The sequence below is a fragment of the Anomaloglossus baeobatrachus genome, chromosome 5, assembly GCF_048569485.1.
Source record: "Anomaloglossus baeobatrachus isolate aAnoBae1 chromosome 5, aAnoBae1.hap1, whole genome shotgun sequence".
NCBI lineage: Eukaryota > Metazoa > Chordata > Amphibia > Anura > Aromobatidae > Anomaloglossus > Anomaloglossus baeobatrachus.
Window position 1 is genome coordinate 285212759 of NC_134357.1, and position 72089 is coordinate 285284847.

Genomic DNA, 72089 nt, shown 5'->3' on the forward strand with positions numbered 1-72089 from the left:
GATCAAACATGGGAGTGGAGCCAAGACACCTACCTATTGTACAATGTAACCTTAATTGCACATAGTCTGAGTTTAATTGTCCAACATTTCTTTTAAATATATACCCACTTGAAGCGGTAGTTATGGCCAGAAAACTGTCTGCTTATTTCAGCTGTTGTCAACTGCTGTCAACGTGGCAAAGCAAATACTTTTGGCTTTGCAATAAATGAATGCTTGGAAAAAAAGAGTCATCTGGTTTGCATTGTCACAAATCACTGGAAATCAACAATACATGTGTTTAAGCTTTTTTATAATGATGATATAATACTGGAGCATGGCTTTCTTTGAGATCTGCAATTGGATCAGCTGATGAGGCACCCAATTAGCATACTGGTGCCATATGAAGAGGCTACAAAATATGTTAGTTGGGACAACTGCAGAACCAGCAATGTTATTCCCTGCATATGTGACACCCCTGGACTATCAGGTCATCACAGGGTATTGTACAATCTACCCTCCTATGCAATATCCAACTCCTTCTTGGTTATGGGTCCCTAACTACATGGTGTTGCCTACAGCAGCTAATTAAAGTCCTAGGTACACTCTGCACCACACCCACCAGACACACCAGTGGACGGCCTAAGTGGAATAGTGTCGCCCACTTGGTGGGTTGGTTAGGGGAGTTCAGGAGTGTCAGTAGTGTCAGTAGAGAGAAGTAGTTTGGAAGTGAAGGAGAGAAAAGGTCAGGAGCTGGGCTCCTAGGAAGCCATCTAGGTAGCAAACGGTGGTCTGGGCCTAGAGGAGCTGGTCCCCCGGTCACAGGGGATCATGGCAAGGGGCACAGGTCCGGCGGCCTTGCACTATCACCGAGCTGGGACCAGGGCACAACGGGGTACGTGTACCCTAGGTCAGGGAGTATATTCAGGCAACCTGACAATTTCCCCGATGAGAACGGAGCCTTCAAGATCCGCTCTCCACCTGCTCCAAACTCGGGGTACTAGCGCAATGAGAGGGATAGGACTTTCCACTAAAACGGTCCAGAAAATCCCAAGTGTGAACCCTGAGAGCAAGCTCCCACACTTAGGCACAGTGGGGAGTGGGACCCGGCAAGTTCCATACTACCGGGACCAACAGAGAAGTAAACTTAGTGCCAGGAGGAAGGTCATGGGTCACCAGGTAGCACCATTGGGGACGGGACCTGAACTAAGCTCCCCTCAGTGGCAGCGGTATACAGAACTTTGGTTTAACCAGTTGTCGGTGTCAGCTTAATGGACTGAGTGAGTACGAAAGTGACCCCTTCACTTCCCACGGCACCCCCCAAACACCATCACTGAGTCCCAGGGCATCCCCCTACCCGTGGAGGGTTCCAACACCTGGCTGCCCCATTCCATCACCCTGGGTACTCCCAACTGCAGCGGTGGTACTTCAAATTACCACATACCATGGGTGGTGTCACGAACTTTAACACAATCCCCTGTAAATACTCCCTTTATTTGAGTGGCCGCACGACCCCCGGGTCCGGAGACCACTTGAGCCACCGCGGATCCGTATTCGAGCAGCCCAGCTGCTGGCACGGGGGCGGCACACATGTATCCTGAAAAAAAATACTCACCAGAATGTAACATGGGCTAATGGAATGCCTGCAACTTATACATGTTCATCCTTGCCATGTGTCTATTAGGAAGCATCAAGGTACATGTTAGTAGGATGTGTAGGAAATTCAGCATGTGAATGTGTACGGAGTATTGAGTTGGCACAGGTGGAGAAGGGGCTGAAAATTACAATAATACTGGCCTTGTGAGATGACAGGCGTATTCTTACCATCAAAGAGATAACTATTGGATATCTATGGTTTTAGACCCTCACTATAAAAGCAAAATTGAAGATTATTTTCAGATTCTGAAAGGGAATTGAAATTCGCTTATTACTAGGATAAACTTTGTTATCAGCTAAGTAAAGCTTTTGAATAACAGACGAATTCCAACCAGCAGTAACAACAGTATTTTTGATGTGATGGACCAATTATGCTGTCTGCCAAGGAGAGGCACTTCAGCAAACAGAGACGCACCAGCTGATGAGCCACGTTCAGTTGCAGATACTGTAGACTATAGACCGCTTTACACGCTGCGATATCTTTACCGATATCACTAGCGTGCGTACCCGCCCCCATCGGTTGTGCATCACAGGCAAATCGCTGCCCGTGGCGCACAACATCGCATGGACCCGTCACACTACTTACCTGCCTAGCGACGTCGCTGTGACCGGCGAACCACCTCCTTTCTAAGGGGGTGGTTCGTTCGGCGTCACAGCGGAGTCACTAAGTGGCCACCCAATAGAAGCGGAGGGGGCGGAGATGAGCGGGACGAACATCCTGCCCACCTCCTTCCTTCCTCATTGCCGGCGGCCGCAGGTACGGTGAGGTTCCTTGTTCCTGCGGTGTCAACCTGCGTCCTGAAAAAGCAACAATATTTGGGAACTAAACAGCTGTCAAAGATCAACGATAAGGTGAGTATTATCGCTCATTAGCGGTCGCTCATATGTCACGTGCAACAATGTCGCTAACAAGAGTGGATGTGCGTCACGAATTCCGTGACCCCAATGACATCGCGTTAGCGATGTCGTTGCGTGTAAAGTGGCCTTATGTCTTTTCTCTTAACAGATACCCTAAACTCTGATTCAATGGATGCCTGGGTCAGCAGACTGCATCAATGGAAATGACAGGCCCAGGTTTCTATGGGTATACTATTATATTTACCCTCCATGTACTGTCAGTGAGGGTATTTAGTGCTATCGGTGGACTTGTCATAGATTGCTGAAGAAAAGCATTCTTGCATGATCCTGCCATCATGTTTGAAGTGTTTTTAGCGTGATGTGCAATGTTAATTTTCTGTCACACATAGCGTTTTGCATTTAACCCAAAAAGTTCTACTGACCAGAGTACCTTTTTCCACACGGTAGCTGTGTCCCCTATCAATTTATCACTTCATTACACTTCACGAATAACTGCTACTTTGTACTGCCACATCACAAAGAATGCCACTGAACATATTAGTACATATACAATTAAAATTGTGTGTGTTTTTATGTGCATATATATATATATATATATATATATATATATATATATATATATATATATATATATACAGTTAGGTCCAGAAATATTTGGACAGTGACACAAGTTTTGTTATTTTAGCTGTTTACAAAAACATGTTCAGAAATACAATTATATATATAATATGGGCTGAAAGTGCACACTCCCAGCTGCAATGTGAGAGTTTTCACATCCAAATCGGAGAAAGGGTTTAGGGATCATAGCTCTGTAATGCATAGCCTCCTCTTTTTGAAGGGACCAAAAGTAATTGGACAAGGGACTCTAAGGGCTGCAATTAACTCTGAAGGCGTCTCCCTCGTTAACCTGTAATCAATGAAGTAGTTAAAAGGTCTGGGGTTGATTACAGGTGTGTGGTTTTGCATTTGGAAGCTGTTGCTGTGACCAGACAACATGCGGTCTAAGGAACTGTCAATTGAGGTGAAGCAGAACATCCTGAGGCTGAAAAAAAAGAAAAAATCCATCAGAGAGATATCAGACATGCTTGGAGTAGCAAAATCAACAGTCGGGTACATTCTGAGAAAAAAGGAATTGACTGGTGAGCTTGGGAACTCAAAAAGGCCTGGGCGTCCACGGATGACAACAGTGGTGGATGATCGCCGCATACTTTCTTTGGTGAAGAAGAACCCATTCACAACATCAACTGAAGTCCAGAACACTCTCAGTGAAGTAGGCGTATCTGCCTCTAAGTCAACAGTAAAGAGAAGACTCCATGAAAGTAAATACAAAGGGTTCACATCTAGATGCAAACCATTCATCAATTCCAAAAATAGACAGGCCAGAGTTGAATTTACTGAAAAACACCTCATGAAGCCAGCTCAGTTCTGGAAAAGTATTCTGTGGACAGATGAGACAAAGATCAACCTGTACCAGAATGATGGGAAGAAAAAAGTTTGGAGAAGAAAGGGAACGGCACATGATCCAAGGCACACCACATCCTCTGTAAAACATGGTGGAGGCAACGTGATGGCATGGGCATGCATGGCTTTCAATGGCACTGGGTCACTTGTGTTTATTGATGACATAACAGCAGACAAGAGTAGCCGGATGAATTCTGAAGTGTACCGGGATATACTTTCAGCCCAGATTCAGCCAAATGCCGCAAAGTTGATCGGACGGCGCTTCATAGTACAGATGGACAATGACCCCAAGCATACAGCCAAAGCTACCCAGGAGTTCATGAGTGCAAAAAAGTGGAACATTCTGCAATGGCCAAGTCAATCACCAGATCTTAACCCAATTGAGCATGCATTTCACTTGCTCAAATCCAGACTTAAGATGGAAAGACCCACAAACAAGCAAGACCTGAAGGCTGCGGCTGTAAAGGCCTGGCAAAGCATTAAGAAGGAGGAAACCCAGCGTTTGGTGATGTCCATGGGTTCCAGACTTAAGGCAGTGATTGCCTCCAAAGGATTCGCAACAAAATATTGAAAATAAAAATATTTTGTTTGGGTTTGGTTTATTTGTCCAATTACTTTTGACCTCCTAAAATGTGGAGTGTTTGTAAAGAAAAGTGTACAATTCCTACAATTTCTATCAGATATTTTTGTTCAAACCTTCAAATTAAACGTTACAATCTGCACTTGAATTCTGTTGTAGAGGTTTCATTTCAATTCCAATGTGGTGGCATGCAGAGCCCAACTCGCGAAAATTGTGTCACTGTCCAAATATTTCTGGACCTAACTGTATATATATATATATATATATATATATATATATATATATATACACACTGTATGCACCATCCCTATAATTTTTGGTATAGAGGAGTATATTTGGGCCATGACTGATGTGAATTCCCCAGTAAGCCCCTGCACAGATTTCATATCTGCACAGATCTGGGCACAAAAGGTGATGTTACGCACATGTCCTGAGTATGCCATGCTCCACTTCATTCCTCTGGGTCTGCTGTCCTCTATTATTTTCCACCTTGGTCTTTGCAGACTGCACATTGTGGCTTGCTGACATCAGCTCCTTATGAAATTTAATGTCCACTAAGACACATACGGTACTTGTATTTTAGGATACGGTTTTTGGTCTTGTGTTTGGTGTGCTTCATCCCTCGTGCTTTCTGTGCTCTTATACTTGGATTTTCTTACAGTTGCAAGACCTCAAAAATTATAATTGTCTGTGTACATATAAGCCATCTTATACATCTGACCTCCTGTGGTCTGTAGTGTGCCACGTCCTCACTCTTCATGTCTTACTGCCTGCTTTACCAATGCCCAGGGTTTGTGTACCTACCTGGACATGATGCTTTGCGGATCCACTTCACAAGGTGAGCCCAACAGGTGAAAGCATAAAAAAAATAGTCAGTGGCCTCCAAGATAATTTCTTTTTACCATTATCTTTTGTTTGTGAATATTAGGAATCCTAGTGTCGTGAATGGTGTGAATTTTTTGGCAGGCTAATGTGTAGGATTAGCACCTACATAGGAATGGGCATGAAAGACTAAAAAAAATGTAAAAAAAAAATAGCTTGTACAATAAATACTATTTTCTTTGCCATCATCTTCATTTTTGGTGAAAATTAGGATTTTTGTGTTTCAACTTGTGAATTCCCAGGCAGGACCCCGCACAGGATTGGACTCCTGCATAGAAGACAAAAGTCAATTTTTTTTTATGTCTCCCATGATAATTACTATTTTGTTTATCTTCATTGTCATTTTTGGTGTATACAATGACATTTTATAACTTGTCTAGTGTAAATTTACATGGAATGTTCCTGCGTAGTTGCTGCATAGCAATGGGCATAGAAGGCTAAAAAAAAATAATTCCAAAACTTCCATGACTATGACTATACTATACTTTACCAGTATCCTCACTTTGGGTGAAAATGATGAGGTTTTTATGTGTCGACTGGTGTGAATTACCCCGGTATGTCCATGAGGTGGTGAATTCAAATTTCAAAGGAAATTTGTTCATCTCTTGTAATCACTTAAATTGATTAAAAAGAAAAGCTAAAGGCTAAAGAAAGTGCTCTTATTCCACTTAAGAAGACATATGTGAATTAAGGAAATCTGCTTCAATTGTCAATATGAGAAATAGTTCTTAACAGTAAGAATGGTTAAATCTGAAAATTAGTCATGCAACATTCTAAAGTTTATAATTCTTTCTCTTTGGTTGCCTAAGTAATTCAAGTTGCTCTGTATACCACAGAATTCTGCATCTCACCAGGCTTTTCAGAACTTACCACCTCCGATATAATTTCTGACTTGGCTAAGGCTAAGTTCACTTGTCCAGTAATCATCCATTAAAATAGATCTAGCAGCAATACATTGACAGGAAATTATGCAAACGCAACTTTTTTGTCCCTCTACAAATTATTGATTTTAGGTGGATATGGTTTTTTAACATGGAAAACAGATCCGTTAATGTCAAAAGTACCCGAGAAATGACCCTGGGCCCGGAGTTCTCAAGGAACTCAGGGTAACAATCCGGATACAGCAACTTGGGTAATTTAAAAAAAAAGAAAAAATAAATTAAAAAAGGGGAAAGCAGGTGCGTTATCCTTACCAAGTCTCCCACGCAGCTGTAACACTTCTTTTGGGCAGCTCACACTACTTCTGGGGCTGCTAATTAACTTCCTACATATGCACTGTTTACTCCTGACCACCAGCTTCTGTGATTGGTTGCAGTCAGACAGTGCAGACACCCTTTGTGACAGCGTGTCTGACTGGTTTTTAAATCACAGAATCTGTATGTGTCCCTACTATTAGTGTAAAAATAAATTAATTAATTAAAAAATTGGCATAGGATCCCCCATATTGTGATACCCAACACAGATAAAGCATATAGCTACAGACTGCAGTTCCCACGGTCTTCCACCTGTGACAACAAATAACCTGAGTGACATCACCACTCATTGCTGCGGCTCAGTAATTCTCTGCCTGAAGCCCACAACTTGCAAACATTTTCTGTGACCACTCGCTATGCCTTCAGTATGTATGTAGCAAAGCTGGAATCGTCAAAGCACCTGATGTGGATAATTTCACACTTGCAGAGGTGTTTTGGGGTTAATAAAGGGGTGAAAGAGGGTGGGGGATTTTTGTATTTTATTTTATTAGAAATAAAGGATTTTTTTGATGTTTGTGTTTATTTTTCTCACATACAGATTAGTAATGGGGGTTCTCATAGACGCCTCTCATTACAAATTTAGGGCTTAGTGAAAGCTATAATTAACCCCTTATTACCCCAATTGCCACTGCACCAGGGCAATTGGGATTAGCTGGGTAAAGTTTGTCACCTATAATGGAAGTAACAATCCTGGGTGGCTGCAGGCTGGTATTTTAAGGCTGGGGGGCCAATATTCATGGATTTCAACAGCCGGAGAATACCAGCCCTCAGCTGTCAGGTTTATCGTGGCTGGGTATCAAAATTGGGGGGACCGCACGTCATTTTTTTATATTATTTATTGAAATAATTTTTTAAACAGCTACATGTGATCCCTCTTATTTTGATACACAGCCAAGATACACACATGGCTGGGGGTTGCAGCCTGTAGCCGTATGCTTTATATGTGCTGGGTATCATAATATGTGTGGGAACGTATGCCAATTTATTTATTTATTTGTACACCAACATAGGGACACACATAGTGTATGTGATTGAAAGCATTCAGGCACACTGTTAGACAGGGTGTGGACGCTTTCTGAGTGCAACCAATCAGAGATGCAGGGCTGCCAGTGGGCGGGGAAAGCAGTGTATATGTATGAAGGATAACGAGAGGCCTATGAAGTAGTATGAGCACCCTGGAAGCAGTGTTACAGCCTTACAGGAAACTTGGTAAATATAATGTGCCTGCTCTAATCCCCTACCCTTTTTTACCACCATTTTAAAGTTCATGATTTGGGTCCTGAAAGGCTTGTATGGGGAATGTCATTTTTTCTTTAAATCTGGTTGGACTTATCGATGACAGGTATCTGTAGGTCCACCTATCACTAGTATCAATTTGTTAGCAGTTCTCTAGTTTCAAGATGTAGACCAGATCCACCATTATCACATCCAGATGTCACAAAAAGAAACACGGAAATTGCTTATGTTTCTGAAACAACCATTTAGTGGCTATCTGGACACTGAGCTCTTCAAGGAGGTTTTGGAGCAGAGCCTGAAAGGAAACTGACTGAAAGGAAACTCTTCAAATCATCCTTAAAATGTAAATCTCTACAAAACGTTGAAGGCTCTGCTTAGTTTCTGATTACAAAACTCAGCAAAAAGACTGTATGTGGATATAGCCAATTGTGAAAACAGTTAAAATCAGTTATTAATATTTCCTGCCTAATCTATTTGGCGTAACACTTGACTGTGGAATGTTTACTTACATTAAACCTACAAATCATTATTATCCCTTGCAATATCCCATTTCTAATCTACTTAACACCATAATTAAAATATTATACAACAGTCAAACTGTTATTTCACCTAACAAAGTTGCACCTTATAACATTATTAATATACCATAATTACAGTTCTATCGGTGCAACCTCTGAACAGGAGTGTCAATGGTTCTAGAAGAAAAAACTCCTATATTTCTAATTCTGAAAAATCTTCTTAACCCTATTTACACTAACTGTAGACTATTTCTACATATACCACTTTGGCTGCCCTAAGCCAGGTGTACACATTCAGTATTTTTGAGTTTTTTACATCAGTATTTTTAAGCCAAAACCGGAGTGGAACAATCAGAGAAAAAGTATAGAAACATGGGCACCATGGGCATTCTTTATCCACGCCTAGTTTTGTCTTACAAATACTGAGGTATAAACTCAACAAATACTCAACATTTGCACATGGCCTAAGGTTATGTAAACACGGAGTCTTTTTGCACAATTTTGGGAACAGAAATAAAGAAGAACCTGCAAGTTTTTAGGAGTTTTGAAGGGGACTTATAGGCACATTTGGAGAGTTGCTGTTTCAAAAACTCAAAGTCTGTGTGCATAGAGCTATACATTTACCTAGTTTTAATGGTGTAGAAAACTGTACAAGAAGTTATATGTATATTTTGTGTGTAGAATTGAACTCAAATATGACCTAGACTTTTCCATAGATAGAGAGTAAAAAAACAATCTCGTTTCTGGTGTCAGACACTATTTTCACTACTTTTTGCTAGCTTACATTGGTGGGAATATCTCTTTGGTAAATTATTAATCCCAATTTAATTGCTTTATCCATTCTAAATCCTCACAAGACATAACATTTGGGCCTGATTCAGTAAAACATTATTATTGTTGATGAGGAAGAGATGTGCTGGATTGAGATGTGCCTGACTCATGAAATGGTGCACACTTCTTCATGAATCAAGAGCGTCAGACAAGTGTTATGCACCTCAGTACACCTCGCCACAAATCTGACCCCAAATCCTGATGGACTAAGATTGATGGAGTAGCGAATGCTGTCGCTCATCATGAATCTAATAAGCGTCAGTCGCCATACCCTCATCTTCCCTTAGCTCCGTCCACTGTGTCGGAAGTGAGCAAAAATGGCATGAGAATTCCAAAAGTTGCAAAATGTTAGTTCACCCTCGAAAATTATATGACTTTAACAGCTTCATACTGGCCTAAAAGCTTTGATGAATTTGAGCCCAACATGTCTGTTTTGTAGGATAATTTCTTAAGTATTTCTTAAATTTACAAGCTCTAGTAAATACTGCAACACTGCAGCCCAGCTATTGAATATTATTTGCGCATTATGGTTCTTAAAATGTTAGCAAATTTAAATATTTATTCTGTTATCTTTACAAAATTTAATCTTTAACTTATCAATCACCTTGAAATGTAGTAGTTCAATTTTATTCAAAATTCTTATTTATTTATTATCAAACACAGTTTTCTGTTGTTTTTCTGTTTTACTGTTTTCTTTTATTTCTTTGTGACAGTTTCTTGTGTTATGTTGAATAAAAGTTGTCTTTATTTATGCATGCTTTGTCCTTCCAAGGTACATCACGTTCTGGAAAAAACTTATTTTTGTTTTAAGTTTAGACAGGTACGTATGTGGTCATCTTAGAAGCTGCAGTTGTACTGTAGTCCTATTTGAAGTAGAATGTATCAGAGAATCCTTTTGTTCCACACATTTAATTGTGATGCATGCTTGTATGTAGGCTCTAGACACTGAATGTCAAAAAGATTGATCATCGCTCTGTAGTTTATGATTTTGTCTGATGAAAAAAATGTCTCTAGACATTTCTTGAGGGATTTTCAATATAATGCAAAAATTCTATGATAGTTAATCCAGCAAAGGTTTTTTGAGAAGTGCTCTTAGGATCGTAGCTTGTCTGTGTACTTTTTCCTGAAAGAAATAAGGTATGTAACACTAAAGTGTAATTCCTGGCACCTTTGTGGTGGACAGAACAGGGGTAAATTTATTTTAAATCGTCTGTACCTGCAACATATATGATTGGACAAAAAAGAGAGACTTACATGCCAAAGGTTGAAACAGCTTAAAAAAAAAAAAAAAAAGCAAAAAAATATGACATTTTTTGAGGTGTTTTGCATATCAAAATGTCCATTTTCATTCCTGCCCAGTAGCCACGTCATGGCAACCTCATTGCACTGAGTCCTACTTTATAGTACTACCTTTCTCTGGTACATATACAGTATAGACCAAAGGTTTGGACACACCTTCTCATTCAAAGAGTTTTCTTTATTTTCATGACTCTGAAAATTGTAAATTCACATTGAAAGCATCAAAACGATGAATTAACACATGTGGAATGAAATACTTTACAAAAAAGTGTGAAACAACAGAAAATATGTCTTATATTCTAGGTTCTTCAAAGTAGCCACCTTTTGCTTTGATTGCTGCTTTGTACACTCTTGGAATTCTCTTGATGAGCTTCAAGAGGTAGTCACCGGAAATGGTTTTCACTTCACAGGTGTGCCCGGTCAGGTTTAATAAGTGGGATTTCTTGCCTTATATATGGGGTTGGGACCATCAGTTGTGTTGTGCAGAAGTCTGGTGGATACACAGCTGATAGTCCTACTGAAAAGAATTTGTATTAGGCCCCTTTCACACGTCAGTGATTCTGGTACGTTTGTGCTTTTTTTTAACGTACCAGAATCACTGACATATGCAGACCCATTCTAATGAATGGGTCTGCTCACACGTCAGTGATTTTTCACTGCACGTGTCTCCGTGCAGCGTACCCGCGTGTGCGTGATTGCTGCACGGAGACATTTTTTTCTGGCATCACTGATGTTCCACGGACCACGCAGTGGTGTGGTCCGTGAAACACGTGCCAGAAAAAAACGTGCTTTTAAAATAAAATAAATAAAATAAAAAACATTTTAACTCACCCGGCGTCCAGCGATGTCCTCTGCAGCCCGTTCTCCCTGCTGCTTCTAAGCCGGCTGATTACTGTCGCGCATATTCATTATGTGCGACACAGCCAACCCAGAAGCAGCTCCTGCAGGGGTCACCGCCGGCCGGATGCTGCGTCGCGGGAGCGATCAGCACCATGGACAGCGGGAGCGGGCGCAGGTGAGTGAATCTCTAAGTGCAATCACGGGCCACGGAGAACGGAGCCCGGATTGCACTTAGACAACCCACGTGTGCCGTGATTTTCGGCACACGCAGGGAGATGTGCGTGTTTTACACGCCAGTGAAAAACGTTTGTGTTTTTCACTGACGTGTGAAACGGGCCTTATGGCAAGAAAAAAGCAGCTAAGTAAATAAAAATGAGTGGCCATCATGACTTTAAGAAATGAAGGTCAGTCAGTCCGAAAAATTGTGAACACTTTGAAAGTGTCCCCAAGTGCAGTGGCAAAAACCATCAAATGCTACAAAGAAACTGGCTCACATGAGGACCGCACCAGGAAAGGAAAACCAAGAGTCACCTCTGCTGTGAAGGATAAGTTTATCCGAGTCAACAGCCTCAGAAATCGCAGGTTTACAGCAGCTCAGATTAGAGACCATGTCAATGCCACACAGAGTACTAGCAGCAGACACATCTCTGAAACAACTGTTAAGAGGAGATTTTGTGCAGCAGGCCTTCATGGTAAAATAGCTGCTAGGAAATCAATACTAAGGACAGTCAACAAGCAGAAGAGACTTGTTTGGGCTAAAGAACACAAGGAATGCACATTAGACCAGTGGAAATCTGTGCTTTGGTCTGATGAGTCCAAATTTGAGATCTTTGGATCCAACCACCGTGTCTTTGTGTGACGCAGAAAAGGTGAACGGACAGACTCTACATGCCTGGTTCCCACCGTGAAGCATGGAGGAGGAGGTGTGATGGCGTGGGGGTGCTTTGCTGGTTACACTGTTGGGGATTTATTCAAAATTGAAAGCATACTGAACCAGCATGGCTATCACAGCATCTTGCAGCGGCATGCTAGTCAATCCTATTTGCATTTAGTTGGACCATCATTTATTTTTCAACAGGACAATGACCCCAAACACACTTCCAGGCTGTATAAGGGCTATTTGACTAGGAAGGAGAGTGATGGGGTGCTACGCCAGATGACCTGGTCTCCACAGTCACCAGACCTGAACCCAATTGAGATAGTTTGGGGTGAGCTGGACCACAGCGTGAAGGCAAAAGGGCCAACAAGTGCTAAGCATCTCTGGGAACTCCTTCAAGACTGTTAGAAGACCATTTCCGGTGACTACCTCTTGAAGCTCATCAAGAGAATGCCAAGAGTGTGCAAAGCAGTAATCAAAGCAAAAGGTGGCTACTTTGAAAAGCCTAGAATATAAGACATATTTCAGTTGTTTCACACTTTTTTGTTAAGTATTTCATTCCACATGTGTATATTCATAGTTTTGATGCCTTCAATGGGAATCTACAATTTTCAGAGTCATGAAAATAAAGAAAACTCTTTGAATGAGAAGGTGTGTCCAAACTTTTGGTCTATACTGTACATTATTGAAATAAACTTAAGTCTGGTTGTTTCTATTCGTGTGGGTTTTTTTCAGTTGTAACTATTGTCTTATATGTTTTAATGTATTATTTTTTTTCAATATGTACAGAGGTACCTCTAACTTCATATAAGTATGATACAATTCTGACTCCACTAAGCTTCCACTAGTGGCAGCTAAGGGCTGCTATGATTTTATAATTAGCTCATTGATGTAGGAAGTAGTGTTGAGCGAGTATGCTTGTCACTACTCGGTACTCGCACGAGTATCACTGTACTCGGGCTACTCGGCGGGTACCGAGTAATCTCGCGATACTCGTGCTGTACTCATGGTCTTCATTCCTGCATGTTGGCACTCTTTTGAGAGCCAGCCCTCATGCAGGGATTGGCTGGCAGACCACTGCAATTCCACAGCCCTGTTAGTTGTGGAATTGCAGTGATTGGCCGGCCCTCACAGCATGACCGTGCCTTTAGCCCGACACTTCCCCGCTCGGCTAAGCCCCCTCCCGCACTCCACTCCGCATGTATATATATATATATACACGCATACACACACACGCACGTTTTTTTTTTTACTTTACATTTTTATGGTTTCTACATGCTGCCGGGGGTCATTTCAGAATAATACTCGGGTCTCCCATAGGATAACATTGGGCTCGGTGCTCGGGACGAGTACACGAGTATCTTGGGATGCTCGGCCCGAGCCTCGCGCACCCGAGCTTTCTGGTACTCGCTCATCACTAGTAGGAAGTTATGTATCACAAAATGGTAGAGAGATCATTTCATATTAGTGAGGGGTGGGATAAAAGACAGATAAATAGACAGACATACAGACAGACAGACATACAGACAGACGGATAGACGGATAGACGGATAGACGGATAGACGGATAGACGGATAGACGGATAGACGGATAGACGGATAGACGGATAGACGGATGGATGGATGGACGGATGGACGGATGGACGGATGGACGGATGGACGGATGGACGGATGGACGGATGGACGGATAGATGGATGGATGGATGGATGGATGGATGGATGGATGGATGGATAGATGGATAGATGGATAGATGGATAGATGGATAGATGGATGGATAGATGAATAGATATATGGATAGATAGATAGATAGATAGATAGATGGATAGATAAATAGATGCTAGATAGATAGCATAAATGAGTACACCCTTTTAAAAAGTAACATTTTAATCAATATCTCACCGAATAAAAAATCGATTCCCAGAAATTTGACAAGACTGAGTTTCATGGAGCACTTTTTTAATCCATACCATAAAAGTAATGTTTATAATATAACTTTCATAACAAAATCTTAGTAATAAACACACATGAAAAATTGTTACATCTTGTATTTTGATTTTTAAGGACAACTCCAAGTCTTCTGGGCATGGAATGAACAAGTTGATGACATGTTGCCACATCTATCTTTTTCCATTCTTCAAGAAAGATTCTTCTCTTAGAGCCTGGATGCTGGATATAGCATGCTGGATGCTGGATATAGCAGCAGTTGATGATCAACTTGACTGTTCAAAAATCTCAATAGCTACTGGATTGGATTCAGATCAGGAGACATAGTTGGCCACTGAAAAACTTTCACTATAAAACAGTGGCCTTAGATGTGTATTTTGAATCATAGTCATATTGAAAAAGAACACATCTACAAAAGGTCATTGAGTGATGGTGGCATCTACTCTTTAAAGGCAACCTGTCACCACTTTTTTGGCTATAAGCTGCGGCCACCACCACAGGGCTCTTATATACAGCATTCTAACATGCTGTATATAAGAGCCTAGGCTGCTGTGAGAACATAAAAAACACTTTATAATACTTACCTAAAAGGTGGCGCTGCGGTGGAGTTGACTCACAGAGGCGTCTCTGTTCTCCGATGCCGGCGCTGCCTCTTTCGGCTATCTTTGTCCTCTTTCTGAAGCCGGTTCTGCGCAGGTACACTACAATACTTTGATCTGCCCTGCTCAGGGCAGATCAAAGTGCGCCTGCTCAGGACCTGAATGCCGGCGAGTGTGGATGACGTCGGACGTGTCATGCACCGCGGCTTCAGAAGAAGGAGGACGAAGATGGCCGAAAGAGGCGGCGCCGGCACCGGACAACGGAGATTCCTCCGTGACCCAACTCCACCGCAGCACGACCGTTAGGTAAGTATTATAAAGTGTTTTTTATGTTCTTACAGCGGCCTGAGCTCTTATATCCAGCGTGTTAGAATGCTGTATATAATAGCACGGTGGTGGCCGTAGCTTATAGCCAAAAAATGTGGTGACAGGTTCCCTTTAATTATAAAGCAGTACATCTGTTAATTCATGATATCATGAATGAAATGTAGCTCCCTGACACCAGTAGCACGCATGCAGCCCCAAAAATGTATGCTGTCACTACCACATTTAACTGTAGGCACTATACATTTTTCTTTGTACTCCTCACCCTCACCTTTCCTATGCCATAAACTTTTGAAGCCGTCAGATCCAAAAACATTTCTTAGTCTCATCTGTCCAGAGAATAAGCATAGCTAGGCGTTTGGTTCAGAGAGGGCAAAACTTCTGGGGCCCATATGAGGGGGCCCCCTTACCAAGTAACCCTGATTACAACTATGGTGATGCACCCTAATAGTGGATGTAGGAGAAACTCAGCAGATAACTGCGCTGGTACAAAAAAAACTCTCATGTTGCCAATAAAGGGTAGATATCAGTCCTGCAGAACATACAGTATAAGGCCCCTTCACACGCACGTGTCTCCGGTACATGTTAGGTCCGTGCCCGCATGTACCGGAGACACGGGCACACGTAAACCCACTAAAATCAATGGGTTTATGTGCACGCACGTGTGCAGCCATTGGCCCGTGCCTCCGCGTGGAGCATACGTGTGCCCGTGTGCTCCACATGGATGCATGTCCATTTTTCTCTGGCAGCATGGGTGTCACACGGCCCACATACTGACCACACGGATGTAGTGTGGATGCGGTCCCATTTGACACACATCGGAGAAAACTTACGTGTCAAAGAAAAAAATAACAAATCATTACTCACCTTCTCCAGCCCTCCTGTCTCTGCAGCTGCTGTCACTTGCTTTAGACCGCCGCTCATTATGCTCATTTAATATTCACTTCACTGCGGCGGAAGCAACAGCAGCGGAGAGTCGGCAGGGCTGGAGACGGAAGTTCAGCACCACGGACAGCGACGCCAGGGACAGGTGACTTGAAAGTTCTCGTTCTCCGTGTGTTATCACGGATAACACACAGAGAACACACGTAGTGCCATAAACACACCACATGGAGGGGAAAACGTACCTTTGACACGTCCGTGAAACAGGTGTGTGATTTTAACGGACGTGTGAAGGGGGCCTAAGAGATTACATTACAGATACAGATGGTGTCTTACAGCTTACGTTCTTTCTGGTGAAATCGTTCACTTTTCTTGTCTTTTCCAGCTGTCCCAAACTGACATGACAACTTCTCCAGCAACAATTTGTCTGTAGAGATTACAAAAAAACACACAGCTGAATTCTCACATTTCCTGCACTGTCCCCATTTATTTTCAACATTCACAAATTCCTCATCCTGATGAAACTCCAATGTTGAGTTAGTGCTACCCTTTGTGTCTCTATTACTGCACCTGTTGTGTAGTACTGTATGCCGTCTAGATAGTAAAACAAATCTCTAGAACTTCTTCACGCCTTAACTACTAAGGACGTACTGGCATGTCCTTGGTCGCCTCCCTGCGGTTACTGCAGGCTCCGGCAGTGAGCCCGCAGTATTCTCAGCACATGTGTGCTGATCTGTTCAACAGACATGTGGCTAACAGATGGATCAGAAAGCACAATTTATATACAAGGGCTTCTCTGATTGGCTAAGTCACATGTCCGTATGCATATAAATTGCAAACATGCGGCGTCAGCGCCATTTTGTGAACGTTAATCATTAGAGAAGGTGCTGCCACCGGTGCTCCAGCCATTGCTACTAGACAGTGAGTTTAGCTAGGAGTTTAATGCTAGGTAGCTGAGATAGATAGGAGATTGATAGTTTAGAATAAGGTTGTGCAGTGTAGGGAAAGGTGTGTGTGTGTGCCACAAATTGGCACATTTCATTATAGAAATAGGGATTGGTACTAGTAGTGCCTGCTAAAGAGTTGCCAGTGAAGAATCTAATAGGCATTTGTTGTGAATGTCAGTTATGCTTTTGCCGCTGTGAGGCTCCCTCTTGTGGCCAGGAATGGTTTGGACAGAGACCAGGTGTGTTAAGCAATGGGCATTTCCATTGCTAACTCTCTGCCTATTTAAACCCTGGTCTGCTAGCAGGCTATGCCGGATGTCAGTTGTTCTTTGTTCACCAGCCTGCTTCATCCTGCTCCAGACCACATCTACCCCAGATAAGTGCTTGGCTCTTTATTTGTTGTTTAGTTCTTTTTGCTCTTATCTGAGTTTGTCATTTGCTGTGGTTGTTTTAAGTTTATTTACATGCAGGGATCTTCCCTCTTAGTTGCTTAGCTGGGAAGCTCCCTGCAGCTATGTTTGGAGTATTGCTCCTATAAGTCCATGTGTTTGTTGCTTTTTGAATTTGTAATGGTTCCTGCTTTCTGTTCATTGGTATGACAAGAGCACCTGGTATAGGACGGAGTTTAGATCTAGTGATCTGAGGGCTTTTTGTACTATCAGGTTTTTGGAATTTTGTAGGGTTTTTCTCTGGCCACCATCAGTCCCTTTCCTATCCTGTCCTATTTAGTCAGTAGGGCCTCACCTTTTTGCTAATCCTATCATCTATCTGTGTATTGTGTTTTCCTATATCACTGCAGTCTTTGAATGTGGGGGGCTGGCTTTTCTTTATCTATTTTCTGAGGCAGAGAGTTATTCCTCTTTCCTTCCTTTAGGATAGCTAGTTCTCCGGCTGGGTTCGCGGTGCACAGGATGTTAGTTCACCCCTCGGCTACTTCTAGTGTTGATGGTCAGTAAGAATATGGCGGCCAGATTAGTTGCCAATGCTCTTGTCACCTTTTACCAATGATTTATGGTGGTCTTCCATGGTTCCGGATCATAACAGGCATTGCTACGTATTACTGCCTGTTCAAAAGTATGCAAACACATTTATAGGTACAGCTAGTTAGCAGTGCCTTGCCTAAAAAGTTGCTAAGTAAGTATTTAAAAGGTGTTCTTGCCAACTTAAATTACCTGTTCAAAATTATGAAAACACATTTATAAGTATTGTTAGTTAGCAGTGCCTGACCTAAAACTTCGCTAGGGAAGTATCTAAAAATGTTTTCTTGCCAATTTAATTTGCCTGCTCAAAATTATGTAAACACTTTTATAGTTATTGCTAGTTAGCAGCACCTGGCCTGCTGCAAATTTTCAAGGCAACTTGCTAAAAAGTTGTTCTCGCCAATTTTAATTGTGTTATTAGTGCCTGCTGAATATTTGCTATTGAACAAGCTAAAAATGTCTTCTTGGGAAGTTCTGTTAGTCAAAGGTCTAGTGAGCAAATACCGTCTAATCCTATCCCAAGAGAAATAAGAACAAATTCCCTCACTGGATAGCTTATACCACTAGATTTCTTTGGCAGCCGTACATCGTTTCAACATCCAAATGAAGCTCATAAACAGAATGTGCTAGAGTGGATGGCAAATGTTGCATCAAGTGGCCTCTCCATCTCTTCCTGCACCTCAACATCACAAACAGTTTTTTCCTCAGAGGTGCCACCACAATTACACTTGTTTCCCCTACGTCACAAGTCTCCAACCGGCAATCTGACTGTGGTGAACCATACACAGGCGAGTCTGCAGGGCTGTTCACACATTGTATCCCTTGGGCATGTGAGTTCTGCTTCAAAGATTCTCAGACTCAAAAGGAGTAAAGCATCTGTACTGATGCCCAAAATATTTATCGGTTGGATCCTCGCCTGGACGAAGTAGGGCCCAAGCAGGATCCCCACCTTTGTCAACTGACATTAAGCCCTGGGGGTGGAGGTGATGATGATATGACTCAGATACCTGAGGTGCACACGTACTGTTATGTGGTGTCAGGTCAGTAAGAGGAGGAGTGGTACAACATAGAGCCTGACGATGAAGTTGTAGATCCCACTTGGTGTGAATCTAGGGGCATTCAGCTGTGTAGCTCAGCAGATAAGGAGGAAGAGGAAGCCAAGGAGATTATGTTGGCAATTCCCAAATGGAGTCTTTATTCATCGGTGTGTGCAAGTGCAGGAAGGCTGCCAAAACTAGGGTGAAAATGAGTCACTCCAAGTTTGATGATGCTGTTACAGTTTACGTGAAAAAGATAACCTTTTTTTTCCACCTCATAAGCAAATAAATTTTTAATCATGAAGTGCCACCAAAAGCCAGGTTGTCTTTACAGAGGTCTTTCCTGCAGATGTCACTGGTGCTGCCCCCTGCTAAACGAGCATTGCTGATTTGGGATGATGTAACTCTATCTTGTAGAACTTCAAGAACATACAACCTTTTATCTTCGTGAAGCTCAAGTCTATACACACAATCAAATCCATCATATTTTATAAGATAAAGAAAAGGGTTGACTGGTGCTTGATCCACAACAGTTCCTTTCCATTAAGTGTAGCGGGGTGGAGGTCCCCCAGGGCGACAAAGAGGCAGTGACCCAAAACGTCCGATCAACACCGGTGTATTGCCATCTCTGAACAGGTAAACGTCCACCGGGATACAGCCAGGCTATACACAGTCCATATGATACCACGTCACACAGGTACCGGTTGCCATAGAAGACGGTCTTACTATACCTCGCCCTGCTATTTCAGGTGGGCCCACAGACCTGTGTTATCACTCCACACAGGTCTGAACTCCTTCCAGCTTCCTGCTCTGCAGCTTACAAAAGCCGACTCTGCCCCGCCCAGACCTTTACAGAGACCTTTTAATTGAACTGTGGTCATGAGCCCCCTGCATAACCTGGCCTGGAGATACTGGACTGACCACTAAGCAGGGCTCTAATATGTTTCTGTATGCATTCTGGGAGATACATACCGTCTGTCACATATGAATGGCCCCACTATCTCACATAAGTTATTGGACCACTGCACTTTTTCCAGCCATGTTGTATCCTGCAATCTACAATATTTCTTCTGGGCTGAGAAATTGGTTTACTTGGTTCCATATTGCTTTGAGGCTTCTTGTGAGAGGTCTTTTTCTTCATCATATTTGCAGGAAAGCCTGCATGTGCTGCATCTGCTCATGATCTTTGAGCTGTGGCCTTTCCAAATGGAGTCTTCATTCATCTGTTTATGCAAGGGCATCAATGCTGCCAAACTAGGGTTAAAATTAGTCAGTCCAAGTTTGGTGATGTTATTAAAGTCTACATGAAAAAGATACCCTTTCTTCCCACCTCACATGCAAAGAGATTTTCAACTGTCAAATGCCACTAAAAGGCAGGTTGTCTTCATGGATGGCTTCTTGCAGGTGCCCGTGATGCCGCCCCCATACAAACATGAAGTAATGCAACCAGGAGAAGCACTGCATCCTCAGCCACAACTCAGGCTTAGTTGGCCTATTTATAGTGTGTGCCAATAGTTGCCACTTTTCCTGTTGCCGTACCTTAATTTTTTTGGAAATGTGGAGACTAGAGTTGAGCGCGGTTCGCGGTTCGCGGTTCTCCAGTTCGCGGTTTGAGTGATTTTGGGGGGTGTTCTAGATCGAACTAGAACTCGAGCTTTTTGCTAAAGTTCGATAGTTCTAGTTACGTTCGAGAACGGTTCTAGCAGCAAAAAGCAGGGCTTTTTACAGCTACAGTGTGCAGGAGCCATCGCTGGCAGCCTGCCAGAAGCTGGTAACCAAGATAAACATCGGGTATCCAAGCAAAGCGCTTAGGTTAGTAACCCGATATTTATCCTAGTTACATGTGCAGGAAGCCGACACTTCCCCGCTCAGCTCGCTCCGCCCCCTCCTGCACGCGGCATGTACACATACATACACACACACACACACACACACACACTCACACTCACCTGTCCCCAGCCATGCAGTCCAGACACTGACGTCCTCAGTGCCACATGACCCCGCTAGGCTCCACCCACTTCACACTCCGCCGCCAGCACACATGGCTCCGCCCACCTGGCACTCTGCACACATGGCACATGGTCCCGCTAGGCTCCGCCCACCTGACACTCTGCACACATGGTCCCGCTAAGCTCCGCCCACCTGGCACACTGCACACATTACCCCGCTAGGCTCCGCCCACCTGACACTCTGCACATGTGCTCCCGCTAGGCTCCGCCCACCTGGCACTCTGCACACATGGTCCCGCTAGGATCCGCCCACCTGGCAATCTGCACTCATGGTCCCGCTAGGCTCCGCCCACCTGGCACTCTGCACACATGGTCCCGCTAGGCTCCACCCACCTGACACTCTGCACACATGGTCCCACTAGGCTCCGCCCACCTGGCACTCTGCACACATTACCCCGCTAGGCTCCGCCCACCTGGCACTCTGCACACATGGTCCCACTAGGCTCCGCCCACCTGGCACTATACACACATTTCCCCGCTAGGCTCCGCCCACCTGGCACTCTGCACACCTGGCACTCTGCACACATGGTCCCGCTAGGCTCCGCCCACATGGCACTCTGCACACATTTCCCCGCTAGGCTCCGCCCACCTGGCACTCTGCACATCTGGCACTTTGCACACATGGTCCCGCTAGGCTCTGCCCACCTGGCACTCTGCACACCTGGCATTCTGCACACATTACCCCGCCAGGCTCCGCCCACCTGGCACTCTGCACACCTGGCACTCTGCACACATTACCCCACTAGTCTCCGCCCACCTGGCACTCTGCACACATGGTCTCGCTCGGCTTACCTGCGGTGATAAAGTCCCGACCTCAGCGCTGTCACTGTCCTCCATGGCCGCCGCTTGTCACATCACCTTCTCTCGCTTCCGACCCGAGACAGACTAGCGGTGACGTCACGGGCCTCTCGCTAAACTTGGCTGTGAAGGTCATTGAACTCAGTGACAGGTGCTGTCAGCAGTGCAGGAGATCAGTGCAGGTAATGTACTTCGCTGACAGCAGCACTTGTCATCCCCTGCAGTGACCTGGGCTGACCCATTGATGTTAGCTCAAGTCACTGCACTGCTCTCCCAGCCAATGGGGAACATCCTGCTCTTCATTGACTAGGACAGTGTGGATCGTCATGGCTACCCCTTGGATTACCCCAGACCTGGATTTGTTTTTTTTTCTAATAAATTGGTTAAAGAGGGAATGTATTGGGGAGTGTTTTTTCAAATAAAAATGTGTTTGTCGTCTATTTTTTTTTATTACTGACTTGGTTGGTGATGTCGGGTTTATGCTAGACGCCTGACCTCACCAACCCCAGGGCTTGATGCCAGGTGACATTACACATCTGGTATTAACCCCATATACAGTTAGGTCCAGAAATATTTGGACAGTGACACAAGTTTTGTTATTTTAGCTGTTTACAAAAACATGTTCAGAAATACAATTATATATATAATATGGGCTGAAAGTGCACACTCCCAGCTGCAATATGAGAGTTTTCACATTTAAATCGGAGAAAGGGTTTAGGAATCATAGCTCTGTTATGCATAGCCTCCTCTTTTTCAAGGGACCAAAAGTAATTGGACAAGGGACTCTAAGGGCTGCAATTAACTCTGAAGGCGTCTCCCTCGTTAACCTGTAATCAATGAAGTAGTTAAAAGGTCTGGGGTTGATTACAGGTGTGTGGTTTTGCATTTGGAAGCTGTTGCTGTGACCAGACAACATGCGGTCTAAGGAACTCTCAATTGAGGTGAAGCAGAACATCCTGAGGCTGAAAAAAAAGAAAAAATCCATCAGAGAGATAGCAGACATGCTTGGAGTAGCAAAATCAACAGTCGGGTACATTCTGAGAAAAAAGGAATTGACTGGTGAGCTTGGGAACTCAAAAAGGCCTGGGCGTCCACGGATGACAACAGTGGTGGATGATCGCCGCATACTTTCTTTGGTGAAGAAGAACTCGTTCACAACATCAACTGAAGTCCAGAACACTCTCAGTGAAGTAGGTGTATCTGTCTCTAAGTCAACAGTAAAGAGAAGACTCCATGAAAGTAAATACAAAGGGTTCACATCTAGATGCAAACCATGCATCAATTCCAAAAATAGACAGGCCAGAGTTAAATTTGCTGAAAAACACCTCATGAAGCCAGCTCAGTTCTGGAAAAGTATTCTATGGACAGATGAGACAAAGATCAACCTGTACCAGAATGATGGAAAGAAAAAAGTTTGGAGAAGAAAGGGAACGGCACATGATCCAAGGCACACCACATCCTCTGTAAAACATGGTGGAGGCAACGTGATGGCATGGGCATGCATGGCTTTCAATGGCACTGGGTCACTTGTGTTTATTGATGACATAACAGCAGACAAGAGTAGCCGGATGAATTCTGAAGTGTACCGGGATATACTTTCAACCCAGATTCAGCCAAATGCCGCAAAGTTGATCGGACGGTGCTTCATAGTACAGATGGACAATGACCCCAAGTATACAGCCAAAGCTACCCAGGAGTTCATGAGTGCAAAAAAGTGGAACATTCTGCAATGGCCAAGTCAATCACCAGATCTTAACCCAATTGAGCATGCATTTCACTTGCTCAAATCCAGACTTAAGACGGAAAGACCCACAAACAAGCAAGACCTGAAGGCTGCGGCTGTAAAGGCCTGGCAAAGCATTAAGAAGGAGGAAACCCAGCGTTTGGTGATGTCCATGGGTTCCAGACTTAAGGCAGTGATTGCCTCCAAAGGATTCGCAACAAAATATTGAAAATAAAAATATTTTGTTTGGGTTTGGTTTATTTGTCCAATTACTTTTGACCTCCTAAAATGTGGAGTGTTTGCAAAGAAATGTGTACAATTCCTACAATTTCTATCAGATATTTTTGTTCAAACCTTCAAATTAAACGTTACAATCTGCACTTGAATTCTGTTGTAGAGGTTTCATTTCAAATCCAATGTGGTGGCATGCAGAGCCCAACTCGCGAAAATTGTGTCACTGTCCAAATATTTCTGGACCTAACTGTATTACCCCGTTTGCCACCGCACCAGGGCACAGGATGAGCTGGGGCGAAGCACCAGGATTGGCGCATCTAATGGATGCGCCACTTCTGGGGTGGCTGCGGCCTGCTATTTTTAGGCTGGGGAGAGTCCAATAACCATGGACCTCCCTAGTCTGAGAATATCAGACCCCAGCTGTCTGCTTTACCTTGGCTGGTGATCCAATTTTGGGGGGACCCCTATGTGTTTTTTTTTTTAATTATTTAATTTAAAATAACAGAGTGGGGTGCCCTCAGTTTTGGATTAGCAGCCAAGGTGAGGCTGCCAGCTGTAGTCTGCAGGCTGCAGCCGTCTGCTTTACCCTAGCTGGCTACAAAAATAGCGGAAACCCCACGTCATTTTTTTTTTCATTTTTTTGGCTAAATACAAAGCTAAGCACCCCTTAGTTTCACATGAAAGGCACCAAAGGGTGCAAAATTACAAAATGCAGGAGAGTGGGACATTATGTGTCTTTCTGCCATTATAATGACAGAAAAGACTGATATGAAGTGTACAAGCACAAGAAAATCCCCAGAGCGCTCTACGCTGTGAAAAGCAGTAGAAAATGGCACTGGAGTGAACATGTGACCGTCTCATGTAGGTTGAAGCTATGGATCCTGGGTAAATTTATGTATTTTCCCTCCTTCAGTTTTTTGCAGTACACAAAAAAAACGGAAGGCACACGGATGACAAACAGATGACATACGGACCGTCTACGGAACGGAAACAGATGCCACACGGATGCACCCGTGAAAAAAACGGACTGTTTTTTGCAGACCACAAAAATGGATCGGTCGTGTTAATGTAGCCTTATTCTGATCTGCCGTATATAAACAGCAGGCAGAAATAAGTGAATAACGCCCCCCAGCGTCAGAAAATCTCCGGGGTTTCAGGGGGTAGCTGAGACCCTGGAGATCATGATTAAGGACGGTTTTTCCGGTCCCCGCTCACGTGATCACAGGTATACACCGTACACCGATGATCACGTTACAGTAAATAACAGTGTCGGTAAAAAATTATTTATCTCCCATCTGGCATGAAAAAACATGATAAATCTCTTCCCCGGTCCCCCGGTGTCGCCAAAGTGCCCCCCTGGTGCCCTCCCAGAAATCCAAGATGGCCGCGCGCACAGCAGCACGCCGGCCACATTCACCCTACTCCTTTGATTTCTGTCGCATCTGCTATGACACATGCGACAGAAAACTCCTCCCCAGGCCCTGCCAGGTCACCCCCTATAACCCCCCCGGTGTTCCCCGGTGTCCCACAGTACCTGTGCAGCATTGTTCCCCCCACAGCCCTCTCCATCACAATAGACGCTGCCGCATGCACAGAGCGGCTGTCAGCTCAGATTCCTGTGTTCAGACACAGTGAGTGGTGGTTATGCATCTGTAAGCTAAATGGGCAGCACGGAGGCTCAGTGGTTAGCACTGCAGTCTTGCAGCGCTGAGGTCCTAGCTTCAATTCCCACCAAGGACAATATTTGCAAGGAGTTTGTATGTTCTCCCTGTGTTTGCGTGGGTTTCCTACGGGTACTCTGGTTTCCTCCCACACTCCAAAGACATACAGCGCTATGGAATTAATAACGCTATATAAATGAATAAATTATTATTATTACTGCAATGCCCTGCTCATGAGGTAAGCAACATAGTTCATCAGGAGAGCTATATACTACATTTCCAAATGGAGGGATTTGCTTTTATAGTTGCCCTGCTGAACGATTACCAAACACGATAGTCCATTATACGCCACTAGAAAACACATCTAAATAGTGAGCTCTGTTGTTAAGTATTCATTCAGTTGGATAACTGGACTTAAAGGGGTATTCCATCTCCAAGATCCTATCCCCAATATATAGTAGGTGGAATAGCAATAATATTAGCAAATACCAATATTTGGAAATGTAGAATAGTTCTCCTGATTAGGCATGCCCTTATCTCATGAGCAGGGCATTGCAGCTTTGGTAGCAACCATTACGACATGGACTCTGCTGCTGTGGACCCGGGGAGAGTGAGTGCAGATTCATTGCACCCACACTCCTCACAAGAAGGGTCTGCACTCCTAGAAAAAGGGGGATACGTTCCCTGAGTGTCTCCCCCCCATATTCCAGACAGTCCAGAGTCATCGTGGGACCCCTTTATTTTTTTTCTTACAATAAATTGGTGAAAGAGGGAATGTTTTGGGGACTGTTTTTTCAAATAAATTTCTTTTGTCGATTTTTTTTTTGTTAGTACTGACAGTTTATGATGTTGGGTATCTAATAGACGCCATGACATCAAAAACTGCTGGGCTTGATCTCAGGTGACTTTACAGCTAGAATCAACTCGATTTATTACCCATTTGCCACTGCACCAGGGCACGGGATGAGCTGGGGTGAAGCGCCAAGATTGGCGCATCTAGTGGATGTGACATGTCTGGGGTGCCTGCGGCCTGCTATTTTTAGGCTGTGAAGGCCCGATAACTATGGACCTTCCCACCCTGAGAATACCAGACCACAGCTGTCCGCTTTACCTTGGCTGGTGATCCAATTTGGGGGGGCCCTACTTTTTTTGTGTAATTATTAATATTTATAAAATAATTATAAAAAAAGAGCCTGGGGCGACCTCCACATTGGATCCCCAACCACGGTAAAGCTGCCAGCTGTGGTTTTCAGGCTACAGCCGTCTGCTTTACCCTAGCTGGCTATCAAAAATGGGGGGACCCAACGTCATTTTTTTTTTAACTATTTTTTAAATAGAAAAAATTAATGGGCTTCCCTGTATTTTGATTGCCAACCAAGGTAACGGCAGGCAGATGGGGGTGTCAACCCATAGCTGTCTGTTTTATCTGCGCTGAGAATCAAAAATACCACGGAGCGCCACATCATTTTTTTTAAAGATTTATTTTTACAGCACTGTGATGTCCAGCAATCAAAATACAGGGAAGCCCATTTTGTTTTTAGTTATTTAAAAAAATAATTAAAAAAAATATATATGGGCTCCCGCTGCATTTTTTGTATTGCTAGCTAAGGGTAATCCAAGCAGCTACTGGCTGCTAACCCCCACTGCTTGGTGTTACCTTCACTGGCAATGGAAAATCCAAGGAAGCATTTTTTATTTTTTTTGCCAAAAAACTACAAAAAAAGGACGTGAGCTTCGCCATATTTTTAAATGCTAGCCAGGTATAGCAGGCAGGTGCTGGAAGAGTTGGGTACAGCGCCAGAAGATGGCGCTTCTATGAAAGTGCCATTTTCTGAGGCGGCTGCAGACTGCAATTCGCAGCAGTGTTGCCCAGAAAGCTCAGGCCAACCTGTGCTGCGGATTCCAATCCCCAGCTGCCTAGTTGTACCTGGCTGGACACAAAAATGGGGCGAAGCCTACGTCATTTGTTTTCTAATTTTTTCATGAAATTCATGAAATAATAAAAAAAGGGCTTCCCTTTATTTTTGGTTCCCAGCCGGGTACAAATAGGCAACTGGGGGTTGGGGACAGCCGTACCTGCCTGCTGTACCTGGCTAGCATACAAAAATATGGCGAAGCCCACATGTTTTTTGCCCCATGAAAAAATTTTCAGCATACAGTCCTGGATGGAGTATGCTGAGCCTTGTAGTTCTGCAGCTGCTGTCTGTCTGTATGGAGAAGAGCAGACAGCAGCTGCAGAACTACAAGGCTCAGCATACTCCATCCAGGACTGTATGCAGAAGTTTCTTGCCCACCAAAAAAATGACGTGGGCTTCGCCATATTTTTGTATTCTAGCCTGGTACAGCAGGCAGCCACGGGCTGCCTCCAACCCCCAGTTGCCTATTTGTACCCAGCTGGGAACCAAAAATATAGGGAAGCCCGTTTTTTTTAATTATTTCACTTATTTCATGAAATAATTAAAAAACAAATGACGTGGGCTTCGCCCCATTTTTGTGTCCAGCCGGGTACAACTAGGCAGCTGGGGATTGGAATCCACAGCACAGGTTAGCCCGAGGTTTCTGGGCGCCTCTGCTGCGAATTGCAGTTCGCAGCCGCCCCAGAAAATGGCGCATTCATAGAAGCACCATCATCTGGCGCTGTATCCAACTCTTCTAACAGCCCTGAAGCCGGGTGGCTTGCTGGGTAATAATGAGTTAATACTAGCTTTGTTTTACTAGCTAGTATTAAGCCAGAGATTCTTAATGTCAGGCACGTTTGACCCAGCCATTAATAATCTCCAATAAAGGGTTAAAAAAAAGACACCACACAGAGAAAAAATACTTTAATAAAAATAAATACACAGACACATTAGAGACTCCATCTTTATTACCCCCTGTCAGCCCTCCACGATCCATGGTCTTCTGTCTTTCTCGTTCAACAAATGCAGCTCTGCTCCATCACTGCTGCATGGGGAAGACGCTGCTTCCCGTGCAGCCTTCACTCCGTGAGAGATCAGTGCTGCTGGCTGTTAGCGGTAACAGTGGTAACGCTGACAGACGCGTTACCATAGCAACGGTTTTCCGATCATGTGATTCCCGGAGCCGCGGTTAGCGGTGACGTCACCGCTAACTGCGTTGCTATGGCAATGGTGATCTCCGTTAATGACCGGCTGTGTCAGCCGGTCACTAACGGAATGGGGAGTCGACCATGTGCTAGAGCATGTCGCCGGTACACGGCGATACACAAATGTGCACCGTGTACCGGAGAGTTCAATGACAGGACCTAGGACAGGACATGATATCAATGCCATGTGATCAGTCTGTAGAAAATGAGATAATAGCCACATGACTGGTCACATGGCTATTTTGACGACGTAACGGACGGTCCTGTCAGTGCTGGTTATCGGGAGGACGCAGCGATCATCGGAAGGAATAGTGACAGGAGACAGAGTGCAGGACGCATCGCGGGCACCGGTAAGTGTTATGGCAATGTTTATTAACTGTATGTATACATTTATAATGCGTTTTCATGTGTTTGTGATTGCCTCCCATTATTTCCTATTGGTTCGAGTTCAGTTCGTCGAACGTTCGCCGAACCGAACTCGAACGGGACCTCGGTTCTGCGAACCGAGCTCGAGCCAAACCGCGGCTGGTTCGCTCATCTCTAGTGGAGACTCCACAGGTTTCAACACTCTATTTTAACTGCAGTTTCAGTGGTCTGGGAGCAAGAGGCTTAAGCCTGTCTGCCATTTTGCTATCTCTGGTAGAGTTGAGCGCGGTTCGCGGTTCGTGGTTCTCCAGTTCGCGGTTCGAGTGATTTTGGGGGCTGTTCTAGATCAAACTAGAACTCGAGCTTTTTGCTAAAGCTCGATAGTTCTAGCTACGCTCGAGAACTGTTCCAGCAGCAAAAAGCCAAGCTAATTACTAGCTGGCTTTCCGCTGTAATAGTGTAAGTAACTCTGTGACTCACACTATTATGAAATTTCAGCGTATGGTGTGCGGGAACAGCGCATTCAGATCACTGCTGCTGGGATAATGGTGATCGCCATTTTTTTTTTTCCTTGTCTTCATTCCCTAAGCGTGCGCGTGTAGTGGGGCAGGCCAGCATGTCAGCCAATCCCAGACACACACAGCTAAGTGGACTTTTAGCCAGAGAAGCAACGGCATGTGTGCTATGATGATCATGTCACATGTCCCTACATTATAAATACGGGCATCTGCCCGTCTGGACGCCATTATCTGCCTTCTGCGTCTGGGTGTCAGTCACCGCTGGCGTAGCTCCTGTCTTCGATACTGCTGTGTATGCTCTACACACAGCGCTATACAGAATAGGGACAGAAGTTTCTATTAGCCCTTGTAAGGGCTAATACCAGCAGGAATACAGCAGGGACTAAAACATAACTTTTACTGATGACTAGATAAAATCAATAATAATAACAATAGTAAAGTGCTAGTGCATATAGTGTGCAAAGAACAAAATGCCACATAGCAGCGCATAGGCTTGATCTCACCCAAGCTTCATCCATGAGCTGGACTGCACATCGGTCCCAGAATGAGAGGTCACAGGCCGGAAGGATAAGGTGGAAGGGTATGTTACAAACCCTGTCGTGCCCGTGAATAAACTTCCGCCCTGACAAGGGCAGCACCCAAATGGAATGTCTGCCCCACAACCAAAAAAGCAAACAAATAGTTCCTCCCGACGCGTTTCCCTCTCAGTAGTGAGAGTTCCTCAGGGGACAAGGAGGAAAAAATTGGGAAAGATCAACCTGCAGTGGCAGGGATCAGCACAGGCCAAAAAGGTGATAGACCTATGTGTGCTGGGCAAATGGTGGCGCCACCATTTGCCCAGCACACATAGGTCTATCACCTTTTTGGCCTGTGCTGATCCCTGCCACTGCAGGTTGATCTTTCCCAATTTTTTCCTCCTTCTCCCCTGAGGAACTCTCACTACTGAGAGGGAAACGCGTCGGGAGGAACTATTTGTTTGCTTTTTTGGTTGTGGGGCAGACATTCCATTTGGGTGCTGCCCTTGTCAGGGCGGAAGTTTATTCACGGGCACGACAGGGTTTGTAACATACCCTTCCACCTTATCCTTCCGGCCTGTGACCTCTCATTCTGGGACCGATGTGCAGTCCAGCTCATGGATGAAGCTTGGGTGAGATCAAGCCTATGCGCTGCTATGTGGCATTTTGTTCTTTGCACACTATATGCACTAGCACTTTACTATTGTTATTATTATTGATTTTATCTAGTCATCAGTAAAAGTTATGTTTTAGTCCCTGCTGTATTTCTATTAATTTTTGGACTATTGGGCATTACATCTTCTGCTTAGCAGACCTGCTGTTATATTTACTAATACCAGCAGGCTCAGAGCCATAGGTGACAGTCAGGTCCGTGAAAACAGATGTTAACAGCTACACAAGATAACACCGTCAGTGTAGCTATGGTCAGGGATTTCCTCGCTGCATTTCCCCATTAGGAGGGATAGAAAGTGAGGCTTGCTTTCCTCTACCCAGACCCACAACCCTGCCACTGTACCCTCCTGCCTGCCCGTTGCACACTCAAGCTCATTGTTACTAAGCCATTATACTAGCAAACACTGAGTAAACTTAGTGGCATCCTAAAAAAGGCAGTTGGACTTCCATTAGTGTCCCACTAGTGCAAATCTATTTGCAGAACCTCTGCATTGCACACTCAAACTCATTGTTACTAAGCCATTATACTAGCAAACACTGAGTAAAGTTAGTGGCATCCTAAAAGTGGCAGTTGGACTTCCATTAGTGTCCCACTAGTTCAAATCTATTTGCAGAACCTCTGCATTACACACTCAAACTCATTGTTAGTAAGCCATTATACTAGCAAACACTGAGTAAACTTAGTGGCATCCTAAAAGTGGCTGTTGGACTTCCATTAGTGTCCAACTAGTGCAAATCTATTTCCAGAACCTCTCCATTGCACACTCAAACTCATTGTTACTAAGCCATTATACTAGCAAACACTGAGTAAACTTAGTGGCATCCTAAAAGTGGCTGTTGGACTTCCATTAGTGTCCAACTAGTGCAAATCTATTTCCAGAACCTCTCCATTGCACACTCAAACTCATTGTTACTAAGCCATTATACTAGCAAACACTGAGTAAACTTAGTGGCATCCTAAAAGTGGCAGTTGGACTTCCAATAGTGTCCCACTAGTGCAAAGCTATTTGCAGCACCTCTGCATTGCACACTCAAACTCATTGTTACTAAGCCATTATACTAGCAAACACTGAGTAAACTTAGTGGTATCCTAAAAGTGGGTGTTGGACTTCCATTTGTGTCCCACAAGTGCAAATCTATTTGAATAACCTCTGCATTGCACACTCAAACTCATTGTTACTAAGCCATTATACTAGCAAACACTGAGTAAACTTAGTGGAATCCTAAAAGTGACTGTTGAACTTCCATTAGTGTCCCACTGGTGCAAATCTATTTACAGCACCTCTGCATTGCACACTCAAACTCATTGTTACTAAGCCATTATACTAGCAAACACTGAGTAAACTTAGTGGCATCCTAAAAGTGGCAGTTGGACTTCCATTAGTGTCCCACTAGTGCAAATCTATTTGCAGCACCTCTGCATTGCACACTCAAACTCATTGTTACTAAGCCATTATACTAGCAAACACTGAGTAAACTTAGTGGAATCCTAAAAGTGGCAGTTGGACTTCCATTAGTGTCCCACTAGTGCAAATCTATTTGCAGCACCTCTGCATTGCACACTCAAACTCATTGTTACTAAGCCATTATACTAGCAAACTATGCTGCCAGTTTAAGGGCCGTAGTTGCATTGTCAGGGATAATTATTGTTGTTTATTCTGCTGTTAATAAAGCTAGACCACCGCTGCAATCTACACCACCTCTCAATTTTTACTACCACATTTTAAGTGCACAATCTTGTTGCAATCAAAATGAGTGGCAAAATGACAGTTGCTGGTGGAAAGGGGAAGAGGCGTGTTGGAAAAGGAAAAAAAAAAGAGTTTGTTCGTGGGGAAGGTGGCAAAGCTCCATTAACATCTGCTGAAGATAGACCATCTTCCAGCAAAAGTAAGATGTCTACTACTTACTGTGGACAATCCGATGTGCTCCCTTTTTTACGGACACGAACAACTGGAACAAAGGTAGATGATGGCCAAAAAAGGAAAATGCTTGAATGGATCTCACGTGGTCCAACAAGTGCCCTCTCCGCCACCTCAACTGCCGCATCCAAAAAACACCAGTCCTCTGAGTTGTCAGCCCAATCACACTTGTTTTCTCCCAGCTCTGAAGTCTCCATTTACCCTGCACAGTATGGTGGAACTGAGATGGCTGAGTCTGCAGAGCTGTTCAGTCACACTATAGCCTGGGAATCAGAGGTCTGCTTCCAAGCTACAGTGAGTACACACCAGGAAATGGTCTGCAGTGATGCCCAGAACCTTTGTGACTCTGAATCAGGCCAAGAGGACCAAGTTTCTGAGCATAATGTTGACCCTTTTTCACAAACTGTAACACCTGTTGTTATAGACAATGAGGAACATACTGATGACGATGAGACGCAGATACCAGATTGGGATGACATCTTAAATATTCTGTCAGGGCAAGAAGAGGCTCGGTCTGAGGGTGAGGGGAGTGCAAACACAACAATTGATGAGGAAGTTCTAGATCCCACCTACTGTCAACCCACAGTCAGGCACTCGAGGAGGTCAACAGAGGTGGTGGAGGAGGATGCAACCGACGACGAAGTTACCTTGCGCCTTCCTGGACAGAGTCGGAGCACTGGTAGCACGTCTACAACTGCATCCTCAGCCACCACTCTGCCTCTGAGCACTAGTCGGGGTGGATCAGCAGCCCGCATGCCCTCTAAACCTTGCCTAGCCTGGTCCTTTTTTGACATAGCAAAAGATCGCCCAAATTATGTGATCTGTAAAATTTGTCGTGATTCTGTTAGTAGAGGGCAAAACCTCAGCAGTTTGACCACTTCTTCCATGAATGGTCACATGAATAAATATCATATGTCCCAGTGGGAAGCTCACCGTGCTGCAATGCGGCCTAGCGGAGCGAACCATCCACCGCCTGCCCCTTCCAGTGCATCCGCGCGCTCTTCATCTTCTAGGACTGTGGGGACTGCTGTCACACCTGGTTTTCCACGCACAACTTCCACCACTATAACCGCAACAGGCAGTTTGCTTGGTAGGTCGTCAGTTGGTTTGGAAGGGGAAACAAATGCGTGTGTACAGCTCTCTCAGACATTGATAGCACCAACGTTGGATGAAGGCAACATCATGTCTACGCCTGCACTTTCCTCACAAACCTGCATTTTTCCAGGGACACCCTACTCAACACCGTCTACACACAGCAGCCAGATCTCTGTCCCTCAGATGTGGACAAATAAAAGGCCATTTCCTGCGACCCATGACAAAGCTAAGAGGTTGACTTTATCCCTCTGTAAGCTCTTGGCTACCGAAATGCTGCTTTTCCGCCTGGTGGACACACAGGATTTTAGAGACCTTATGTCTGTCGCTGTGCCCCAGTACCAGATGCCCAGTCGCCACTACTTCTCTAAGAAAGGTGTGCCCGCGCTACACCAGCATGTCGCACACAACATCACCGCTTCCTTGAGAAACTCTGTGTGTGAACGGATGCATTTCACCACCGATACTTGGACCAGTAAGCATGGACAGGGATGTTACATGTCGCTGACTGGGCACTGGGTAACTATGGTGATAGATGGTGAAGGGTCTGCTGCACAAGTCTTGCCGTCCCCATGACTTGTGTGTCAATCCTCTGTCTGTCCAAGATTCGCCACTGCTTCTGCCCCAAGCCTGCCTGGTCAGGCCATCAGCGTTCTAACTGCGCAGAAGGAATTACGCACCCATCATTACTATGCTGGCAGCAGAGCGCAATGGCATCAGGCGGTCTTTAGCTTGAAAGGTCTTGGAAATAGGAGTCACACAGCGGCTGAGTTGTGGGCAGCTCTGCGGTCCGAGTTTAATAAATGGTTGTCTCCACTCAAGCTGCAGCCTGGTAAGGCCGTGTGTGACAATGCTGCAAACCTGGGTGCGGCCCTTCGCCTGGGCAAGGTGACACACGTGCCTTGTATGGCTCACGTGTTGAACCTTGTTGTCCAGCAACTTTTAACACACTATGCCGGCCTAGATGGTCTTCTGAACAGGGCACAAAAACTGTCTGCTCACTTCCGCTGTTCAACCACCGCTGCTGAGCGACTTGCATCGCTCCAGTAGTCTTTCGGCCTGCCGGTTCATCGCCTGACATGCGATGTGCCGACACGCTGGAATTCGACTCTCCACATGTTACAGCGACTGTGGCAGCATTGTCGAGCCCTGGTGCAATACGTCATGATGCATAGCCTGGGCCAACGAGATGCAGATCACCCTGATGGAGTGGTCTCAGATCAAGGACCTATGCACCCTTCTGCACAGTTTCAACATGGCGACGAATATGTTTAGCGCTGACAATGCCATTATCAGCATTACAATTCCAGTCATTTACATGCTGGAGCACACGCTAAACACTATTCGGAGTCAGGGGGTGGGACAACAGGAAGGGGAGGAACTACAGGAGGATTCATATGCGCAAGACACAACAACATCACCAAGGTCCAGACGTTCATCATCACCAACACGGCAGGCATGGGACCATGGGGTACAGGGATCAACAAGGGCGCGTGGTAGCAGGCGAAATGTTGAGAAAGGTGCAGGAGAACATGAAGAAATGGAGGACGAACTGTCCATGGACATGGAAGACTCAGCGGATGACGGAGACCTTGGTCAAATTTCAGTTGAAAGAGGTTGGGGGGAGATGTCAGAGGAAGAAAGAACGGTTAGCACGTCTATGCCACAAACACAGCGTGGACTTGGTCCGCATGGCTGCGCAAGACACATGAGTGCCTTCTTGCTTCACTACCTCCAACATGACCCTCGTATTGTCAAGATTAGAAGTGATGATGAATACTGGCTTGCCACACTATTAGATCCCCGGTACAAGTCGAAATTTTGTGACAAAATTCCAGCCATAGAAAGGGATGCACGTATGTAGGAGTATCAGCAGAAGCTGTTACTCGATCTTAGCACGGCTTTTCCACCAAACAACCGTGCAGGTGCAGGGAGTGAATCTCCCAGGTGTAACTTGACAAACATGGGACGGTCTCGTCATCTTCAACAGTCTATCCGTACCAGTAGCACCGTATCTTGTGCTGGTAACAGCAATTTTATTGAATCTTTTCATAATTTTTTTAGACCCTCCTTTGCAAGGCCACCAGAGACAACAAGTCTGACAGATAGTCAACGGCTGGAGAGGATGATATAGGAGTATCTCCAAATGAACATCGATGCCATTACTTTGCAAATGGAGCCTTGCTCATTTTGGGCTTCAAATCTTGTAAACTGGCCAGAGCTCTCCACTTACGCCTTGGAAATTTTGTCGTGTCCAGCTGCCAGCGTTGTCTCTGAACGTGTCTTCAGTGCTGCTGGGTGTGTGCTGACAGATAAGCGCACGCGTCTGTCCAGTGACAATGTGGACAGACTAACGTTCATCAAAATGAAGTCAAGGATCCACAAGGAATTTACTACCCCTGTGTCATCCTGGGGAGAGTAAATGCTTGTGGATTTGGAATGTGCTTGATGCTAATGTACCTGTGAAGTGTACAACTGGGGCACAAGTGCTGCCACTGAAGGGGTGGGTGTGTGTGGCCCAATTTTTGGAAAAAAGGGAGACTCTGCTTGGAGTAACCCTTGCTTGCTGTGTTTTTTAAAAGGAGCCAAGATGAACAGAGCTGGGATCAGGAAAGACTTAGCTACCTACCCCGGGGTCATCCTGGGGACGGTGAAGGATGGTGTATTTTTGAATGTGCTTGATGCAAATCTACCTGTGAAGTGTACAACTAGGGCACAAGTGCTGTCACTGAAGGGGTGGGTGTGTGTGTGGCCCAATTTTTGGAAAAAAGGGAGACTCTGCTTGGAGTAACCCTTGCTTGCTGTGTTTTTTAAAAGGAGCCAAGATGAACAGAGCTGGGATCAGGAAAGACTTTGCCATTTACCTCGGTGCCATCCTGGGGACGGTGAAGGATGGCGTATTTTTGAATGTGCTTGATGCAAATCTACCTGTGAAGTGTACAACTAGGGCAAAAGTGCTGCCACTGAAGGGGTGGGTAGGTGTGTGGCCCAATTTTTGGAAAAAAGGGAGACTCCGCTTGGAGTCACCTTGCGGTGTTTTACATGATTTTAGAAGGGTGTGCCATGCCTATATCTGTGTCACCTCCTCTTTTTCCTTGTCCAGCTCTTTTGTTTTCGCATGAGTATATGTCCTTGTCACTTTCCCATGTGTTTGTGTTGTGTTGTGAGTTGTTTGTCACCTTGTTGACACCTTTTTAGGGTGTTTTCTAGGTGTTTTTATGTGTTTGTGATTGCTTCCCATTGTTTCCTATGCGGTTCGAGTGGTTTGCCGAACCGGTTCGCCAAACCGAACTTGAACGAGACCTCCGTTCGGCGAATCGAACTTGAGCCGAACCGCGACAGGTTCGCTCATCACTAATCTCTGGTGAAGGTAGAAATGCTGATTCAAGCCTTGTTCAAGGGTCGGTCCCACACAGCCATGTTGCTTAGTTGGCCTATTTGTAATGTTTCCCATTTGTTGCCACTTTTTCTGTTGATTTTCCTTATTTTTTTGAAATGTGGAGACTCTAAGTAAGGTTTAAACATTGTCTTTGACTGCAGTTTCAGTGGTCTGAGAGCAAGAAGCCTACACCTGTTTGTCATCTTGCTGTCTTTGGACCTTTCTGCCATTCTATAGGGTAAAGGACTAAAATGACCTTAAGCCAACAGAACAGAGAGTGGGTGTGCAGAAAGGCACAGTTTGCTCAGGCCATGGACTCCCCTGACTCTGACACTTTTTCACTTCTAGCGCTGTCCACATTCGGATCTCATCTTTCTGCTCCATCTCTTTTTAATTCCGAACAGAAGCAGAACTGAGGATTTATCAATCAGTAAACTCTGCACTTTGAACTATTGGATCACCAGTTTTCTTCAGACGCGGCCAAAGTAGCATTCCTGATATCACACCTTGTGGTGAGGCTGTTACCTGGGTAAACCCCCTGTGGGAGAGAGGTGATGCAGTTACCTCTGAAGTCCTGGACTTCCTAGAGGCTTTCCAGAAAGTTTTTAATGATCCAGGTTGTGTCACCTTTTCTTCATCTGCTCTTCGACAGTTGGGTAAAGGAGTTCAAACTGTGAGTCCGTATGCAGTTCAATTCTGCACCCTTTCCTCAGAACGTAGATGGAATAAGGAGGGGCTGTTGGCCGACTTTTAGAAAGGCGAGAATAAAGTATTAAATAGCAGGCTGTGATATTTCCACTATGCTGCATAATCTGATTCCTTTGTCTACCTGGGTTGATCGCAGGCTGCAGGAACGATCCCTTGAGGTGACATGTGATATGGTTCCTATACACCTGGGTCCCTCCAGAAGCATCTGGCTTCCAAGATTTCAGTTGCCATTGATGCTCCGAAACCTATGCAGGTTGACTATATCAAGATGTCCAAGCAACAACAAAAACATTGTTGAGCCAGGGTGTGGTAGATAGGTACCAGATTCCCATCCGACGTCTTCAGAATTCTCTGACGGTGTCGACTGTCAATGGAGTACTCCTGTTTTAACTCATATGCTTTTTTTCTAACCAGTGGAACTATGGGTGGAAAATTTGCATTCGCAGATCTTCTTCCTGGTGCTTCCAAACCTGTCTTGCCCACTTCTCTGTATTGTACTGTACCACCAGCGTCCCTGCAGGGTCACCAACATACTCGCTGCTGCAACTGTCATGCACCCTCCCAAGCCTCACCACCATTTTCCATGTACTCTCCTGCTGCCTCCTGCTCTCTTGCTGCCTGGGCACACTGCACAGGTCCCCTGGGAGCGTGCTTAAGTTAAGACCAACGCTCACCTTCCCTGCTCCTAATGCACTACTACCCTAGTGCACTATTACCTGCAAGTGCCTCTCCCTCTATGTACTGCTGTAAAACCCATATATATATATATATATATATATATATATATATATATATACAGTGCTTTGCAAAAGTATTCAGCCCCCTTGAATTTTTCAAACTTTTCCCTCATTTCTGGCTTCAAACATAGAGATAAAAAAAAATTTTATTTTATGGTGAAGAATCATCAAGTGGGACACAATTGTGAAGTTGAACGAAATGTATTGCTTATTTTAAACTTTTATAAAAAATAATAAACTGAAAATTGGGGCGTGCAATATTATTCATCCCCTTTACTTTCAGTGCAGCAAACTCACTCCAGAAGTTCATTAAGGATCTCTGAATGATCCAATGTTGTCCTAAATGACTGATGATGATAAATATAATCCAGCTGTGTGTAATCAAGTCTCTCTTTAAATGCACCTGCTCTGTCATAGTCTCAGTGTTCTGTTTAAAGCCCAAATAGCATCAAGAAGACCAAGAAACACAACAGGCAGATCAGTGATACTGTTGTGGAGAAGTTTAAAGCCAGATTTGGTTACAAACAGACTTCCACAACTTTAAATATCCCAAGAAGCACTGTGCAAGCGATCATAACGAAATGGAAGCAGTATAATGCCACTGCAAATCTACAAAGACCTGGCCGTCCATCTAAACGTTCATCTCAAACAAGGAGAAGACTGATCAGAGATGCAGCCAAGAAACCTATGATCACTCTGAATGAAATGCAGAGATCTACAGCTGAGGTGGAAGAGTCTGTTTTTAGGACAACAATCAGTCGTACACTGCACAAATCTGGCATTTATGGAAGAGTGGCAAAGAGAAAGCCATTTCTCAAAAAAATCCATAAAAAGTGTTGTTTAAAATTTGCCGCAAGACACCTGGGAGACACACCAAACATTTGGAAGAAGGGGCTCTGGTCAGATGAAACCAAAATCCAACTATTTGGGCACAATGCCAAACGATATGTTTGGTGTTAAAGCAACACAGCTCATCACCCTGAACTGTCCATCCCCACTGTCAAACACGGTGGTGGCATCATCATGGTTTAGGCCTGCTTTTCTTCAGCAGAGACAGGGAAGGTGGTTAAAATTGTTGGGAAGATGGATGGAGCCAAATATAGGACCATTCTTGAAGAAAACCTGTTGGAGTCTGCAAAAGACCTGAGACTGGGACGGAGATTTGTCTTCCAACAAGACAATGATCGCAAACAAAGCAAAATCTTCAATGGAATGGTTCACAAATAAACGCACTCAGGTGTTGGAATGGTCAAGTCAAAGTCCAGACCTGAATCCAATCGAGAATCTGTGGAAAGAGCTGAAAACAGCTGTTCACAAACGCTCTCCATCCAACCTCACTCAGCTCGAGCTGTTTGCAGAGGAAGAATGGGCAAGAATTTCAGTCTCTCGATGTGCAAAACTGATAGACACATACCCCAAGTGACTTGCAGCTGTAATCACAGCAAAAGTTGACGCTACAAAGTATTAACTTAAAAGGCCCAATTAATATTGCACACCCCAATTTTCAGTTTATTATTTTTATAAAAGTTTAAAATAAGCAATACATTTTATTCAACTTCACAATTGTGTCCCACTTGTTGTTGATTCTTCACTATAACATTTAATTTTTTTTATCTTTATGTTTGAAGCCTGAAATATGGGAAAAGGATGAAAAATCCAAGGGGGCCGAATTCTTTTGCAATGCGTTGTATACAAACACTACAGTTCAAAAGTTTCGGGTCACTTAGATGTTTCCTCATTTTTGAAAGAAAAGCACATTTTTTTCAATGAAGCTAACATTAAATTAAACAGAAATACACATGCATTGTTAATATGGTAAACTACTGTTCTAGCTTCAAACGTCTGTTTTTTAATGCAATATCTACATTCTGTAGGTGTATAAACCCCCGGTAGGCCCCGCCCTTGTCTGTAATTTATGCTGTCTCCGGCAGACTACAGGGCCCCCCACCGGGTGTATTATGACCTGCGGCCGCGGCTCGCCAGACGCCACCGCAGGTGATAATATTGTATGCAGGCTGCAGGCAGCAGTCCATCCGAGAGGAAGAAGATGCATTCTAGTGGTGCATCAGCAAGACCTGCAATGACTCATGCCCATGTGACTGTGTGGGAGGAGCCAGGAAGGAGCTGCCGTTCAGGGATGATGTGCCGAGGAAGAAGTATCTGGTGAGTAGGGGAATGAGTGGGACATGGGGAGGGGGGGTGTGCAGGATGAGTGGGTGGGACATGGGGAGGGGCGGTGTGCAGGATGAGTGGGACATGGGGAGTGGGGGTGCAGGATGAGTGGGACATGGGGAGGGGGTGTGTGCAGGGTGAGTGGGACATGGGGAGGGTGTGTGTGCAGCATGAGTGGGACATGGGGAGGGTGTGTGTGCAGGGTGAGTGGGACATGGGGAGGGTGTGTGTGCAGTATGAGTGGGACATGGGGAGGGGGGGTGTGCAGGGTGAGTGGGATATGGAGGTGTGTGCAGGGTGAGTTGTTACATCTCGTGGCTCTCCTGAGGCAAGGACTGAGGCAGTCTCCCATTCCTTGCCTGCCACGAGCATTCCTGCTCAGCAGCGCCGAAGGTCTGCCAGACTGCGCAGTGTGCAGGAGATACCTTCTCAGAGAGGCAGCAGAAGGGTGACACCTAGTGGTTCTCCTGTTACAAGGAGTGAAGCGGTCTCCCATTCCTGGCCTGCCACAGACTCTCCTGCTCAGCGGCCCCGAAGGTCTGCGAGGCTGCGCAATGTGCAGAGGTTTACTGCTCAGGGAAGCAGTGAGATTCCCGTTATCTCTGCACATTGTGAGACCGAGGATCCCGCCTCTATTTCCCAGAGGCAGGAGGGTGAGCATGTGCAATGCGTGGTGGGTCCTGATTCGCTCACTGACGTCACACGGCTTGATGACAAGGCTGGTGACGTGGTGAATCCTGACTGGCCAGGCTGGGACGTCGTGGACCCTGATTGGGTCAAGTCCGTCATCTCCGCCTCGCGCCCGCCCTCGGGTGGAGCTGCACCTCCTTAAAAGCTCCCCCTGCCATCATGGCGGCGCGCGACCGTCCTTCTATGTTTGGATGTCTGGCAGTGTGCTGCCACGCCACTGCTCAGGCATTACTGTCTCTTGTGGGCTTGGCCCTTGCTGCTCCGGCAGTACCTCGTTTGCAGGCCGTGTTCCTGCCTTGCTGCTCCGGCAGTACCCCCGTCAACAGGCCGTGTTCCTGTCCCAGGTGAGCTCCTCAAGTCTCCTTTGGACTCACCTGGTTATTGAATGCACACGTGCGTGGGCACCTCTGGGCTACCCTCGTGCCATATTCTCGTGACTTCCACTGGCACACGTGCGTGGGCACCTCTGTGCTTCCCCGTGCAACAGGTACACCGAGCCGTGAGATCTGTGCCATACAACCCTCACGGGTTAGGGCAGATCGGTGTACATAGATCGTCTGTGACATTCCAGACGATCGCTAGCAGCAACCCGCTCACTCTTCACCCACCATAGCGGCGGTCCCTTACACCGCACAGTGGACCTTGACCGGCGGAAGCAGTCCATTTCCCATCTTGGCACGCTTCCCCGGGTCCCCCTCGTAACATTACGGTCGCGCCAAAGGTCTGGCTATGGCTGAAGAGCAGCAGCAGTTGCTGCGTTATGTGCAGCAGTTGGAGTCACGATTGGCAGCAGTGGAGCAGTCTTCCTCCGATAAGACTACTCTGCCGACAGTCGCCACCCAGGCGGCTACCCAGGCTGTGCTATTGGGCGGAAGGTCTCCTCGCCTTGCGCTTCCAGAGCACTTTAGCGGCAACAGCTCTGAGTGCCGTGGTTTTATAAACCAGGTTACCACCTACTTAGAGCTGTCCGCGACTCTTTACGCTACCGAGAAGGCGAGGGTTGCCTTCGTCCAGTCCCTGCTCACAGGGAGAGCACTGAAGTGGTCCACGCCGTTGTGGGAGCGCGGAGATCGTGTGGTGAATAACTTAGCAGCTTATCTTGGGGCCATGAGAATGGTGTTCCTCGGGCCTCAAGTCACCCACGATTCCGCGCTGCGCCTCCTACGACTTCGGCAAGGGTCTGCTTCAGTCGGGGACTTTGCTGTACATTTTAGGACACTGGCCGCAGAGCTGGACTGGCCGGATAAGGTCCTTGTCCCTGTGTTTTGGGAGGGCCTGGCAGGGTTTGTCAAAGACGCACTGGCCACACGTGAGGTGCCTGCCACTTTAGAGTCCTTGATTCAGGTTGCCTCTCGCATAGACATCCGCCAGGCGGAGCGAAGGCTCGAGGTCTCTTCAGCACCCACGTCTTCTCGGCCTAAAAAGCGTCTGACTCCCGTCTTCCATCAGACAGGTCCCCCAGCCAGTCCTGTAGGCGACTCCGTGGAGTCAATGGAGGTGTCCAAGGTGGTCTCCTCTGCCCCAGGTTCTCGGTCTTGTGTCATCTGCTTTTCCTGTGGGCAGAGGGGACACATAGCTACCCGATGTCCCAAACCGTCGGGAAAAGACAGCGTCTAGTTTCTATCAGAGGGGGGACTCTAGACGCTACTTCTCCCTCTAGGTTGACTATCAGCGCCCAGTTGCAGTTCGGCACTATTCTCTTCTCTGCCCTGGCTTGCTTGGACTCAGGCGCTGAAGGCAATTTCATCTCGACCTCCCTGGCAACCCGATACTCAGTTCCCCTGGTTCTGTTGCCCAAGCCACTCAGGGTCCGGGTAGTCGACGGGTCCATACTACTCGATCCTATCACCCAGATCACCATCCCTCTCAGGATGGATGTACCACCGGGACACCATGAGCAGGTGTCCTTCCTGGTGCTTCCAGGGGGGACGGATGAGATCCTACTGGGTCTTCCCTGGTTGAGACAGCATGCTCCTATACTCAACTGGGCAACAGGGGAGATCTCATCCTGGGCAGGATCCTGTAGAGAGCACCTCGTGACTACCGAACCACCCGCTACCATTAGGTCGGTTGGGTCCTCAGGGAATACTGAGGGGCCGGGTTTACCGACACCTTATGAGGCCTACAGGGATGTCTTTTCCAAAAGGGCCGCAGATACTCTTCCTCCCCACCGGCCATATGATTGCCGAATAGACCTGAAGCCAGGCTCCGAGCCCTCTAGGGGCAGAGTGTATCCACTCTCTGCTCCAGAGACGGAGGCTATGTCCAAATATATTCAGGACAGCCTGGCGAAGGGGTTCATTCGCAAGTCTATTTCACCGGCTGGTGCAGGGTTCTTTTTTGTGCAGAAGAAGGAAGGGGATCTGCGCCCCTGTATCGATTACAGGGGATTAAATGCAATCACAATCAAGAACAAATACCCTTTGCCCCTCATTACTGAGCTATTTGATCGATTCCGCGGGGCAAAGGTCTTCACAAAGCTGGATCTACGCGGGGCGTATAATCTAGTGCGAGTCCGAAAGGGCGATGAGTGGAAGACCGCCTTTAACACCAGGGACGGTCACTACGAGTATCTAGTAATGCCCTTCGGACTCTGCAATGCCCCCGCCGTATTTCAAGACTTTGTGAATGACATTTTCCGGGATTTGTATCTTTCCGTGGTTGCATACCTGGATGACATTCTTATCTTCTCCCCCGATCTTACCACCCATCGGAGGGATGTCATCCGAGTACTTAAGAGGCTCCGCACCCATTCGTTATATGCTAAGCTGGAAAAGTGCGTTTTTGAACAGGAATCCTTGCCGTTCCTGGGGTACATAGTGTCCAGTCAGGGGTTAGCAATGGATCCGGGGAAGTTGGAGACAGTGATGAACTGGCCTGAGCCCCGCTCGCTGAAGGCGATCCAGCGATTCTTGGGGTTTATCAATTATTATCGCCAGTTCATTCCCAACTTCTCGACGGTGGCAGCACCCATCATTGCCCTTACCCGCAAGGGCGCTAATCCCAAAGCATGGACACGGGAAACGGTAGAGGCATTTCACACTCTCAAAACTCACTTCTCCAGAGCTCCCATCCTTCATCGTCCAGACATCTCCAAACCCTTCCTACTGAAGGTAGACGCCTCTTCGGTCGGTGCAGGTGTAGTCCTGTACCAGAAAAACGAACGAGGAAGGAAACATCCGTGTTTCTTTTTCTCCAAGACCTTTTCTCCGGCCGAGAGGAACTACTCCATAGGGGATAGGGAGTTACTGGCGATGAAACTAGCATTCCAGGAATGGCGGCATCTCCTGGAGGGTGCGAAGCATCCATTTGAGGTTTTTTCTGACCACAAAAACCTCACATACCTCCAGACAGCACAACGCCTGAACCCAAGGCAGGCCCGTTGGTCTTTATTCTTCTCCCGGTTCCGCTTTATTATCCGCCACCTGGCCGGTGAGAAGAACGTACGGGCCGATGCCTTGTCACGTTGTATGGTTGTGTTGGAGGAGGACGAGGAGGAGCCTCGTCTTATACTACCCCCGGACAGCTTGAGGATGGTCACTCCCACTTCTTTGGACCAGGTGCCACCTGGCAAAACCCTCGTTCCCCCTGAACTACGGAACGAGGTGCTATCGTGGGCCCATGCCTCCAAGGTCGGGGGTCACTTCGGGGTCAAAAGGACCAGAGACCTGGTGACCAGGCATTATTGGTGGCCGAGACTACCCCAGGACATACAGGAATATGTGGGAGCCTGTATGTCGTGTGCTCGGAATAAGCCGTCCCGGCAGAGACCGGCAGGTCTTCTTCACGCACTGCCAGTGCCGGATCGTCCCTGGGAAGTGGTAGGGATGGACTTCCTGGGAGATCTGCCCAAGTCAGCAGGGCACAGGGTCGTATGGGTCATCACGGACCACTTCTCTAAAATGGTCCACTTGGTGCCTCTCCCACGACTCCCGACGTCACGTGCTCTCGCCACCTTGTTCATTCGGCATGTATTTAGGTTGCATGGCATGCCTGACAAGGTGGTGAGCGACCGGGGTCCCCAGTTCGCGTCTCGCTTCTGGAGAGAGCTCTGTAAGCTCCTGCAGATAGAGCTGAACATCTCCTCCGCATACCATCCCGAGACCAATGGACTAGTGGAGAGGACTAATCAGACCTTGGTAACTTACCTCTGCCATTTTATATCCGCGCACCACGACAACTGGGCTAACCTCCTTCCTTGGGCCGAATTTGCCATTAACAATTCGGTCCATGAATCCTCTGGCCAGACTCCGTTCCTACTCAATAACGGACAACATCCCAGAATCCCGGTTACGATGCCCATTACGTCACCCGATACTAGAGTGGAGGATTGGGCGACCAAGGCCCGGGAGATCTGGGATGACACCCAAGAGGCTCTTAAAAGGGCTAAAGACCGGATGGTGACAACGGCTGATGTTCGCCGCCGCCCTGCACCATCCTTCGCCCCTGGTGACCTAGTATGGCTGTCCTCTAAAAATGTTAACCTACGGGTACAGGCAGCCAAATTCGCCCCTAGGTATCTGGGTCCGTTTAAAGTACTACAGCAGGTAAACCCAGTGGCATATCGACTCCAGCTCCCTCCACGCTGGGCTATAGCCAACACCTTTCACGTGTCCCTCCTGAAACCCGTACGACTTAATAAATTCTCGGGGTCCCTGCCGGCTCAAACCGACTCCCCGTCCGACGACCCTGAGGTGGCAAAACTTGTGGAGACAAAAGTCATAAAGGGCAAGAGGTACTACCTCGTGGAGTGGGCCGGACATGGTCCGGAGCATAGATCCTGGGAGTTGGAGGATCATATCCGCGCCCCGGGTTTGATAGCGGCCTTCGAGCACGGACAGGGGGGGGGGCCTAGACGGGGGGTAATGTTACATCTCGTGGCTCTCCTGAGGCAAGGACTGAGGCAGTCTCCCATTCCTTTCCTGCCATGAGCATTCCTGCTCAGCAGCGCCGAAGGTCTGCCAGACTGCGCAGTGTGCAGGAGATACCTTCTCAGATAGGCAGCAGAAGGGTGACACCTAGTGGTTCTCCTGTTACAAGGAGTGAAGCGGTCTCCCATTCCTGGCCTGCCGCAGACTCTCCTGCTCAGCGGCCCCGAAGGTCTGCGAGGCTGCGCAATGTGCAGAGGTTTACTGCTCAGGGAAGCAGTGAGATTCCCGTTATCTCTGCACATTGTGAGACCGAGGATCCCGCCTCTATTTCCCAGAGGCAGGAGGGTGAGCATGTGCAATGCGTGGTGGGTCCTGATTCGCTCACTGACGTCACACGGCTTGATGACAAGGCTGGTGACGTGGTGAATCCTGACTGGCCAGGCTGGGACGTCGTGGACCCTGATTGGGTCAAGTCCGTCATCTCCGCCTCGCGCCCGCCCTCAGGTGGAGCTGCACCTCCTTAAAAGCTCCCCCTGCCATCATGGTGGCGCGCGACCGTCCTTCTATGTTTGGATGTCTGGCAGCGTGCTGCCACGCCACTGCTCAGGCATTACTGTCTCTTGTGGGCTTGGCCCTTGCTGCTCCGGCAGTACCTCGTTTGCAGGCCGTGTTCCTGCCTTGCTGCTCCGGCAGTACCCCCGTCAACAGGCCGTGTTCCTGTCCCAGGTGAGCTCCTCAAGTCTCCTTTGGACTCACCTGGTTATTGAAAGCACACGTGCGTGGGCACCTCTGGGCTACCCTCGTGCCATATTCTCGTGACTTCCACTGGCACACGTGCGTGGGCACCTCTGTGCTTCCCCGTGCAACAGGTACACCGAGCCGTGAGATCTGTGCCATACAACCCTCACGGGTTAGGGCAGATCGGTGTACATAGATCGTCTGTGACATTCCAGACGATCGCTAGCAGCAACCCGCTCACTCTTCACCCACCATAGCGGCGGTCCCTTACACCGCACAGTGGACCTTGACCGGAGGAAGCAGTCCATTTCCCATCTTGGCACGCTTCCCCGGGTCCCCCTCGTAACAGTGAGTGGGACATGGGGAGGAAGGTGTGTGCAGGGTGAGTGGGACATGGGGATGGGAATGTGCAGGGTGAGTGGCATATGGGGGGTCCAGACTGTGACAGAGGGGTGTTAAGGGTTACAGGGTGTGTGGCACATGCGATTTCAGTGTGATTTAGAGAGGGGTAATATAATAATAATAATATTATACAGAAAAGGGTGTGTGCCGTGAGATTTGGGGGGTGCTGGGTGTGTGTAATTTGAGGGGTGCAGCCAGGGTGTGTGTAATTTGGGGGGTGCTGGGCATGTGTGAGTCCCTGCTGCATGATGTGAGTGAAGTCCACACAGTAGACATATATCAGTAGTAGGGATTAGGGAAAGAGGGATAGCAGCAGTCACAGCATGGGATGGGGTTGGGAAAGCTGGGTGCTGTGCTGAGGGAAAGAAGCTCTTTTCCTCCTAGTCATCCATCTTTTCTATGGTCTGATAAATATCCATCTTGTCCTCAGCTTTCAGCTTTCCAATTCTTTGATATCAAGTGTCTTATCCTGTACCCCCAGTGCCAGTGTCAGTATCCTGTACCCCCCAGTGTCATTATCCTGTACCCCCAGTGTCAGTGTCATTATCCTGTACCCCCAGTGCCAGTGTCAGTATCCTGTACCCCTTAGTGTAATTATCCTGTACCCCCAGTGCCAGTGTCCGTATCCTTTACCCCCCCAGTGTCGTTTTCCTGTACCCCCCCAGTGTCAGTGTCATTATTCTGTACCCCCAGTGTCAGTGTCATTATCCTGTACCCCCAGTGTCAGTGTCATTATCCTGTACCCCCAGTGTCAGTGTCATTATCCTGTACCCCCCAGTGTCATTATCCTGTACCCCCAGTGTCAGTGTCATTATCCTGTGCCAGCAGTGTCAGTGTCATTATCATGTACCCCCAGTGTCAGTGTCATTATGCTGTACCCCCTGTGTCAGTGTTATAATCCTGTACCCCCAGTGTCAGTGTCATTATCCTGTACCCCCCAGTGTCAGGGTCATTATCCTGTACCTCCAGTGTCAGTGTCATTATCCTGTGCCCCCAGTGTCAGTGTCATTATCCTGTACCCTCAGTGTCAGTGTCATTATCCTGTACCCTCAGTGTCAGTGTCATTATCCTGTACCTCCAGTGTCAGTGTCATTATCCTGTACCCCCAGTGTCAGTGTCATTATCCTGTACCCCAGTGTCAGTGTCATTATCCTGTACCCCCAGTGTCAGTGTCATTATCCTGTACCCCCAGTGTCAGTGTTATAATCCTGTACCCCCAGTGTCAGTGTCATTATCCTGTACCCCCAGTGTCAGTGTCATTATCCTGTACCCCCAGTGTCAGTGTCATTATCCTGTACCCCCCCAGTGTCAGGGTCATTATCCTGTACCTCCAGTGTCAGTGTCATTATCCTGTGCCCCCAGTGTTAGTGTCATTATCCTGTACCCCCAGTGTTAGTGTCATTATCCTGTACCCCCAGTGTCAGTGTCATTATCCTGTACCCCCAGTGTCAGTGTCATTATCCTGTACCCCCCAGTGTCATTATCCTGTACCCCCAGTGTCAGTGTCATTATCCTGTACCCCCCAGTGTCATTATCCTGTACCCTCAGTGTCAGTGTCATTATCCCATACCTCAGTGTCAGTGTCATTATCCTGTACCCCTCAGTGTCAGTGTCATTATCCTGTACCTCCAGTGTCAATGTCATTATCCTGTACCCCTCAGTGTCAGTGTCATTATCCTGTACCCCCAGTGTCAGTGTCATTATCCTGTACCTCCAGTGTCAGTGTCATTATCCTGTACCCTCAGTGTCAGTGTCATTATCCTGTACCCTCAGTGTCAGTGTCATTATCCTGTACCCTCAGTGTCAGTGTCATTATCCTGTACCTCCAGTGTCAGTGTCATTATCCTGTACCTCCAGTGTCAGTGTCATTATCCTGTACCCTCAGTGTCATTATCCTGTACCCCCAGTGTCAGTGTCATTATCCTGTACCCCCCAGTGTCATTATCCTGTACCCTCAGTGTCAGTGTCATTATCCCATACCTCAGTGTCAGTGTCATTATCCTGTACCCCTCAGTGTCAGTGTCATTATACTGTACCTCCAGTGTCAATGTCATTATCCTGTACCCCCAGTGTCAGTGTCATTATCCTGTACCCTCAGTGTCAGTGTCATTATCCTGTACCCTCAGTGTCAGTGTCATTATCCTGTACCTCCAGTGTCAGTGTCATTATCCTGTACCTCCAGTGTCAGTGTCATTATCCTGTACCCTCAGTGTCATTATCCTGTACCCCCAGTGTCAGTGTCATTATCCTGTACCCCCCAGTGTCATTATCCTGTACCCTCAGTGTCAGTGTCATTATCCCATACCTCAGTGTCAGTGTCATTATCCTGTACCCCTCAGTGTCAGTGTCATTATCCTGTACCTCCAGTGTCAATGTCATTATCCTGTACCCCCAGTGTCAGTGTCATTATCCTGTACCCTCAGTGTCAGTGTCATTATCCTGTACCCTCAGTGTCAGTGTCATTATCCTGTACCCCCAGTGTCAGTGTCATTATCCTGTACCCCCAGTGTCAGTGTCATTATCCTGTACCTCCAGTGTCAGTGTCATTATCCTGTACCTCCAGTGTCAGTGTCATTATCCTGTACCCTCAGTGTCAGTGTCATTATCCTGTACCTCCAGTGTCAGTGTCATTATCCTGTACCTCCAGTGTCAGTGTCATTATCCTGTACCCTCAGTGTCATTATCCTGTACCCCCAGTGTCAGTGTCATTATCCTGTACCCTCAGTGTCAGTGTCATTATCCTGTACCCTCAGTGTCAGTGTCATTATCCTGTACCCTCAGTGTCAGTGTCATTATCCTGTACCTCCAGTGTCAGTGTCATTATCCTGTACCCTCAGTGTCAGTGTCATTATCCTGTACCTCCAGTGTCAGTGTCATTATCCTGTACCCCTCAGTGTCAGTGTCATTATCCTGTACCCCCAGTGTCAGTGTCATTATCCTGTACCCCCAGTGTCAGTGTCATTATCCTGTACCCCCAGTGTCAGTGTCATTATCCTGTACCCCCAGTGTCAGTGTCATTATCCTGTACCCCCAGTGTCAGTGTCATTATCCTGTACCCCCAGTGTCAGTGTCATTATCCTGTACCCCCAGTGTCAGTGTCATTATCCTGTACCCCCAGTGTCAGTGTCATTATCCTGTATCCTCAGTGTCAGTGTCATTATCCTGTACCCCCAGTGTCAGTGTCATTATCCTGTACCTCCAGTGTCAGTGTCATTATCCTGTACCCCCAGTGTCAGTGTCATTATCCTGTACCCCCAGTGTCAGTGTCATTATCCTGTACCCTCAGTGTCAGTGTCATTATCCTGTACCCTCAGTGTCAGTGTCATTATCCTGTACCCTCAGTGTCAGTGTCATTATCCTGTACCTCCAGTGTCAGTGTCATTATCCTGTACCTCCAGTGTCAGTGTCATTATCCTGTACCCTCAGTGTCATTATCCTGTACCCCCAGTGTCAGTGTCATTATCCTGTACCCCCCAGTGTCATTATCCTGTACCCTCAGTGTCAGTGTCATTATCCCATACCTCAGTGTCAGTGTCATTATCCTGTACCCCTCAGTGTCAGTGTCATTATCCTGTACCCCCAGTGTCAGTGTCATTATCCTGTACCCCCAGTGTCAGTGTCATTATCCTGTACCCCCAGTGTCAGTGTCATTATCCTGTACCCCCAGTGTCAGTGTCATTATCCTGTACCCTCAGTGTCAGTGTCATTATCCTGTACCCCCAGTGTCAGTGTCATTATCCTGTATCCTCAGTGTCAGTGTCATTATCCTGTACCCCCAGTGTCAGTGTCATTATCCTGTACCTCCAGTGTCAGTGTCATTATCCTGTACCCCCAGTGTCAGTGTCATTATCCTGTACCCTCAGTGTCAGTGTCATTATCCTGTACCCTCAGTGTCAGTGTCATTATCCTGTACCCTCAGTGTCAGTGTCATTATCCTGTACCCTCAGTGTCAGTGTCATTATCCTGTACCTCCAGTGTCAGTGTCATTATCCTGTACCTCCAGTGTCAGTGTCATTATCCTGTACCCTCAGTGTCATTATCCTGTACCCCCAGTGTCAGTGTCATTATCCTGTACCCCCCAGTGTCATTATCCTGTACCCTCAGTGTCAGTGTCATTATCCCATACCTCAGTGTCAGTGTCATTATCCTGTACCCCTCAGTGTCAGTGTCATTATCCTGTACCTCCAGTGTCAATGTCATTATCCCGTACCCCCAGTGTCAGTGTCATTATCCTGTACCCTCAGTGTCAGTGTCATTATCCTGTACCCTCAGTGTCAGTGTCATTATCCTGTACCTCCAGTGTCAGTGTCATTATCCTGTACCTCCAGTGTCAGTGTCATTATCCTGTACCCTCAGTGTCATTATCCTGTACCCCCAGTGTCAGTGTCATTATCCTGTACCCCCCAGTGTCATTATCCTGTACCCTCAGTGTCAGTGTCATTATCCCATACCTCAGTGTCAGTGTCATTATCCTGTACCCCTCAGTGTCAGTGTCATTATCCTGTACCTCCAGTGTCAATGTCATTATCCTGTACCCCCAGTGTCAGTGTCATTATCCTGTACCCTCAGTGTCAGTGTCATTATCCTGTACCCTCAGTGTCAGTGTCATTATCCTGTACCCTCAGTGTCAGTGTCATTATCCTGTACCCCCAGTGTCAGTGTCATTATCCTGTACCTCCAGTGTCAGTGTCATTATCCTGTACCTCCAGTGTCAGTGTCATTATCCTGTACCCTCAGTGTCATTATCCTGTACCCCCAGTGTCAGTGTCATTATCCTGTACCCCCCAGTGTCATTATCCTGTACCCTCAGTGTCAGTGTCATTATCCCATACCTCAGTGTCAGTGTCATTATCCTGTACCCCCAGTGTCAGTGTCATTATCCTGTACCCCCAGTGTCAGTGTTATAATCCTGTACCCCCAGTGTCAGTGTCATTATCCTGTACCCCCAGTGTCAGTGTCATTATCCTGTACCCCCAGTGTCAGTGTCATTATCCTGTACCCCCAGTGTCAGGGTCATTATCCTGTACCCCCCAGTGTCAGGGTCATTATCCTGTACCTCCAGTGTCAGTGTCATTATCCTGTGCCCCCAGTGTCAGTGTCATTATCCTGTACCTCCAGTGTCAGTGTCATTATCCTGTGCCCCCAGTGTCAGTGTCATTATCCTGTACCCCCAGTGTCAGTGTCATTATCCTGTACCCCCAGTGTAAGTGTCATTATCCTGTACCCTCAGTGTCAGTGTCATTATCCTATAACCCCAGTGTCAGTGTCATTATCCTGTACCCCCTGTGTCAGTGTTATAATCCTGTACCCCCAGTGTCAGTGTCATTATCCTGTACCCCCAGTGTCAGTGTCATTATCCTGTACCTCCAGTGTCAGTGTCATTATCCTGTGCCCCCAGTGTCAGTGTCATTATCCTGTGCCCCCAGTGTCAGTGTCATTATCCTGTGCCCCCAGTGTCAGTGTCATTATCCTGTGCCCCCAGTGTCAGTGTCATTATCCTGTGCCCCCAGTGTCAGTGTCATTATCCTGTACCCCCAGTGTCAGTGTCATTATCCTGTACCCCCAGTGTCAGTGTCATTATCCTGTGCCAGCAATGTCAGTGTCATTATCCTGTACCCCCAGTGTCAGTGTCATTATCCTGTACCCCCTGTGTCAGTGTTATAATCCTGTACCCCCAGTGTCAGTGTCATTATCCTGTACCCCCAGTGTCAGTGTCATTATCCTGTACCCCCCCAGTGTCAGGGTCATTATCCTGTACCTCCAGTGTCAGTGTCATTATCCTGTGCCCCCAGTGTTAGTGTCATTATCCTGTACCCCCAGTGTTAGTGTGGCGCCCCTGACCTGGTCAGGCACCACAGAGTATTGCACCCATGCGGGGACAATGCTGGCGGTCCCCGCTGACCGCAATACTGAGAGTGGCGTCACGACAATCCTAAAAGAAGGTTCCCTACCTGTGACCAGACTGTTCCATCCACGTGGAGTCCCTGAAGGTACTGCACCGACACATACTAGCGGGGCTTCACAACTTCTGGCGTCACGAACAGGATAAGGACTAGACCTGTTCAGACAGGTGACCGTGTGCCTCAGAGGTCCGACCGCAAAAATTGAACCGCCGCCATATTGCCATCTTCAAAAGCGCGCGCTGCAGCCCGCGCGAGGGAGAAGAGCACCGCCCACGAAGAGGTGTGGCCGCCCCAGAATCCCCACAATTGAGAGAGCGTTCTGACCCAGGAAGTGGAAAGGGAGCGCGCAGATTTCTGAAGAAAAATGGACGCTGCAGGAGGTAATGCCCCTGGTCAGGGCGACGCAGCCCAAGCGATGCCAGCCCCTGTCGCGCTGGACGCCGCAGCGCCTGGTGCCGGTGCCGCGGTCGCAGCTGCGCCGGCCGAGGTCGCCCCCATAATGCCAGTGTCCTTGTTGTATGCCCCAGGAGCGCAATGGCTGCCCCAATACGCCGGTAAAATAGACACGCTGACCGGGTTTAAGAAGAAGATCAACACCCTGCTAGACATGCACGCGATGACTGGTAAGCAGAGGGCCGCTGTGGTGCTGGGACAATTGACTGAGGCAGCAGAATTGGAAGCTGAGTCCTGGACCAATGATGACCGGAGCTCTGTTGAGACCATCTTTGCTAAACTAGCAGCTGCTTTTGAACACCGCACCGAGGGAGAGCTGAGGACGGACTTCTATAACTGCCGGCAGAAGCCCCAAGATAGCATAAGAGCCTATGCCCTCAGGCTGCAGGCTGCACTACGGGCTCTCAAGCTGGTGGACCCTGTCAGTGATCAGGAAGGAAACCGGATGATGAAGGAACAATTCTTGCGGGGCCTGCGCTCTCCTGAGGATGGGAAGCAGATGAAGCTGTGGTCCCTGGAACACCCTGACGTGGACTTTGCCATTCTGAAAGACAGGGCAGTGAAAGCACTCCAACCTCCTGTGGACACAGACCCCGTCGCACCAGCATGGCCTGCCAGTTCCACGGCTGCAGGAGCGGAATCCTCCTCGCAGGCCCTGGTAACTGCAAAAGGACTCAACACGCCAGCAGAGACCATAAATACACTATCCTCCCAGGTGCAACAGCTCACTAAGGACGTCGCACAAATCCTGAAAGCAATACAGTTGCCCTCAGAGACCAAAGTCCCTCATCGGATCCTGCTAGCTGACAACCCAGAGGACGTCCCTTGGATGCGGAGGAGAAGAGGTCCCCCAACCCGAGGCAGGAGCAGTGATCGCTATGACTCATCTGGACAACCCATCTGTCGTCGTTGCCAGGAGGCAGGACACTATGCAAGGGCCTGTCCTTTAAACGAGCCAAACCTGGGGCCGGGGGCCAGTCCTCAGGATTAAGAAGATCAGGCCCAAGTCGCTGCTGTGATCAGTACGTGGGTGGACGTCCTGTCCTGTCCATCGTCCTGGACGGGATCCCTACCCCGGCGTTATTGGACACCGGCTCTCAGGTCACCACGATCCCGTATGTCCTTTATCGTAGGTTTTGGTCGGACGACGATCTCCGACCACCGGACCCCTCCCTCACCATCTATGCTGCCAACGGACAACCTATAGACCAGATCGGGGTCAAAGAGGTAACCATAAAGGTGGGAAGGCAGGAAATGAAGGGACAAGGACTGATTGTTGTGGACACTGATATTAGAGAAAGGAACCCGCAAATGATTTTAGGCACTAATGTCATAGAAAATTGCCTAGGGGAAGTGTTGTTGTTGCTTCACCAGATTGTTGAAGGTGCTGAGGGCAGGTCGCAAAGAGCCTTGCAAAAGGAGATCCGAATCATTCTGAGGAAGCAACAGGTAAAACAGAGTGGCGGTGAGATTGGTAGTGTACGGGTGATGGATGCAAACCCCATTGTGATACCCCCACGGAGTGAAATGATGATGTGGTGTAGAGCAGCGGTAGGTCTCAGAGGACAGGATTACCAGGCTGTACTAGAGCCCACTCATTCAGACCACTGGCCCACGATTCTGACAGCCAGGGGGGTAGTTGATGTACACAAGGGACGAGTGCCTGTACGAGTGTTGAACTGTGGGGAGGAGGAAGCCAGACTACCAAGGTACGCTACCATAGCCAAACTGTTTACATGCTCAGATGACGCCATAACACCTGTAGGTCCCCTGACACAAGCTGACTCAAAAGAGGGCGAGACCTCCCAAAAGCAGTTAGAGGATTGGTGCCAGAAACTACACGTGGGGACTGACTCTACACCCGACTACCAGAAACATGGGGTTTACAGGGTCGTGCAGGAATACGAGCAGGTCTTTAGTAAGAACCCGCTAGACTTTGGTAGGATCAAAGGGGTGCAACATCACATACCCACAGGCAGTCATCCTCCCATTAAGGAAAGACATAGGCCTATTCCACCAGCCCATTACCAGCGCACAAAGGACATGCTGAAGGACATGAAGGAGGCAGGCGTCATAAGGGACAGTTGTAGCCCCTGGGCGGCTCCCCTGGTCCTGGTAAGAAAGAAGGATGGCACGATGAGGATGTGTGTGGATTACAGACGGATAAATCAGATAACACACAAGGATGCCTACCCTTTGCCAAGGATAGAGGAATCCCTCGCTGCCTTGAAAGCCTCTAACTACTTTTCTACCCTAGATCTTACTAGTGGCTACTGGCAAGTATCTGTAGCAGAAGAAGATCGGGAGAAGACGGCCTTCACCACCCCAATGGGCCTCTGTGAGTTCAACAGCATGCCATTTGGACTCTGCAATGCCCCCGGGACCTTCCAGAGGCTTATGGAATGCTGCCTAGGGCACCTCAACTTTGAAACCGTCCTGCTATACCTGGATGATGTCATCGTGTACTCCAAGACCTACGAGGACCACCTGAAACACCTGGCTGAAGTCTTTGAAGCACTATCCCGATATGGAATGAAGCTGAAACCATCCAAGTGCCATTTACTGAAGCCAAAGGTCCAGTACCTAGGTCACGTGGTCAGTGCAGAAGGAGTAGCACCGGACCCAGAGAAGGTCACAGTCATCCAGGAATGGCCCACACCTACTACCGTCCGGGAGGTACGTCAGTTCCTTGGCTTGGTAGGCTACTACAGAAGGTTCATCAAGGGCTACACGAAAATGGCAGCGCCTTTGCAAGAGCTCCTGGTAGGCCACCCAAAGAAGAGAGGAAAGATCTCCGGCCCGCCATTTCACTGGGGAGAAGCAGAAGAACACTCCTTCAGACAAATGAAAGGGGCCTTGACGGGTGAAGAGATCCTAGCCTACCCTGACTACGGTCTGCCATTCGTACTGTACACAGATGCCAGTAATGTGGGACTGGGAGCAGTGCTTTCACAGGTGCAGGGAGGCAAAGAGCGTGTGATTGCTTACGCCAGCAGGAAGCTCAGGCCTACTGAAAGAAACCCGGAGAATTATAGCTCATTCAAGCTAGAGTTCCTGGCCATGGTATGGGCTATCACAGAGCGGTTCAAGCACTACCTGGCAGCCACCAAATTCACTGTCTTCACGGATAACAACCCCCTGACCCACTTGGATACTGCTAAATTGGGTGCCATGGAGCAGCGTTGGGTAGCCCGACTGGCGAATTATGACTTTACTGTCAAGTATCGAGCTGGCCGCAAGAACGGCAACGCAGATGCTCTGTCCAGGATGCCTCACCTAGCAGACGAGGGTGAAGATGTAGATGATCTTGAAGAGATTGAGCTGCCAGCGTTCCATCGCCATGGAGCAAAACAGTGTCGGCAGTCGCGTGCCAACCGCCAAGAGGTGACCCTGAACCCACTACCTCACTACGACTGGAAGGAGACCCAGGAAAATGATCCAGCGGTAGGCTTGGTAAAGAAACTGATCAGCCAGCCGGGCGCCAGCCTTGACAAAGGAGCCCCACCTGAGGCACAGTACCTATGGAAGGAGAGGGGTCGATTATTCATCTATCAAGACAAACTTTACAGGAGCATCATTGACCCGAGGACGCATGAGAAGGTGTGGCAAGTGATTGTACCACAGAAGGATACGAGGATGGTGCTAGAAGCCTATCACAATGGTGCAGGCCACTTTGGTTGGAAGAAACTGGAGGCCCTACTTAAAGTAAGATTCTACTGGGTGGGCATGAGATCTGCCCTAGAGAAGTGGTGTCGAAACTGCGGGCCCTGCAATCTTAGAAGAAAAGACCAGCACAGCCAGAGAGCACCACTCCAGCCAATCCAAACTAAACGGCCCCTGGAGATCGTGGCCCTGGACCATGTAAAGTTGGCACCCAGCAGACAAGGCTACAACTACGCTCTCACTATGGTTGACCACTACTCCAGATTCCTGGTGGTAGTACCAGTCAAGGACTTGACAGGTCAAACTGCAGCCAAAGCTTTCCAGACACACTTCTGTCGACCACATGGCTATCCAGATCAAGTGCTCACTGACCAAGGACCAGCCTTTGAAGCTGAAGTGTTTAAGGAGTTTTGTAACCTATACGGCTGCCAGAAGATCCGTACTACGCCTTACCATCCTCAGACCAATGGCATGTGTGAGAAGATGAACCACATCATTCTCGACCTTCTGAAGACGCTCCCACTAGAAGAACGAAGTCAGTGGCCAGAAAAGCTGCCCGATCTAGTGGACATGTATAACAACATCCCTGTGAGTTCCACGAACTGCACACCGGCATACCTGATGAGGGCCAGACCAGGGAGATTGCCAGTAGATCTGGAAATGGGAGTTGAGACCCCTGAAGACCATCAACAAGGTGCTGATTGGGATTCCAACCGCCAAGCCCAATACAAGAAAGTACAAGAGTGTGTGGAGCGAAGCCTGACTCAGCAGCGTGAGAAACAAGAAAAGGCCTACAATCGAAAAGCACCTGCTGTTCCTTTGATGCCAGGAGATATAGTTCTCAAGGGAAAGAGAAGGCGTCATAAACTTGACAATCACTGGGAAGAAGAACCCTATACTGTGTTACCATCAACGCTTAGCAATGAAAAGACATGCCTTATCAGCAAAGATGGAGGAAAAACAACAGCTGTCGTTTCTAGAGATCGCCTAAAGAAATGTCCTGAACAACTAAGAATCCCTGAAGAAAGTCCCAACCCTTTGCCAGTTCAAGAACCAAAAGAAAGGATGATCCATACTGCGCTTGGAGATTTTCCAGCAAGTTGGCCTCAATACAATGGAGCAGTTGTTATTCCAGTCATTACATTCACTCAATCTAGAGAAGTAGGAGACCTAGAAGCACCTGTTCAGAACCTAGAAGTGCCAAATGTAGCTGAAGCAGAAAACCACGCATTGGTATCAGTACCCAGTACACCCAGAATTCACATTGAGACACATACATCGGGTGGGAGGACACAACCTCAGACAGATGACAGTATAGTACTGCGTAGATCAACCCGCAGCAACTTTGGTCAGCTCCCATTACGCTATAGACAAAGTACAGTTTAGTTGAAAGTGATGGTATGAAGTGTAATGTTTAACCTGTTATAGTTAAGCAACGTTTAAGCGAAATGTGCCCACAAGGACTATTGTGAGACTTCCTTAAAATGTTAGACCACTGGTTATGAACTGGCTTTAACCACAAACTTTGCATTGTAAAAAGTTGCCTTCTTGGTACCAACCACAGGGTCTGCCTGTTGAGGGGCATGGCTCTGCACCAACAAGGGGGCACGCCTGTTTATGGGGCCTGCCCTCCAACACTCGGAAGCGGGTACGCCTGTTTATGGGGCCTACCTTACACCACTCCCCTCAGGAGAGGAAGATTGGAGGAAAGGTCTGGGGAATGTGATGGCCCAGACCTGGTTACCAAAAGGACCGGTGACCTACCTCCTGGAGGTTTTTGGGTGGGGTTCGGACATGTGGGTGGTTGGTGGTGGAATGGTACCTGGCATGTTTAAATGTAAATAATTGCCCCTGTGTGGGAAAAATTTGTATTTACCTTTTTTCTTTCTCTTGTCTTTGCAGCCCGAGGACGTGCTGATGATAACTAAGGGGGAATGTGGCGCCCCTGACCTGGTCAGGCACCACAGAGTATTGCACCCATGCGGGGACAATGCTTCCAGGTAATCTCCAAAGGCCAGGATGAGGTGCACACACAAACATATAGTGATCAGGCCTCCCACATCACCAGAGGGGACCCTTGGGTAGCCAGAAGGGGTTAACTTTCAATTCCCAGCTGGGGGTGTGTTCAGGGGCTGGTTGCTAGGAAGCAGGGCAGAGAGAGAGAGGAAGAGGGGAGTCTGGAGGAAGAAGTTGAAGTGTGAGGAAGCAGGGCAGAGGAGCTCTAGAGTGTGAGACAGGTCCTGAGGAGTGCAGTAGCTGAAAGCGGGGGAGAAAGGAGTACCGTGGGTCGGCCTGAAAACCATCCAGAGAGAGAAGGGTGGCTGAGTACGGAGATCCCGGTATCCGAGCACACAAGGGGAACTAGATCCCCAGTACAGGCAGCAGATCATCCAGAGCTGCTTAACCTACAGGTGGGGGTACTTCATGCCCTCACCACAACTACACAGCGCTTGAGCCAAGCAGCAATCTCCGGGCCCATAAGGGGACAGGGCCAGAAGCCATCCCACCAAGGCCACGCTGCCGGCAGACGAGCCAGAGAGAGGGGAGCAGGGTGGTAACAGCTTCCCTGGAGGGGTCCTACCACGCTTCAAGCAAAGGATCCTCCTAAAACAGAAAGAGTGCAAGGAAGGCGAGTGGACAGCTACCCTCAGAACGGCCTCCTGGAATTCCTGGTTCAACCTGGTTATCACAGTGTCGCCCGGGCATCTCACCGTGACCTCCAAACAGTGAGTAAACACGTTGAAAGACTTCTTGGACTGTGTTTGAGTCATTCTGCGACCTGTGGTCCCACACACATACACCGGGGCCTGGGGCTTGCCTCACTCTCAGGGGGCTAATATACTGACTGCACCCACCATCAGCCCCAGGCATCCCTTAATCTGCAGTGGCGGTCCCCGCTGACCGCAATACTGAGAGTGGCGTCACGACAATCCTAAAAGAAGGTTCCCTACCTGTGACCAGACTGTTCCATCCACGTGGAGTCCCTGAAGGTACTGCACCGACACATACTAGCGGGGCTTCACATTAGTGTCATTATCCTGTACCCCCAGTGTCAGTGTCATTATCCTGTACCCCCAGTGTCAGTGTCATTATCCTGTACCCCCCAGTGTCATTATCCTGTACCCCCAGTGTCAGTGTCATTATCCTGTACCCCCCAGTGTCATTATCCTGTACCCTCAGTGTCAGTGTCATTATCCCATACCTCAGTGTCAGTGTCATTATCCTGTACCCCTCAGTGTCAGTGTCATTATCCTGTACCTCCAGTGTCAATGTCATTATCCTGTACCCCCAGTGTCAGTGTCATTATCCTGTACCCTCAGTGTCAGTGTCATTATCCTGTACCCTCAGTGTCAGTGTCATTATCCTGTACCCTCAGTGTCAGTGTCATTATCCTGTACCTCCAGTGTCAGTGTCATTATCCTGTACCTCCAGTGTCAGTGTCATTATCCTGTACCCTCAGTGTCATTATCCTGTACCCCCAGTGTCAGTGTCATTATCCTGTACCCCCCAGTGTCATTATCCTGTACCCTCAGTGTCAGTGTCATTATCCCATACCTCAGTGTCAGTGTCATTATCCTGTACCCCTCAGTGTCAGTGTCATTATCCTGTACCTCCAGTGTCAATGTCATTATCCTGTACCCCCAGTGTCAGTGTCATTATCCTGTACCCTCAGTGTCAGTGTCATTATCCTGTACCCTCAGTGTCAGTGTCATTATCCTGTACCTCCAGTGTCAGTGTCATTATCCTGTACCTCCAGTGTCAGTGTCATTATCCTGTACCCTCAGTGTCATTATCCTGTACCCCCAGTGTCAGTGTCATTATCCTGTACCCCCCAGTGTCATTATCCTGTACCCTCAGTGTCAGTGTCATTATCCCATACCTCAGTGTCAGTGTCATTATCCTGTACCCCTCAGTGTCAGTGACATTATCCTGTACCTCCAGTGTCAATGTCATTATCCTGTACCCCCAGTGTCAGTGTCATTATCCTGTACCCTCAGTGTCAGTGTCATTATCCTGTACCCTCAGTGTCAGTGTCATTATCCTGTACCCTCAGTGTCAGTGTCATTATCCTGTACCTCCAGTGTCAGTGTCATTATCCTGTACCCTCAGTGTCAGTGTCATTATCCTGTACCTCCAGTGTCAGTGTCATTATCCTGTACCCCTCAGTGTCAGTGTCATTATCCTGTACCCCCAGTGTCAGTGTCATTATCCTGTACCCCCAGTGTCAGTGTCATTATCCTGTACCCCCAGTGTCAGTGTCATTATCCTGTACCCCCAGTGTCAGTGTCATTATCCTGTACCCCCAGTGTCAGTGTCATTATCCTGTACCCCCAGTGTCAGTGTCATTATCCTGTACCCCCAGTGTCAGTGTCATTATCCTGTACCCCCAGTGTCAGTGTCATTATCCTGTACCCCCAGTGTCAGTGTCATTATCCTGTACCCCCAGTGTCAGTGTCATTATCCTGTACCCTCAGTGTCAGTGTCATTATCCTGTACCCCCAGTGTCAGTGTCATTATCCTGTATCCTCAGTGTCAGTGTCATTATCCTGTACCTCCAGTGTCAGTGTCATTATCCTGTACCCCCAGTGTCAGTGTCATTATCCTGTACCTCCAGTGTCAGTGTCATTATCCTGTACCCCCAGTGTCAGTGTCATTATCCTGTACCCTCAGTGTCAGTGTCATTATCCTGTACCCTCAGTGTCAGTGTCATTATCCTGTACCCTCAGTGTCAGTGTCATTATCCTGTACCCTCAGTGTCAGTGTCATTATCCTGTACCCTCAGTGTCAGTGTCATTATCCTGTACCTCCAGTGTCAGTGTCATTATCCTGTACCTCCAGTGTCAGTGTCATTATCCTGTACCCTCCAGTGTCATTATCCTGTACCCTCAGTGTCAGTGTCATTATCCCATACCTCAGTGTCAGTGTCATTATCCTGTACCCCTCAGTGTCAGTGTCATTATCCTGTACCTCCAGTGTCAATGTCATTATCCTGTACCCCCAGTGTCAGTGTCATTATCCTGTACCCTCAGTGTCAGTGTCATTATCCTGTACCCTCAGTGTCAGTGTCATTATCCTGTACCTCCAGTGTCAGTGTCATTATCCTGTACCTCCAGTGTCAGTGTCATTATCCTGTACCCTCAGTGTCATTATCCTGTACCCCCAGTGTCAGTGTCATTATCCTGTACCCCCCAGTGTCATTATCCTGTACCCTCAGTGTCAGTGTCATTATCCCATACCTCAGTGTCAGTGTCATTATCCTGTACCCCTCAGTGTCAGTGTCATTATCCTGTACCTCCAGTGTCAATGTCATTATCCTGTACCCCCAGTGTCAGTGTCATTATCCTGTACCCTCAGTGTCAGTGTCATTATCCTGTACCCCCAGTGTCAGTGTCATTATCCTGTACCCCCAGTGTCAGTGTCATTATCCTGTACCTCCAGTGTCAGTGTCATTATCCTGTACCTCCAGTGTCAGTGTCATTATCCTGTACCCTCAGTGTCATTATCCTGTACCCCCAGTGTCAGTGTCATTATCCTGTACCCCCCAGTGTCATTATCCTGTACCCTCAGTGTCAGTGTCATTATCCCATACCTCAGTGTCAGTGTCATTATCCTGTACCCCTCAGTGTCAGTGTCATTATCCTGTACCTCCAGTGTCAATGTCATTATCCTGTACCCCCAGTGTCAGTGTCATTATCCTGTACCCCCAGTGTCAGTGTCATTATCCTGTACCCCCCAGTGTCATTATCCTGTACCCTCAGTGTCAGTGTCATTATCCCATACCTCAGTGTCAGTGTCATTATCCTGTACCCCTCAGTGTCAGTGTCATTATCCTGTACCCTCAGTGTCAGTGTCATTATCCTGTACCCTCAGTGTCAGTGTCATTATCCTGTACCCCCAGTGTCAGTGTCATTATCCTGTATCCTCAGTGTCAGTGTCATTATCCTGTACCCCCAGTGTCAGTGTCATTATCCTGTACCTCCAGTGTCAGTGTCATTATCCTGTACCCCCAGTGTCAGTGTCATTATCCTGTACCCTCAGTGTCAGTGTCATTATCCTGTACCCTCAGTGTCAGTGTCATTATCCTGTACCCTCAGTGTCAGTGTCATTATCCTGTACCCTCAGTGTCAGTGTCATTATCCTGTACCCTCAGTGTCAGTGTCATTATCCTGTACCCTCAGTGTCAGTGTCATTATCCTGTACCTCCAGTGTCAGTGTCATTATCCTGTACCTCCAGTGTCAGTGTCATTATCCTGTACCCTCAGTGTCATTATCCTGTACCCCCAGTGTCAGTGTCATTATCCTGTACCCCCCAGTGTCATTATCCTGTACCCTCAGTGTCAGTGTCATTATCCCATACCTCAGTGTCAGTGTCATTATCCTGTACCCCTCAGTGTCAGTGTCATTATCCTGTACCTCCAGTGTCAATGTCATTATCCTGTACCCCCAGTGTCAGTGTCATTATCCTGTACCCTCAGTGTCAGTGTCATTATCCTGTACCCTCAGTGTCAGTGTCATTATCCTGTACCCTCAGTGTCAGTGTCATTATCCTGTACCCTCAGTGTCATTATCCTGTACCCCCAGTGTCAGTGTCATTATCCTGTACCCTCAGTGTCAGTGTCATTATCCTGTACCTCCAGTGTCAGTGTCATTATCCTGTACCCTCAGTGTCAGTGTCATTATCCTGTACCTCCAGTGTCAGTGTCATTATCCTGTACCCCTCAGTGTCAGTGTCATTATCCTGTACCCCCAGTGTCAGTGTCATTATCCTGTACCCCCAGTGTCAGTGTCATTATCCTGTACCCCCAGTGTCAGTGTCATTATCCTGTATCCTCAGTGTCAGTGTCATTATCCTGTACCTCCAGTGTCAGTGTCATTATCCTGTACCTCCAGTGTCAGTGTCATTATCCTGTACCCCCAGTGTCAGTGTCATTATCCTGTACCCTCAGTGTCAGTGTCATTATCCTGTACCCTCAGTGTCAGTGTCATTATCCTGTACCCTCAGTGTCAGTGTCATTATCCTGTACCCTCAGTGTCAGTGTCATTATCCTGTACCCTCAGTGTCAGTGTCATTATCCTGTACCTCCAGTGTCAGTGTCATTATCCTGTACCTCCAGTGTCAGTGTCATTATCCTGTACCCTCAGTGTCATTATCCTGTACCCCCAGTGTCAGTGTCATTATCCCATACCTCAGTGTCAGTGTCATTATCCTGTACCCCTCAGTGTCAGTGTCATTATCCTGTACCTCCAGTGTCAGTGTCATTATCCTGTACCCCCAGTGTCAGTGTCATTATCCTGTACCCCCAGTGTCAGTGTCATTATCCTGTACCCTCAGTGTCAGTGTCATTATCCTGTACCCTCAGTGTCAGTGTCATTATCCTGTACCCTCAGTGTCATTATCCTGTACCCCCAGTGTCAGTGTCATTATCCTGTACCCTCAGTGTCAGTGTCATTATCCTGCATCCCCAGTGTCAGTGTCATTATCCTGTACCTCCAGTGTCAGTGTCATTATCCTGTACCTCCAGTGTCAATGTCATTATCCTGTACCCCCAGTGTCAGTGTCATTATCCTGTACCCTCAGTGTCAGTGTCATTATCCTGTACCCTCAGTGTCAGTGTCATTATCCTGTACCCTCAGTGTCAGTGTCATTATCCTGTACCCTCAGTGTCAGTGTCATTATCCTGTACCCTCAGTGTCAGTGTCATTATCCTGTACCCTCAGTGTCAGTGTCATTATCCTGTACCCTCAGTGTCATTATCCTGTACCCCCAGTGTCAGTGTCATTATCCTGTACCCTCAGTGTCATTATCCTGCATCCCCAGTGTCAGTGTCATTATCCTGTACCTCCAGTGTCAGTGTCATTATCCTGAACTCCCAGTGTTCGTGTCATTATCCTGTACCTCCAGTGTCAGTGTCATTATCCTGTACCCCCCAGTGTCAGTGTCATTATCCTGTACCCCCAGTGTCAGTGTCATTATCCTGTACCCCTCAGTGTCAGTGTCATTATCCTGTACCCTCAGTGTCAGTGTCATTATCCTGTACCCCTCAGTGTCAGTGTCATTATCCTGTACCCCCAGTGTCAATGTCATTATCCTGTACCCCCAGTGTCAGTGTCATTATCCTGTACCTCCAGTGTCAGTGTCTTTATCTTAGGCTATATGTAATTACTCTTCAGGGGGCCTCTATATGTGATGATAGTACAGGAGGAGCTTCAATATATATACTGTATATGTAAAAAAAAAAAAAAGCCCGATCTGTCTATAGAGCAGTGTTGTCAGAATACACAGGGCTAGTGAAGGGTTTATCCAACATGTAAGACTAGTTTGGAAACCATAGTGAAGACAAATATTCACCAGAGTCTCCAAATTGTAAAGTGTATTGGGTGGTAATGCTTCACACCACCACATACTGACTCTTAGGGTGTGTGCCCATGATCAGGACTCACTGTGTTCTGCATGGAGCGGGTCCTGACCTGCGGGGCCGCGAGTCTCCTCCGCAGGAGACCGCAGCTGTCAGTACCCACAATCAGGCTTCAGTGCGCTGCGGTCTCTCGCTTGTGTTCTCCATACGGAGGAGCATGCGATTACGCAGCAAACAATTGACATGTTGCGGTCTAGGAAGAAGATCCGCAGGTCAGTGTTTGCTGCGGAAAAAAGAAGCACATTGGGCACGGGATTTCTAGAAATCCATCCACTGTGCTTGTACTGTACAACGCAGCGTTTTGGATGCAGCTGAATCATGCTACAGCCAACATGCTGCAAACACTGATCGTGGACGGCTGGGCACGCACCCTTACAGGGGATTTCCCTATATGGTGGATAGATGGCGGCAGAGGGGGATTAATGTTAGTAAATGTTTCCATGTGAAGATGCTGGATAATGTTCTGCTTCTGTTTGAATATTATTTGGCTGATGGACTCGATGGTTTTCCTAGGACAAGGAACGTCTGTGTGTAAGAAAAACTGCGACTGACTGTAAATAATAGATTCCATAATTAACTACAATAAATAAAAGGCTTCAAGAAATCCTGTGATATCTGCAGGCACAGGACAGGGCTCTTCTGCACATTGTAGAGTTTGTTAAAAGGCGCACGTTATACTGAGAGAAGCCGGAAATCATCAACTAATAAAAACGTTTATGGTAGTCATAGTGTGGGTCCCTAGAGGCAATTTAAATCCAAAAGCGGAAATAGAGATCCATAATTTATATATGCATGTCCACCAAACAAAGTATATAAACCTACATTAGACCTGCGTAATCACATAGTGCATCAGAGAAAATACACAAATTTTCAAAAAGTATACAAATTTTATTAACATGATACCAACAGCACAGTATATCACATGATTAGAGACGGATATCAAAAAACACACAGTAAAAAGTAGTTACCCCTTAAAAACACAGAAACAATCCTAGGACAGTGTGGTATTAGAGTTGGTACATTGTGGTGGTCAAAAAATGGATATATGCATACACCCCAAAGTATATCAAGGGTGATTTCATAAGACCGACAGTCTAATAATCATAGAAAAGGTGTATGAATATATCCCAAGTACATCAGAAATAATCATGCAAAAAACTGACACTCCAGCAGGTATAATTAAGTGCTGATTAGTGATGAGCGAGTACTAAAAAGCTCGGGTGCTCGAGGCTCGGGCCGAGCATCCCAAGATACTCGTGTACTCGGCCCGAGCACCGAGCCCAATGTTATCCTATGGGAGACCCGAGTATTTTTATGACATGACCCCCGGCAGCATGTAGAAACCCTAAAAATGTCACAAAAGTCTCAGAAGAGTGCTCAAATGACATGGCAACAGCATGGGGAAGACCCCTTGAAGCATTTATCACTCAAAAGTCACAGCTGTGAACAATTTTGTCCGAGTTTTACGCCATTTTTACGGACTCACCAGAAAACCTTCCAAAATGACACCAAAATGAATTTTCATGGCGGAAATGTTAAGGGCACATACCCAATAGTGAGATAGAGCTGGTGTATGTTACTTTTTGAGATTAATACATGAAAGATTTTACGTAAAACATTGTGTGGAACTCCGATGTCCAAAACGCACGTTTTGTGCTTTTTACTAACGATGTCGGTCATTTTTTTTTCATTCTATCTCCCGTCGGTCGGTCTCGCTCTGTCGGTCTCTCTCTGTCTTGTCTGTCCCCCTCTCACAGTCTGTCGGTCATTCTCCCCCCTCTCTCTTACTTACCGTTCCCCAATCTCCGGCGCTGCACAGCTGTTCACTAAACTCCGGCGGCTTTTCCTCTTTTGAAAAAGCCGGCCGCTCATTAAACAATCTCGTATTCCCTGCTTACCTGCTTTTCGGCGCCTATGATTGGTTGCAGTGAGACACGCCCCCACGCTGAGTGACAGGTGTCTCACTGCACCCAAACACAGCAGCCGGTGTGTGTGTGTATACTGTGCAGTGAAAAAAATAATTAAATAATTAAAAAAAACGGCGTGCGGTCCCCCCAATTTTAATACCAGCCAGATAAAGCCATACGGCTGAAGGCTGGTATTCTCAGGATGGGGAGCTCCACGTTATGGGGAGCCCCCCAGCCTAACAATATCAGTCAGCAGCCGCCCAAAATTGCCGCATACATTATATGCGACAGTTCTGGGACTGTACCTGGCTCTTCCCGATTTACCCTAGTGCATTGGCAAATCGGGGTAATAAGGAGTTAATGGCAGCCCATAGCTGCCACTAAATCCTAGATTAATCATGTCAGGCGTCTCCCCGAGATTCCTTCCATGATTAATCTGTAAATTACAGTTAATAAACACACACACCCGAAAAATCCTTTATTAGAAATAAAAAACACTAACAAAGTCCCTCATCACCAATTTATTAACCCCAACAAACCCTCCATGTCCGGCGTAATCCACGGACCTCCAGCGTCGCGTCCAGCTGTGCTGTATGAAGGTGACAGGAGCTGCAGAATACACCGTCGCTCCGGTCAGCTTCACACAGCAACTGAGGTGAGTATAGCGATCAGCTGAGCTGTCACTGAGGTTACCTGGATCCAGCGGTGGATGCAGCGGTGGCCGCAGGTAACCTCAGTGACAGCTCAGCTGATCGCGCTACTCACCGCTGCTCCGGTCAGCTCCATGCAGCAACTGAGGTGAGTATAGCGATCAGCTGCTGTCACTGAGGTTAATCGCGGCACCGCTGGATCCAGCGGTGGCCGTGAGTTACCTGACTGACAGCAGCTGATCGTGCTACTCACCTCAGTTGCTGTGTGAAGCTGACAGAAGCGGCAGTGTATTCTGCACCTCCTGTCACCTTTATGCAGCACAGCTGGACGCGACGCTGGAGGTCCGTGGATTACACCGGACATGGAGGGTTTGTCGGGGTTAATAAATTGGTGATGAGGGACTTTGTTATTGTTTTTTATTTCTAATAAAGGATTTTTTTGGGTGTGTGTGTTTTTTAACTGTAATTTACAGATTAATCATGGAAGGAATCTCGGGGAGACGCCTGCCATGATTAATCTAGGATTTAGTGGCAGCTATGGGCTGCCATTAACTCCTTATTACCCCGATTTGCCAACGCACTAGGGTAAATCGGGAAGAGCCGGGTACAGTCCCAGAACTGTCGCATCTAATGTATGCGGCAATTCTGGGCGGCTGCTGACTGATATTGTTAGGGTGGGAGGCTCCCCATAACGTGGGGCTCCCCATCCTGAGAATACCAGCCTTCAGCTGTATGGCTTTATCTGTCTGGTATTAAAATTGGGGGGACCGCACGCCGGTTTTTTTAATTTGTTTATTTATTTTACTGCACAGTATAGACACGCCCACCGGCTGCTGTGATTGGGTGCAGTGAGACACCTGTCACTCAGCGTGGGGGCGTGTCTCACTGCAACCAATCATAGGCGCCTGTGGGCGGGGAAAGCAGGGAATATGAGATGGCTGTGTGCAGAGCACAGCGCGCCCGCCGGTATAAAGGCTTGGTCACGCTGTGCAGGCCGGCCAATCACTGCAATTCCACAACTAACAGGGCTGTGGCATTGCAGTGGTCTGCCAGCCAATCCCTGCATGAGGGCTGGCTCTCAAAAGAGCGCCAACATGCAAAGATGAAGACCACGAGTACAGCACAAGTATCGCGAAATTACTCGGTACCCGCCGAGTAGCCCGAGTACAGTGATACTCGTGCGAGTACCGAGTAGTAACAAGCATACTCGCTCATCACTAGTGCTGATGTTTGAATTACCACACCATGCAAATGCATACATATTATACATATGAAAAACCACCGCGGATTACAATGAATCAGAGCATACAATTCTGCAATTGACCAAAACCTGGTAAGCTGCTGGAGGCAGATTTAGGAGTTGTTAGAGACCACTACCTGTTGAACCACACTGCCCAGCACCTCTACGCGCGTTTCACACTCGCTTCGTCAGGAGGTGCTGTGACAGGGAGATGGTCACTAACAACTCCTAAATCTGCCTCCAGCAGCTTACCAGGTTTTGGTCATTCTTTTTCCGCCCTCCCCCCTCCTGAGTGACAGGATGGCATGGCATGTATTTGGGGTTTTTATTGACCTGAATGCTGGCAAAACCTTTACATGGGTAATGACTAAAACTCAATTGCAGAATTGTATGCTCTGATTCATTGTAATCCGCGGTGGTTTTTCATATGTATAATATGTATGCATTTGCATGGTGTGGTAATTCAAACATCAGCACTTAATTATACCTGCTGCAGTGTCAGTTTTTTGCATGATTATTTCTGATGTACTTGGGATATATTCATACACCTTTTCTATGATTATTAGACTGTCGGTCTTATGAAATCACCCTTGATGTACTTTGGGGTGTATGCATATATCCATTTTTTGACCACCACCTAGAGGCAATTTCCCTGGTAGGCCCCTGGCACCCCAGTCCGACCCTGATTACAGATCATTTATCTCTGTCAGTTAGTCATCCCGTGGGCAAGCTGAGACTTGTGGCCATCATTACGGGGCAGAAATGCTCAGAAAAAACTAACCTAGGGCTCCTTTATAAAGCAAAAAAAAATAGGCGTTTTAAAAAAATAAATTTTTATATATATATATTTTCTGTTTTAGTAAATGGCACAAAGATCAAAAACATGTTTGTCACATTTTTGATATTTGTGCCATTTATTAGAACAGAAAATGTATATAAAAATGTATTACATTGGGTACATAGACATTTAATTCATAGCTACCTATAGTAGTATTTTTAAACTAAAAATTCCATTAATGTAAAAAAATGTAATGTGAATTAAGCCTTACATATGATTTTAATAGTTTAGTGAAGCAATGTTTAAAGTGAATTTACACACTATTTAATTAAGTTGATGATGTTGATAAAAATTCATAGATTTTTGAAAACTTATTTTGTTCTTCTTCTCTTATGATTATTTAGAAATATAATTTGTTAATGGGTTGGACAAGTAATGATCACGACAAGAAAAGGCATAATGCATGTAAACAAAAGTGGAATCTACATAAGAAAGAATTCATTCACACAAACAACTATAAAAGAAGAATAAATCATATTTAACAAAACAGACAGCAAGCTTGCCAGGAAAAAAGAGCTCTGAAACATTCGTGGAAATGTGTTCTATTAAAAAAAGACTTTACACCGTAAATCTAACAAACAATGCAATATAAACAATGCATACTTAGAAAAAAATATGGATTGTAAGCACTAGAGCTCCATCAGGCAGAAAACTGCTGTGTGTGAACTTGGCAAATTATCACCTATTCACATAATCTTAAGAATAGAGTTCTGCAGTGAACTGTCTTTCTGGAGCAGTGGTTCACCATGCACACCACTGCTTCATTTAATGTCTATGGGTATCCTGGAGATAGGCAAGTGCAAAGTGTGTTTTAATGAATGCTTGGTGCTTCATTGGTGGAACCAACGTGATCAGCAACTTATCACCAAGCTCAAAGCTCCAGAATACAGCCAAGTATAAGGGTCACACCACATTTGAGATGACAATATGACATGTCACATGTCAATAAACCAATAGTATGAGGCAGGACCAGGCCAATAGATAGGCAAGGTTAAGAATCAGGATTGCCATCTTAACGTTTTCTTTTTTCTAGACAGGAAATCAAAACTTCAAACAATATTTTTATGGATCCATTGGGAAATTATAATAAGTGATTGTAATTATAATTATAGGTGATACATATCTATAGCCTATAATTCTCATACACAGACATTAGCTGCATTCACTGTAAACTGTAAAATGATGATAATTACAGTCAAAATGAGCTGTATACTGTATTTTCTAGATTATAAGATGCACTTTTTTTCCCCTCTTTCCCCAAAATTGGGGTGCATCTTATAATCCTAATATGCCTTACCGGGGTGGCGGTGATGGCATAGGGTCAGCGATACAGAGGGCTTGGAGGAGAGGAAGTGTTATTGCAGTGGAGCGGCTTAGGTGGATCACAGGACAGAGGATCAGCAATAACTGTGGGCTCGGGGGTATTGCGGCGGGCGCCATTGATCTGCCAGCACACTGCGGGCTGCTGGCTCCATTAAACTGCTGGCGCTTGACATGTTGGACTTCAGGAAAATGGCCGCAGAGGCCAATCTGAGCAAGCACTACCTCTGTGCCCATTTTCTTGAAGTCTATTGCGTCAACCGCCGGCAGCCGACAGGTCAATGCCGCCTGACTCCGCTGCGATACCCCCAAGCTTGCAGTATCACTGACCCTCCTGAGTTGTGACACTCCCTCCTCCGAGTCTGCAGCATTGCCGATCCTGCCTCCTGTGACCCTCCTGAGCCATTCCAC